General features: G+C 33.7%; 3 protein-coding genes and 1 non-coding gene across 4 annotated transcripts; 3 read left to right on the top strand and 1 right to left on the bottom strand.

The window, feature by feature from the left end:
• Window positions 1-17670: 17670 nt before the first annotated feature.
• On the bottom strand, window positions 17671-17743 carry TRNAA-AGC. Its single transcript has one exon. It is a non-coding gene; the product is annotated as a tRNA-Ala (tRNA).
• A 129-nt stretch (window positions 17744-17872) lies between these two features.
• LOC114419077 lies at window positions 17873-29068 on the top strand. The gene is made up of 24 exons (XM_028384676.1): window positions 17873-18053; window positions 18168-18298; window positions 19009-19093; window positions 19232-19285; window positions 21667-21758; window positions 21897-22000; window positions 22966-23041; window positions 23653-24103; window positions 24642-24980; window positions 25072-25275; window positions 25385-25483; window positions 25573-25645; window positions 25801-25928; window positions 26045-26333; window positions 26428-26666; window positions 26752-26876; window positions 27023-27140; window positions 27298-27353; window positions 27457-27550; window positions 27638-27827; window positions 27946-28026; window positions 28100-28209; window positions 28294-28356; window positions 28789-29068. Exons 1-24 carry the CDS (start codon window positions 18006-18008, stop codon window positions 28894-28896), a joined length of 3357 nt encoding a protein of 1118 aa, XP_028240477.1. The 5' UTR covers window positions 17873-18005; the 3' UTR covers window positions 28897-29068.
• A 3475-nt stretch (window positions 29069-32543) lies between these two features.
• Window positions 32544-35626, top strand: LOC114419078 (omega-3 fatty acid desaturase, chloroplastic-like). The gene is made up of 8 exons (XM_028384677.1): window positions 32544-33516; window positions 33646-33735; window positions 34046-34112; window positions 34225-34317; window positions 34412-34597; window positions 34690-34770; window positions 34876-35013; window positions 35110-35626. Exons 1-8 carry the CDS (start codon window positions 32996-32998, stop codon window positions 35293-35295), a joined length of 1362 nt encoding a protein of 453 aa, XP_028240478.1. The 5' UTR covers window positions 32544-32995; the 3' UTR covers window positions 35296-35626.
• Window positions 35627-52001: 16375 nt separating this feature from the next.
• On the top strand, window positions 52002-54276 carry LOC114417776. Its single transcript, XM_028382841.1, has 2 exons — window positions 52002-53080; window positions 53938-54276. The coding sequence occupies exons 1-2, from the start codon at window positions 52171-52173 to the stop codon at window positions 54252-54254; spliced, it is 1227 nt and encodes a 408-aa protein (XP_028238642.1). The 5' UTR covers window positions 52002-52170; the 3' UTR covers window positions 54255-54276.
• The last annotated feature ends 13280 nt before the right edge of the window (window positions 54277-67556 follow it).

The raw sequence follows: 67556 nt of genomic DNA, 5'->3' as shown, positions 1-67556 counted from the left end.
CTGATTAATAAACCATATATATATATATATAACCAAATATATCCAAAAGTCAATGTATGCATACATAAAATCTAACATAGAACATAAAATGCATAAAAGTGACTAACTCCCACTAAACCAAAGATTCCTCGAACTGTAAAACACCCATGTGAGCAACATGCTCATGAAAGACCTTGGGTGGAAGTCCCTTAGTAAGAGGATCTACTATCATGTAGTTTTCCCCTAAGTGTTCTATGAAAATTTGTCCACTCTGTACCCTTTCCTTAACAACTAGGAACTTGATGTCAATATGCTTCGACTTGGTCGAGCTCCTATTGTTTTTAGAATACAATACAGCTAATTTACTGTCACAATATAACTTAAGTGGTCTTTCAATTCCTTCCATAATTTGCAGCCCTATGACAAAAATTTTCAGCCATATTCCATGATTTGATGCCTCATAGCATGCCACAAATTCTGCCACCATAGTGGATGAAGTAGTAAGGGTTTGCTTGGCACTGTGCCAAGAAACCGCACCACCGACTAACATGAAAATGTAACCTGAAGTGGATCTCAAACTATTTAGGCATCCTGCAAAATCCGAGTTAGAATACCCAATGATCTCCAACTGATCTAACCTCTTGTATGTGAGCATATAATACTTTGTTCTCTTCAAATACCTCATAACTCTTTTGGTTGCTTTCCAATGATCCATTCCTGGATTGCTTAAATATCTACATAATACCCCAACTATGTATGCTATATCCGGACGGGTACATACTTGGGCATACATCAAACTAGCTACAGCTGATGCATAGGGAATCTTTTGCATTTCCTGAATTTCCAAATTTCCTTTTGGGCACTGTTTGAGACTGAACTTGTCTCCCTTAGCAACTAAAGTATCCCTGGATTTACATTCCTGCATGTCAAACCTTCTAAGTACCTTTTCGATATAGCTCCTTTGTGATAATCCTAGAATACCCCGAGATCGATCTCGATGTATCTGAATTCCTAATACAAATGAGGCATCACCAATATCTTTCATTTCGAAGTTTCTTGATGAAAATCTCTTGGTTTCGTGCAACATGCCTATATCATTAGTGGCAAGCAGTATGTCATCAACATATAAGACTAGGAAAATGTACTTGATCCCGCTGAATTTGTGATACACACAATCATCAACAAGATTCATCTCGAAACCAAATGAGAGAATTTACTTGATGAAATTTGTGGTACCATTGACGAGATGTCTGTTTTAGCCCATAAATGAATTTTGTCAGTTTGCAAACCATATTCTTTGGGTCTCCTGACACAAAGTTTTCTGGTTGCACCATATAAATTGTCTCATCAATGTTGCCATTGAGAAATGTCATCTTGACATCCATTTGATGAAGATCCAAATAATAATGTACAACAAGAGTCATGATTGTCCTAAAAGAGTCTTTCGATGAAACTGGAGAGAAAGTCTCTTTAAAGTCAATCCCTTCCTTTTGGGTATAGTCCTTTCGCCACAAGACGAGCCTTATACCTCTCCATATTACCTTTGGAATCCCACTTGGTCTTAAATATCCATTTGCAACCAATGGGTTTCACACCTTCTGGTAATGGGACAAGCTCCCAGACCTTGTTATCTTGCATGGACTTATACTCCTCATTCAGTGCTTCAATCCACTTTTCTGAGTTGGAATCTTGCATGGCTTGATGGAAGTTGACTGGGTCATCTTCCATCATACCATTATTTTCCTCATGTTCTTGGAGAAATACCACATAACCATCTAGAATAGCATTTTTCCTTTCTCTTGTAGATCTCCGCAAAGGTACTGGCTCATGAAGCATAGGTTCTTGAGGATCTTGAGTTTGTTCTTCATGAACAACCAAATTATCTTGAGTGAGGGATTCAATAACAATATATTGTAGAGGTTCCAAATTTGCTTTATCAAAAGCAACTATATCAATCGGTTCTGGAATTGTTACTGATTCTTCCTCTAAGACAAAGTCTCTAACTTTATTCTTCCCTCCAAACTCAATATCCTCAAAGAATGTGGCAATTCCCATCTCAAAAATTGTCTTTAATTTGGGATCATAAAATTTATAGCCCCTGGATCTTTCAGAATAACCAATAAAGTAGTTGCTCACTATTCAGGAGTCCAATTTCCTTTCATTTTGCTTATAAGGCCTTGCCTCAGTTGGACATCCCCATACATGAAAATGTTTCAGACTAGGCTTTCGCCCAACCCAAAGCTCATAAGGTGTTTTGGCAGCTGCCTTGGTTGGCACTCTATTTAGAATGTAAGTTGAAGTCTTTAGTGCCTCTCCCCAGAGTGACTCCGATAAGTTAGAATGACAAATCATGCTTCTTACCATATTCTTAAGAGTTTTATTTCGTCTTTCAGTCACACCATTCATGCTAGGTGACCCCGGCATGGTGTACTGTGGGACGATTCCACATTTCTCTAGGTACCTGACAAAAGGCCCCGGATGTTGTTCACCTAAACCATCATATATGTCATAGTATTCACCACCACAGTCAGATCTGACACATTTTATTCTTTTGTTGAGTTGATTTTCAACTTCAACTTTAAATGTTTTGAACACATCCAGAGATTGTGACTTTTCATGTATAAGAAAAAGTATATGTATATGGAGTAATCGTCTATGAATGATATAAAATATTGTTGACCATTCCATGAAGGTGTATGAAATGGCCCACAAATGTCCATATATATATCAATTCCAAGACGTCTATAGCCCTATATGCACCTAATTTCTTGCTTTTGGTCTGTTTACCTTTAATGCATTCAACACAAACATCAAAGCTTGTGAAATCAATGGAATCCAAGATTTCGTTTGACACAAGTTGTCCAATTCTGTTCTTAGAAATGTGACTTAAGCGCTTATGCCATAATGCTCCTGAGTTTGTATTATCAATTATATGATTAGTACCACACAATTCTGCATTAAAGGATTCACCATAGGAAGCTACAATATCAAGTAAATATAGATTATCATTAACCAAGAGTGAACTAGTTCCAACAATATCTGAATTAAAAGACAACCTAAACACATTGTTTCCAAATGAACACAAATAACCCAATTTTTCCAAATAAGAAACTGAAACCAAATTCTGTCTAAATGACAGTAAAACAAAAGTGTCTTTCAAATCCAAATAAAAACCAATACATAATAATAATCTAAAATGCCCTATAGCTTCCACCTCCACTGATTTACCATCTCCAACATAGATTCGAATCAATTGGCTTCCGGTAGCTTAGGCAACCCTACATTGAAACACTAATGTTAGTAGTGTCATTAGAATCTAACCACCAAGTGTTTCTAGGTACTGAAGCTAAATTGACCTCAGAACAGACCAAAGTAAGAAAACATACCCTTCTTTGCACGCCAAGCATGATATTTGGTACATTTCTTCTTCTTTACATGTCCAGACTTACTACAAAAGAAACAATTGTCACCTTGATTTTGTTTCTTTTGTGCTAAGCTTCATTCTTGGGCTCCTCAGTTCTTTTTTTTTGCCCTTGTCTTTAGAGGTACTCACAACATGAACACTTTCAGTCCTTTCTTGCTTCGGCCTTTCCTCTTCTCGCACACAATATAAAATGAGCTCATTAAGAGACCATTTCTCCTCCTGACAGTTATAAGAGATCTTAAACTGACTAAACTACGAAGGTAGAGAAATTAGCACTAAATGAATAAGCAAGTCTTCTGATAGCTCAAGCTTTAGTGCCCTTAATTTTGAAGCAATATTTGACATTCCCATAATGTATTCCCTAACATTTCCTTTACCTTGATACTTCATGGAAATCAAGTTCTGAAGGAGAGTACTTGTTTTCGCCTTATCACTTCTTGCAAAGCGCTTTTCAATTTCAGCAAGGAATTCTTTGGCACTAGTTATATCATCTAAGATAGTGCCCCTAAAGACCTTAGGAATGTCACGCTTAATGATCATAAGACTCATGCGATTTGAGTGATCCCACTTCTCATGAAGTTTCCTCTATTCAGAGGTACTGAAATCCGTAGGAGAAGGGGGTTTCTAAATCCTTAATGCAAGGTCTAGATCCATGCAGCCAAGAACAATTTGCATGTTCTCTTTCCAATCCTTAAAATTTGTACCATTAAGTACCGGAACCGAATTCAGATTAGCAGATAAAGAAGCAACAACTAAAATATCAAAATAAATAATACAATAATCTCATGTAACAGTCATCAATGCATTTAAATAATGGTATATCTCATCTCAAGATATCTAATGCACCATTAATATCAAGTCTTTGGACAGTGGTATTAATTGCTAGTGATATCCTTGTTATAATGTTCAAACATTGATAATAAAAGCATATCAAATAACAAACTCATCTTTTGATGTGACTTATTATTCACATGCAAAACCTCATAATTATCACATGTTTAACATCACAAGTGTGTATGTAAATTAGTTAAATGATAACTTTCCTTTGGGCCAATCACCATTCATATAAATAATCACACACATTAATGTTTCTCATGAACAATCTACACAAGAGAGGTCACTTTGGTGATATTTTGATTCAATTAGCTCATTTAAATGTTAAACAATTAAAATGATATACCATAGCTAAATTTTGAACATTGATGCACCAAATCCAAAATTAAAACATTTCTAGAGTAAATTGTTTTAACTTTATTTATTTATTTTAAATTTTAGAAGATCATGATTATTATTTTAATATACTGCAGCGGCCTCTAAAAGTAAGAGCAAACACATAAATGATGCATTTAAATTTATACCTATTATTCCACATGAAATATGTACATGATACTCATAAAATGCATAACATATAAACACATCAAATTGCTATGCCTGTACCATTTTGCAGTGTTGCTCTACATGTGTTATATTGATTTATTGTTACCAAGTATCATTTACTAATTGTGAATTTGTCATGCTTATAGCATGTAAATAACTTTACAAAATCATTTTCATGTAACATATCCATATTGTCAATCATGCAATATACTCTACTATACAATTGTCATATTAATTTGATGTTGTCAATCACCCTTTATATCATTGTTAATTCTATGGTAATGTGATAATCTTATTTGTTTCCTCAAAAACACTGTATCTAATGTGTGTATGTTGTCCAAACATCATACATGAATCAAGTATGGGTGACTCTGATACCAAATTTAGGGATTCAATCAATCAACCTAATTTGATTCTAACAGACAATCATCAATCCTAATTGTTGCTCGTCAGTCTGCACTACTGCGGAATATACCAGCAAGTGTACTGAGTCACAAGTAATATAAAATGGTAAGAACCGAGTATCTAATGACAGGGAGTTTGTTTCATTCGAAAAAATGTTCATTCAATAAGTAGACATTTGTATAAAATCATGAAATGGAAATAAAAACAGGATATAATTGCATTTCTAAAGATAACTACAAAATTAACTATGTAAATGCGAGAGATAAACAGATGATTAAAACGTTGGGTCCTTCTACTGAGTAACTTGATGCAATTAAAGGTTTTTCTCTATTTAAGGTTGTTTCTATGTTCTATGTTGAGGGAAAATATACCAAACACTGATTCCTCACGTGAATGGACTAATTCTATTTAAACCTCGTTCTGGGATGTCTCGTCGAACTTAGCCTAAACGAATTGCATTATGATTACAGCATATTAAAAACTAAATCCCTGCACTCCGTGTCCAGACATACAGTTATCTAGCCTTGTTCTATCCAGTTCTAAGGATTCAAAACATTTTCCAATGCTAAAAATCCTAACTTTACACACACATGGGTGATCAGTCCACAAGCATGCAATAATTAAATGAAGATAGAATCAATGAACACATCAAAACAACATTAAATAGATAGTAAAGAGTTTTTACATCAAGGCTCAGCAGAAATTCCCAACAGAAGCTTCAGCCTTCCATGGCAATTTATCACCTTTCAACTACAATAGGGGTTTTTGGAAGCAAAATTCAGGTTACATAGTGGTGGGGATGTCTCTCACGTCTATCTCTATTCTTCCCAAAAGCTAAAAGAACTCCCCAATTTTTTTATGCCAACTTAAGCTTTTAAGGGTTTTCTGTCCTCGAAGGCTCGCTTAGCGCCATTCTCGCACTAAGCGTGAGTTAGTGATTTTTGGCTGAGCGAGTCAGGTGCGCTGGGCGCCAAAAGAGACAAATGACTTGCTAGGCGAGCTGATGGCGCACTGAGCGCGTGCATGCATGACAGATTCTCTTCCAGATTCTCCTAACTCGCTAAGCGAGCTGATGTCTCGCTTAGCGGATATTGCTCGCTAAGCGCATATGCCTCACTTAGCGAGACACCAGCTGCTGTAACCTTCTTATTCTTCATCTTTTCACCTGAAACTAAAGTTGAAAACACATTAATTCACAATGAAGGGAATATCTACTGCATCCAAAATTAAACTAAACGAAAAATATGTACAAACCTACAAAAGAACTACAAATTAAGGAAAAGGCATAAATTTCATAATGATTTTCAATACAAAAGTTAGTCATAAATGACGACTAACAACTCTCCCAAATTTACAGTTTTGCTTGTCCTTAAGCAAAGAAAGAACATTTCACTTGTCCTCAAGTGATAAGCTCACAGTGGTTATTCAAAATTGTGTCTGTTCCAAAGAATTCAATCACAAGAACACAAGTGGCAAGCAATGCTTTCAACCAACAACTTCTCATAGAAAAATGCAGAATTTCAAAGATAGGAACATGATTATTAAGCTACACAAGTGAAATAAGCTAGCAAGTAGGACAACTATCAAGAAAGGTTCATCCAGCCAATTCCTCATGGTCACTGTTTCACTCAAGCACAAGCGTTTAGGCAATTTATCAATCAACAACCAACACAAGTCCCAACTTTTGAATTTCATCTCATGACATACAATTACAAACACGCAATTTGAATCTGAAGGATTTTCTAGGCTTGTAATGAGGCTGGGTTGCAAACAATTCATGGTTTTTCTAGGATGCAAAAGCTTAAGTTCTAAGAGAGCATTCATCCTTAGATCAACTCTTTTCCTTTTTATTCCAGCTTCAATTACTTGTCTTTTACATTTAAGGCACTTAGCTTCAAATAACAGCCCACACAACATTTATTGTTGAAATTTATTCTTTTTTTTATTTTAGCAGCTTTTATTTACTGCTTCTTGACAAATTTATGTGTGGCTGTTATTTGTCTTACCACTCTTATCATCACCCAACAATCTCCCCCAAATTTGGGACAAATTTGCTTTGAACCATAATGCTCTCCTATAACCTAAGAAAAGGTAGATGGAGATTATGACTTTACAGACTCAAGGTTCAGCTCAATCAATCAAAAACAAACTCAACATGGGTGCAGGGAATTTATCATTCATGAACAGGGTAAGCTTTTTGGCTAAGTGGCTATTTCAATCAATCATGGCCTTCATCATTTCCAAAATTCATGCATTCATTCAGTATTCAAAGATTCATGCAAAAATCGGTACCCAATGCTAGCCGTTCTCTCACAATTAAAGTTCACACAACTCACCGAGTTGTGGCTAATGATTACCTTCACAATTTATCTGTCAAACCAACTAACATTTTCATTCATGTCCCTAATTCATGTTCTTTCTCTTCTAATTACTGCATACTTATTCAAAGCAAGTGATCTACGCATCACAATTCACTCAATCCATGCAATCAATCAATTCAATTCATTCACAAACACAAAATTTTCAAATCAAGGCTAACCACTGCATAAATCAAATTGCAAACTGTTCAGCAAGCTAGAAAATTTGCTAACTAAATAAACTGAAATTAAAATCATAAAATAATCATAAAAATGTATCAAAAACAAGAAAAATGCATAAAAATCCTGTCAAAGCTCCTCCTATGCTATTGTAGGCTCGTCCAGAGGTGAGGAGGGAGCATCCTGGGCTGGCTGAGGGTGTCCTGAGCTGCTGTGGGCCATGGATCCTAGGTGCTTTGCGCTGCTGCCATATCTGTTGCATAATCTGTATCTGCAACACCATCCTCCTCCTCTGAGACCTCTAAAACTGGTGTAGTGGCCGGTGAAGTCCACAGAGTGGTCTCTGGAGTGGCCTCCGGCTGTGGCTGAGGCTCCTGGGCTATGAAAGCCTCACCTCCCCCTAAAGGAGAATACTGGACTCCTGGCCAGGCCACCTGGGCCATGAATGCCTCCATGCTCATGATGGGCCAATGCTGAGCCAAATTATGGATACTTTACATTGCTAGGCATAAGCCATGGTGGAGGCTCTGCAGCATCGACACTAGAATGTCTGAGCTCTGCATGAAGGTGTCAAAAGGAACTGGGACTGATGCTGATGGTGGTGGAGCTGAGGGAGCTGGTGCTGGAGAAGGAGCAGGAGTAGAAGAAGAAGAAGGTGTTGAAGACTCAGGTCCCCTAGCCCTAGCTTTGCAAGTCCCTAGAAAAGTGATTGTGGGATCATCCAGGTTCCAGCAATTTTTCTTTATATATGCCAAATTAATGGCAGGGCTAAGAGACTCAAAAGTCAGTGAGTCTGAGACCACTCCTTTAGATATGCAGAGTGCAGTAATGAGGGCTGGAAAATCAAGTCGAGAGGAGTTGGACTGGGTCATCTGGGAGATCTGGCCAGAGATGAGCGAGCCCACGTCCATGTTCATCTTCATCACTAAGTCGAATACCAACCTCGCCCTATCCATATTAAGATCAGATGTGTGAGATGTAGGGGCGAGGTTGGAGTAGGAAAGGACACTCCATGTCTGTGCAAGAGTGGTGAGGTCCTTCCTAAGCAGCTTCTATGGTGCACCCTCTACATTTAAAACAAATCTCCTCCCTGGAATGCAGCGCCTGGTGGCCAACTCCTGATGGTCTATGCGAGTCCGATAGAAGAGTGAATATGAGGTATATTGTTCCTCTAGCTCCAGAATGGGGGGGGCGTCTCCAGGAATGTGTTCAGTGAGTCCCCATCAAACTTTATAAGTTTCCCTCTAACTCGAACATATTTGGGAGATTTATCTTCTGGGTCATAGAGGTTCAAGTAGAACTCCTTGATTAGGGTCACATCAATGTGCCCGTCCATGTGCTGGGTCAAGGCCCTGTGCCAGTTCCGCCTGATGAGCTCTCGGCGGAATTCATCATACTCTATCTCAAACAAATTTTTGGATCAAGTGGCCTCAGAATAATTAAGAAGGGGGGGGGGGTGAATTAATTATGAATGTGTCTTAACTAATTAAAAATCTATCCTTCTTAATGTTACTAGATTCAATTAGGCTTTTACTACTAAGTCAAGAAAGTAAACAATAGAAATAGAAACTTAACCAAAATTAAAAGCAATAATTAAAATGCACAGCGAAAATTAAAAAGTGTAGGGAAGAATAAGACAAACACAAGATTTATATTAGTCCAGCCACAAACTGTGCCTACATCCAGTCCCCAAGCAACCTGCGGTTCTTGAGATTTCTTTCAACCTTGTAAAATCCTTTACAAGCCAAAGATCAACAAGAAATGTACCCTCCCTTGTTCTCTTTGATAAACCAAGTGGATGTATCCTCCACTTGAACTGATCCACAAGAGATGTATCCTCTCTTGTTCTCAGTATAACAATCCCCAAGTAGATGTACCCTCTACTTGTACCACAAAGGATGTACCCTCCAATGTGTTGGGACAAAGAATTCTTAGGCGGTTAGTCCTTTGAATCTTTGTAAGGGGAAACAAAAGATATCTCAAGCGGTTAGTCCTTTGAAATCTTTTGCTTAAGGGGAAGGGAAGAATCAAAAGAACTCTCAGGCGATTAGTCCTTTGAATCTTTTGTAAGGGAGAAGAAAGACATAAAAGAATTCAGGCGGTTAGTCCTTCGTTCTTTTAGCAAAGGGAGAAGAGAGACACAAAAGAATTCAGGCGGTTAGTCCTTCGTTCTTTTGGAAAAGGGAGAAGAGAATGAAAAAGATGAATAGCACAAGTTTTTGAACAAAGAACTTTTCTTGGAATAGAAAGTGTTGAACAAAAAATTTTAGAAAGATGAAGAGAAATGAATTAGAAAGTTCTGTTGAAAGTGTTGAAAGAGATGAAAGAAGATATTGAGAGATGTTGAAACATTGATTCAAGGATGTTGAAAGAAGATGATGTAAAAGATAGATGATTCAAAGATGATTGAAAATTGATGATTGATCGTTTTTTTGAAACTCATACCATGGTTACATATTTATAATTTCTTGATGCCTCAAGTCAAAGCTTGTGACTCTTGGCAATTTCTTTGAAACTAGTCACTTAAAAAGTTGTGACTTTTGAAAAAAAATCTTCAGAAACAAGTCACTTGAAGAATTGTGACTTTTGGAAATGTATTTTTCGAAATCAGTCACTAGTAATCGATTACACCTTAATGGTAATCGATTAAACATCAACAGATGTGACTCTTCATTTTGAATTTTGAAAATTAAAATGTTTAGAAGCTCTGGTAATCGATTACAAGTGTTGTGTAATCGATTACACTAGTTTAAAATGATTTGAAACTGTTAAACACAAGTTGTAACTCTTGAAATTTGAAATATTAACGTTTTAAAACACTGGTAATCGATTACTACCTTCTGGTAATCGATTACCAGAGAGAAACTCTTTGGTAATGATTTTGTGAAAACTTCTTGAGCTACTCAATGTTTTGGAAAACTTTTTTAGTACTTATCTTGATTGAGTCTTCTTTTGATTCTTGAATCTGGAGTCTTGAATCTTGATCTTGATTATCCTTGAATCTTGATTATTGAAACTTGATTTTTGAATAACCTTAGAAGGCATTGCTTCCACACAAATTAACATTCCTCTCCGGAAGCATGTTCCGGGAGTGAATGTTTTGAGAATATCTCTCTCATGCGATCTCGGAAACAAATCGGGTCATGTCATATGGTTCCCGAGGCCGGGAGGCAGTAGCTTTCCTTTTTCTGGAGGCCATCTGCATCAAAAAGAGTCACAGGAATCAAATTAGACAGGTTTTATTTCAAACTGAAATTAGAAAAATAAAACAAAAAAACAGACTGGGCGTTTAGCGAGACTGATTCGCTTAGCGCGCCTTATGAAAATAATAGCACTTGCTTAGCGCGCAGGGCACGCTTAGCGTGACAACACAAAAACAAAGACTCTGGCTAAGCGAGACACACTCGCTTAGCTTGACACAACACAATGGCTAAGCGAGCATGGCTTGCTAAGCCTTATTCTCTAACAGAGAGCTAATTGCGCTTAGCGAGACTGACTCACTTAGCGCGACACACTATACAGGCTTAGCGCCAGCAGGCGCTTAGCCCAATTGACCACTGGAACTTAATTGGCTTAGCAAGCAGGCTCGCTAAGCCCAATTCCAAAACAGAGAAGAAATTGCGCTTAGCGAGACTGACTCGCTTAGCCCAGGCTTATTCAACTAACAGAGGTTGGGTGGCTTAGCGAGACTGACTCGCTTAGCCATTAACAGAAGACCAAAAGTCTCTTAGACTCTGACCCAAGCAACACAACTCGCAAAATGTGGCATGCCGGCTTAGCGAGTTCATACGAACACACAAACAAATCTGGAAATTTAAACACTCGCTAAGCCGAAGTGCAATGGCTTAGCGAGTTCATACAGAAACTCATATATTCAAACAAAAATGATGAACACACTTAGCGGAACAGGGCCAGCTTAGCGAGTTCATCAAGAAACCCAACAATTCTTCAAAAATTGATGACTCACTTAGTGAGTGGGCTCGCTTAGCGAGAACATTGAAAATTCCAAAAAAATTGGGGCTTTTCAGCCACCTACCACAAGCCCCTATTAGGCCTCATAACCTAATCAATTCACAGCAACACAACATACATTATGTGCGAAAATAAACCCCTAATAGCATACTGTCTAGAAACTAACCAAACAACAATTAAATCAACACAAAATTAAAACTTTAAAAACACTAAGGCATAGCTTCTAACCTAAGGTTCAGAACACAAATTAAAATGCAAAGTAAGAGAAACTTACTTAGATTGTTGAGCAGAGAATGCAAGTTGAAAGCAAGGGAGCAGAGGAGATGAGTGTGTAGTGCAGATGAGTGTGAAATGCTACAGATGAAGGTAGGAATTTTTTTAAGTGGACAATGTAACTGCCTAAGGCAGTAATGTTTATTTTTGGCAGTTTCAACTACCTCGCTTAGCGCGGGTCACTCGCTAAGTGAGCACTCAATGGCGTTTGTGTTTTCAAATTTCAAATTCACGCACTTAGCGGGTAAACTCACTCAGCCCAATTCAAAAATTAGAAAACCCGAGAAGGATTTGGGCTTTGCGTGAAAGGTACGCGTTTAGCGAGATTTGCAACTCTGATTGGTCTGCAACTTCCACTTAGCAGGCCATGGGCCGGCTTAGCAAATTAATTGCTTTTTGATGCAGTAGTGGGGCTCACTTAGCAAGATGGTCTCGCTTAGCGCAATTCCAAACCCGAGAGAGATTTGGGCTTAGCGGGCTGACTCGTTGGGCCCAATTCACATGAAGGTCCAAATAGAGAGGAAATTACGCTTAACGCACCGGGGCGCTTAGCGAGATGAAGTTCTGTGCTTAGCGAGATGACTCGCTTAGCCCAATTCCAAAAGATGAAATTCCAGAGAGGTTTTTGGGCTTAGCGCATAGGGCTCGCTCAGCTAGGCCCTTTCAGCCAATGAGTAGGGGTTGATACGCTTAGCGCGAGAGGTGACTCGCTCAGCGCATGCATAATGATTCGCTTAGCGCACAGGGCGCGCTTAGCGAGTGGATGATTGAAAAATTTTCTAAGTTATTTTTCCATCCATAGCTTCAAAGAAGCTTAATCAACCCCATATCAAAATGCAAAACATGTTGATCATTTACTCAAACAATCACAAATAAGTAATCCTAACTATATGCAGTGAACATGAAATTAAAAAGGGTTGGGTTGCCTCCCAGTAAACGCTTGTTTAACGTCATTAGTTTGACGCATCTTACTTCATGGATCTGGATCAAATTTGGTTCCAACCTTTAGAATCATCTCCTTCCATCCTTCATTTACCTTTGACCAGACATTCTGGTCGAGCAAATGTTTTTCTTCATCATACAAATCAAAGCTGATCTTTTGATGAGCTATGCCCATTTCTAGCTTTTTCTTTCCCATATCCACCACGCAACTGGCAGTTAACATGAAGGGATGACCCAAAATCAAGGGGATTTCAGTGTCCTCTTCAATGTCCATCACTACAAAATCAGCAGGGAAAGTAAAATGCTTCACTCTAACCAGAACATCTTCAATTACGTCATAGGGTCTGGTAATAGAACGATCTGCTAGTTGTAGTGTCATTCTTGTTCGCATAATCTCCAACTCTCCAAGTCTCCTGCACATGGAGAGTGGCATCAAGTTTATACTGGCCCCTAAATTAATGAGAGCTTTTCCAACAGACACAGAATCAATAGAGCAGGGAATTGTGACACTCCCAAAATCCTTGTGCTTCGGTGGAAGGATTCTTTGAATCACTGTGAATGTACTTGCTCTTCTTGGTTAACAGATCTTTCAAAATTTTTGAATAGAGTGACATCTACTGTAAGGCTTCTCCCAATGGAATTGTTATCTCCAATTTCTTGAAGATGTCAAGGAATCGAGCTAATTGTCGCTCCTTGTCTTTCTTTGATGGTACCAAAGGATATGACACCTCTTTCCCTGTACATGGAATAGCCTCCTTCTTCTTTTCACGTGCAAGCTCACTCTTTGTCTTCCTTACTCCTCCTTTTTCCTTCTCTTTTCATTTTTTTCTTTTTCTTCTTCATTTTCTTTTTCTCTTATTTCTTTCTCATTTTCATTTATTTTGTCCTCCATCAACTGATTCTTTTCTTCTTCTTTTTCTCCTTCTTCAATCACTAGCTCTTGATCATCACTAATTCTTTCCTCATCCTCAACCATGGTTTCCTTTCTGCCCTGGTCATACCAGCTTTGCATTCTTCTTTTGGATTCTTCTCAGTGTTGGCTCCAAAAGTGCTAGAAGAATTTTCTGCAATCTGTTTTACCAGCTACCCCACTTGGATTTCAAGGTTTTTGATGGCAGACTCTGTGCTCTTGTGGTTTGACATTGTGACCTGCATAAATTGAGCCAGTGTCTCCTCCAGCTTAGTTGTTCTGTCATAGAGGCTAGGCCCTTGTTGATGAGGCCTATTAGATGGTCCACCCTGGTCCTTGTTGAATTGATTTCCCAGATGGGACCTCCACTGCCCTTGTTGTTGGTTATAATTCGAACCTTGCTGAAAACCTGAATATCCACCTATATTGAATCCTAACCTGTTTTGGTTCCCCCCATGTAATTCACCTCTTGTGTTGTGTCATCTAGGGGAATACAACATCCAGACTCGTGAGCTCCTCCGCATATGCTGCAACCTCCAACCTACAAAACAACTGAATGTGAAGGTTGATTAACATGAAATTGATTAGGAAACTTACTCAATGTTTATGTTAATGTCTCAAGCTGCTTGGACAACAACTTGTTTTGTTCCCAAAGTGCATCTTAAGAGGAAAGCCCCAGCATACTTCATTTTGTGGGAATGTGAGTCCGATCATGCAGTATGGCATGATCACTTGCAGCCATATTTTCAATTAGTTCCATGGCCTCTTTCGGGGTCTTCAATTTGATTTTGCCCCCAGCAGAAGCGTCCAGCAGCTGCTTGGACTGTGGCCTTAACCCGTCAATAAAGATATTTAGCTAAATTGGTTCTGAAAATCCGTGAGTCGGTGTTTTCTGTAGTAAGCTATGAAATCTTTCTAATGCCTCACTTAAAGACTCATCCGGAAACTGGTGGAAGGAAGAGATGGTTGCCTTTCCTTCTACTGTCTTGGACTCGGGGAAATATTTCTTCAAAAAAATTTCAACCACTTCATCCCAGGTCTTAAGAATGTTACCTTTAAATGAATGTAGCCATCTTTTCACTTCTCCAGATAGTGAGAATGAGAACAAACTCAACCGCACAGCATCCTCTAGCACACCAACAATCTTTATTGTATTACAAATCTCAATGTATGTGGCTAAGTGTGCATACGGGTCTTCATTTGGCAAACCATGGAATAGATTTCCCTGAATTAGCTGTATTAAAGAATGAGGATAAGTAATATTATGTGCTTGAACCTCTGGTCACGCTATACTAGTGAAGAATTGCGACACAGTAGAACTAGAGTAGTCATCAAGGGTAACTCTTCTAGGTCGATCTTCAGCCATTATGTTAGCCTCAGGTGCCCCTGTTTCAGATTCCCTTGTCTCTGGAAAGATAGAAGATGACTCAGATGATTGAGGTTCCTCAGGAATTGGTGGTGTTGTCCTGTCCTGTAGTATTTTCCTTCTTCTTTCTGCGTTATTCCTCCTACAAGTGGCTTCAATTTTAAAATTCAATGGAACTAAATCACCTGTAGAAGATTTTCCTTGCATACAAAGCACTAGCAAGAGCAGCAGTTAACCAATCCAAGAGAAAAATAAATTCTGAACTAACTATTTACACAAAAATTAATAAAAGAATAAAGAGTCAATGCCTACAAACTGAGTGTACTGAGTCACAAGTAATATAAAACGGTATGAACCGAGTATCGAATCACAGGGAGTTTGCTTCATTCAGAAAAGCGTTCATTCAATAAGTAGACATTTGTATAAAATCATGAAATGGAAATAAACACAGGATATAATTGCAATTCTAAAGATAACTACAGAATTAACTATGTAAATGCGAGAGATAAACATATGATTAAAATGTTGGGTCCTTCTACTGAGTAACTTGATGCAATTAAAGGTTTTTCTCTATTTAAGGTTGTTTCTGTGTTCTATGTTGAGGGCAAATATACCAAACACCGATTCCTTGCGTGAATGGACTAATTCTATTTAAACCTCATTCTCGGATGTCTCGCCGAACTTAGCCTAAATGAATTGCATTACGATTACAACATATTAAAAACTAAATCTCTACACTCCTTGTCCAGACATACAGTTATCTAGCCCTGTTCTATCTACTTCTAATGATTCAAAACATTTTCCAATGCTAAAAATCCTAACTTTACACACACATGGGTGATCAGTCCACAAGCATGCAATAATTAAATGCAGATAGAAACAATGAATACATCAAAACAACATTAAATAAATAATAAAGAGTTTTTACATCAAAGCTCAGCAGAAATTTCCAACAAAAGCTTTAGCCTTCCATGGCAAGTTACCATCTTTCAGCTACAATAAGGGTTTTTGGAAGCAAAATTCAGATTACACAGTGGTGGGGATGTCTCCTCCACCTCTAGGAACCTAGAAATCACTTTAAAACCTAGAATCCTCTTGAAAGCTGAGGTTTTTGGTGCTCCTTTGCCCTGCTGCGTCTCTCACGTCTATCTCTATTCTTCCCAAAAGCTAAAAGAACTCCCCAATTTTTTTACGCCAACTTCAGCTTCTAAGGGCTTTCTGTCCTCGAAGGCTCGCTTAGCGCCATTCTTGTGCTAAGCGTGAGTTAGTGATTTTTGGCTGAAGGGCGCCAAAAGAGACAAATGACTCGCTGGACGAGTTGATGACACACTGAGCGCGTGCTTATGTGACAGATTCTCTTCCAGATTTTCCTAACTCGCTAAGCGAGCTAATATCTCGCTTAACGGATATTGCTCGCTAAGCGCATATGCCTCGCTCAGCGAGACACTAGCTGCTGCAACCTTTTTATTCTTCATCTTTTCACCTAAAATTGAAGTTGAAAACACATTAATTCACAATGAAGGGAATATCTACTTCATCAAAAATTAAACTAAACAAAAAATATGTACAAACCTACAAAAAGAACTATAAATTGGGGAAAAGACATAAATTTCATAATGCTTTTCAATACAAAAGTTAGTCGTAAATGACGACTAACATTAACCACATGCTTTCTATCAATGTAGAGAGAAATTACTGCATAAAGGATGAATAGAACTCCATTCTGTTCCCATACTCAAAATCATGATAAAAACTAAATATGGAAGCGTACCTGGATTAGCCATAATGGAATAATGATGAAAGGTTGATGAGAAGATTGGTTGTATGATCTTCCAAATGTAGACAACTCTTTTTCTTCTCTAAATTTTTCTCTTCTGACGGATAAAGAGAACAACGAAACTGTAGCGTTGCTCTCTACAAATGGGACCATAATCTCTGATAAATGACATCAGTTATCCCAAATTATAATTATAATTTGACCCTTCATCAAATTATAATATTACACAATTATCCTTTCATGACATATATGTCCTTAACCTTTCATATTTTTTCATCCCTAAAGGAAGTATTGGATTGCTAGTCACGGAGATAAATTGTTTAGAGTTACCAATGCTTACCTTTGTCTTGTGCCTCAACAAAGGTGAGTACCTAGTTGTAAAAAGATAAAAAGAACATTCAGTAAAAATTTTTCATTAAAATAACATTTCATTAGTCAAACTAATTTTGAAAATTTAGATTGAGAATTTTAATAATTTAGTTTATACTTTTTATTTTTAAATTTGTATTTTATATTTATTTAGAAATATATAACAAAACATATGTAATTGATCATGTACGGTAATTGTTTTGTACTAATGTACATTTTTGTAAAATAACATATATGCACCTACCAACTACCAAGTACCAACAAAAATTATGAAGGAAGAAGACAAAAAAAAAGTTAAAAAACAATTTCTAATTGTCATTTTAAAAATATGTTATTAAATGGAGATGCGGGGTATCGATCCCCGTACCTCTCGCATGCTAAGCGAGCGCTCTACCATCTGAGCTACATCCCCACATTGTTGTTGTTAATGTAATTTTTAAATAAATAAAATAATATCTCAAAAGCTATGATTAATCATATCAAATTTAAATTTAAGTAAAAAAGGTTACAATGACCAGCGCCAGACGAGCTAAAGAATAATAATAATTAAAAAAAAAACTTTGATTTTTTATGCAAAAAGAAAATTCGAAGCATTGGAATGATCATCAGCCCAACAAAGCAAATCAAACTGTGGAAGACAACCTACGCCAACAACAACATCATCATCGGCAACCATGTTTGCCAAGAGGTTGTTGCACAAGGCTGTGCAGCACCATTCCAACGTAAATTCCAAAAAAAAAATCCTCTCTTTCTCATCCAACTTCATTTTTTTTCTTCTGGGTTTCCTTTACTTTTTTTTAAAAAAATAATCTGAGTTTTGGTTGGTTTTTGTTCAGCACAAGTTGCAGCATGGTGGTTTGCAAGGGAGTGAGTTGGATCCCAGAATTGTGATTCACTATGGCATTCCATCCACTGCTTCAGTTCTCGCTTTTGACCCCATTCAGCGACTTTTGGCTATTGGGACTTTGTCAGTTCTCTCTCTCTATCTGATTTTATTGTTAATTGTTATTATTTTTTATTAATTGGGACGCTACAGTACTTGTAAGTTACAATATTGTTAAATAATTTTTCATTTGATATTTATAGTATTATTGTTGTTTAGTAACTGCAGTCTGCTTTGCTCGTATTGCATAACCAGGTTAAAACACGAAAATGGGATTCAAGATTTCAGAAAAATTTAATCTGGGGTTATTCTAATTAGCCGTGGTAACTGATGAGTAATTTAAAGTTGCTCTTTTTTTTTTTGTCTTTTTTCATTTATTCTATAGTTGTGTAAGACAAGTGTTATTTGGTTAAGGTGAATTCAATATTTAGGGGGGAAACATCTTGGCGGTTTTATTCTTTCTAACTATCCTTGTTGGCGTGTAAGGAAGGGAGGGTGTTTCCTAAATTCGTTTTTTCGTATCGATGTTTATTTTGGTTCTTTTGGTTAAAAGCATGCATGTGATAGTCATAAGAAACAGTTAAGAGAAAGTCCAACTGACATAATTCTTATATATGTTTAGCCAGCAAATGTAGTGATGGCATAACCCTTTTATCGTTGTAATTGACAATGCGTGATTCTTCAAATTTAGTGATGACTGGACACGAGGCATATAGCATGATTTATATGGCTGGCAAATGGATGTTTATAAGATGTGAGTGTTTGTTTGCTTATATTGTGTAGCTTAATGGCAGGGATGGAAGACTTAAGGTGATTGGGGGTGATAATATAGAAGGACTATTGGTTTCTCCTAAGCAATTGCCTTACAAATACTTGGAGGTAAGTGGCATTGGACTTCTGAAATTGATATGCAGTTAGATCTTGTTGGATTTTCTATGATACAAAATTATCAAATATTTAGCTATCTAAGCTTATGTGAGTGGCATATTGATGCTTGGATTCTTTTGGCACTTGCAGTTCCTTCAAAACCAGGGGCATTTAGTTGGTGTCTTAAATGACAATGATATCCAGGTAAATTTCTGTTTATGTTGATACATTTTTCTGACAAAGGCATTTGCCTGCCTCTCCTGCTGTCTTTCCCCCTAGATAGCCTACATATTGTGGTTTTCATCGCTCCTTAAGACCTATCATTGATATCTAAGTTGTGTGGTTGTTTTTCTGGCTTCTTTTCTTACCATTCATTATTAATTGTAGAATGAAAAATAATATCTGCGATATGTGGAACAAGATGTCCCAAGAGATTATTAAAGTGGCTAAAGAGATGTTGGGTGAATCTAGAGGTTTTGGACCTAGGGGTAAAGAATCGTGGTGGTGGAATGAAAATGTTCAGAGCAAAGTTAGAGTAAAAAAGGAGTGTTTCAAGGAGTGGTCTAGGTGTAGAAATTCTGAAACTTGGGATAAGTATAAGATAGCTAGAAATGAAACCAAAAAGGCGGTGAATGAGGCAAGAGCCCAAGCTTTTGACGGACTATACCAAGCTCTAGGAACCAGGGACGGAGAAAGATCTATATATAGGCTTGCTAAGGGTAGAGAGAGGAAGACTAGAGATTTGGATCAAGTAAAGTGTGTTAAGAATGAAGAAGGCAAAGTCTTAGTGCATGAAAAAGATATCAAGGAAAGGTGGAAGGCGTATTTCCACAACTTATTTAATGATGGATATGGATATGACTCTAGCAGTCTAAACACAAGAGAAGAGGACCGGAACTATAAGTACTATCGTCGGATTCAGAAACAGGAAGTAAAGGAAGCGTTGAAAAGAATGAGTAATGGTAAGGCGGTGGGGCCAGACAACATACCTATTGAAGTGTGGAAAACTCTTGGAGATAGAGGTCTTGAGTGGCTCACCGAACTCTTTAACGAAATTATGAGGTCAAAACGCATGCCGGAGGAATGGAGGAGAAGCACGTTAGTGCCAATCTATAAGAACAAGGGGGATATACAAAATTGTGCAAATTATAGGAGAATCAAGCTCATGAGTCATACCATGAAATTATGGGAAAGAGTGATCGAACGGAGATTAAGAAAGGAGACTCAAGTTACTGAGAATCAATTTGGTTTCATGCCGGGAAGGTCGACCATGGAAGCGATTTATTTATTACGGCGGGTGATGGAGCAATATCGCATGGCCCAACAAGACTTGCACTTGATTTTTATTGACTTGGAGAAAGCGTATGATATAGTGCCTAGAGAGATTTTGTGGAAAGCTCTAGAGAAGAAAGGGGTTAGGGTTGCATATATTCGAGCTATCCAAGATATGTATGATAGGGTATCGACTAGTGTTAGGACACAGGGTGGAGAGTCAGACGATTTTCCCATCACAATTGGTTTACATCAAGGGTCAACCCTTAGCCCCTACCTTTTTACCTTAATTCTGGATGTCCTCACGGAACAAATCCAAGAGATAGCGCCGAGATGCATGCTTTTTGCAGATGACATAGTCCTCCTTGGAAAGTCGAGGGAGGAGTTGAATGAGAGGTTGGAAACTTGGAGACGAGTTCTAGAAACACATGGCTTTCGCCTAAGCAGAAGCAAATCGGAGTATATGGAATGTAAGTTCAACAAAAGAAGGAGGGTTTCTAACTCAGAGGTGAAAATAGGAGACCATATTATCCCTCAAGTCACACGGTTTAAATATCTTGGGTCTGTAATACAGGATGATGGGGAAATTGAAGGGGATGTGAATCATCGCATTCAAGCAGGATGGATGAAATGGAGAAAAGCATCGGGGGTGTTATGTGATGCAAAGGTACCGATCAAGCTAAAGGGAAAGTTTTATCGGACTGCGGTAAGACCGGCGATTTTGTACGGAACAGAATGTTGGGCGGTCAAGAGCCAACATGAGAATAAAGTAGGTGTAGCGGAGATGAGGATGTTGCGGTGGATGTGTGGTAAGACTCGACAGGATAAAATTAGAAACGAAGCTATTAGAGAGAGGGTTGGAGTAGCGCCTATTGTAGAGAAGATGGTGGAAAATAGACTTAGGTGGTTTGGGCATGTAGAGAGAAGACCGGTAGACTCTGTAGTGAGGAGAGTAGACCAGATGGAGAGAAGACAAACAATTCGAGGCAGAGGAAGACCCAAAAAGACTATAAGAGAGGTTATCAAAAAGGATCTCGAACTTAATGATTTGGATATATGTATGGTACTTGATAGAACATTATGGCGGAAGTTGATCCATGTAGCCGACCCCACCTAGTGGGATAAGGCGTTGTTGTTGTTGTTGTTGTTGTTTATGAAAGGGCACTCTAGCATGTTAAGTTATGGTTTGTAATTTATATCAGTAAGGCAATTGACTTTTAGTTCGTTGATTATTATAGCTGTTATGGTTTAGAATGTTTACTAAGTTGAGCCCATTTAGTTAGTCTTTTTGTTTTTTTAAACAATTTTGGCAGGTTTGGAATCTTGAGAGCCGGAGCCTTGTTTGTTCTTTACAATGGGAGTTCGATATTACTGCTTTTTCTGTAATCAGCGGTTCACATTTCATGTAAGTTAGTGAAATACTTATATTCAGTAAATATGTATATTTTTCCACTTGTTCGTAGTACTTGTAGTAGTTAGCTGCAAATGGTTGTGATTACAAAGCACTTGATTAATACCATTACTACTCTGTTATAATGTGCAGTTATGTTGGAGATCAGCATGGCTTATTTTCTGTGATAAAGTTCGAAGCTGAGGAAGGACAACTTTTGAAGTCATCATACTATTTGTCTGCAAAATTTTTAAGGGGTATTTATTTTTTGGTCTTTTGTTTTGATGATTGATATATAATACATATATTGCATTATCTTAAGCCATACATGCAATTCGTCAATCTTCTCAGTTAATCATAAATTCTCAAATATTCTTTTGAGATGATAGGAACTGAAAATCACTGGGCATTATTTATAGTTTTATTCAACAAAAAGGGAGCTTAGCTCCTTAAACCTGAGTAAAGTCCTCAGGAAAGCACAGAAACAATAACAAAATAGATGAAAAAAGTATAATTACTCATTTGGTCCCTATACCTGCACAATGTCTACGTTTTAGTCTCTACACATATACTTTTCAATTTGCTTTAGTCCTTGCCATCCAAAACTGTAGGGACTAAAACAAATAAAAAGGTGTATGTATAGGGACTAAACAAGTTAAAAAGTGTATGCGTAGGAGCTAGAACGAGTAATTTCTTGGTGTAGGGACTAAAACGTAAAGATTGTATAGGTATAGGGACCAAATGAGTAACAATAGACAGAAATTGCAATAAACATAAACAATATACTACCAATGAATATTCATGATTCATCTCTCTCCCTCTAACCATAGTCTTCTCCATTCACATGCTGACAGCTGTCTGTTCTTTATGCTCACAGCCCATCTATGATTTAGTATCAAATAATTATTCTATCATTACTTTCTTTCACTGCTTCCCTCACGGATTCCGTACCCTCCCTTATTTCTCCTAGTGTAGACTTGTTTCAATACGTAACACTCTTATTTTCTGCACGGTAATTATGTTGGACTCCCTGGACAAGGGAAATATGGTCAGCACTAAGATCACTAATGCTGAGTCACAATACACTATACATCATAAATAACCACTATATTCAACTGCTTTCTTATTCTGATGTTCATACCTCTATGCTTCACATTTAAACTTATTTGATTTTCTTTGATTTAAAAACTGCTCATTGTCGTTGTTTTATTCTCTTTGATAGAAGCTGCAGGCTTTCCAGAACCCAGTGAGCAACCAATTGTTGGAGTTCTTTTGCAACCTTCTTCTTTCGGGAACAGGCAAGATATAAGTAGTTCATACAGCATTTCAGCCTTACTTCTCTGTCTGGCACATTTATAAATTGGAATTTTTACTTAACAGCTACTTATTGATTTGGCAAAACAAAGCCTATTGAAAAATAGGATTTTGTAAAATTAGAGTTTAACTTCCTAATTGACCATTCATATTTTTTATTTTTCCACTGTCTGTCATTTCAAATAATTTCTCGGATTTTCAAAATTACAACCGACATTTGATGAACTTGCAGAGCCAACTTCCAAAGAAGTTTGTGTAATTTGCCATGGCTGTATATATTCTTAGAGACAGCACTGCATGATTTCATGAGTGGCCTGTATTTTCTATCATATTTGTATCTAAATCTTGACTCTGTCTGAAGTGATGGGTGAACATATTCCAAGACAGCAAATGTTTCCATCATTATTCAACACAGACATGACTCTTTCTAGATGAGTAGGGGTTGTTAGCTTGAAGGCTTGTGAAGAAATCTTGACAATTATACTTTATCGTTTTTTTTATCTGCCATCTTATTAGCATATTCCATATACTTGTCTGCGATCTGATATTACATAGTTGAGTAAAAAAAGTATACTCATTATGTTCAATTTTGCAGACTCTTAATTGCGTTTGAGGATGGACTGCTTATTCTTTGGGATGTTTCTGAATCTAGAATTGTGTTTCTTGGTGGTGGAAAAGATCTCCAATTGAAGGATGAAGATGGTAACTCTTCTTCCGAAACGGGCACCAATCCTCCAGCTGATATTGTAGAACAAAATCTAGGTGACAAAGAGATAACTGCTCTTTGCTGGGCATCTTCTACTGGGTCCATTCTTGCCGTGGGATACTTAGATGGAGATATCCTTCTCTGGAACTTGTCATCAGCAACAGCTTCTAAAGGCCAACAAACTTCTAAAAATGTTGTTAAGCTACAACTTTCAACTGCAGAAAGAAGACTCCCAGTCATTGTCTTACAATGGTCCAACAGCCATAAATCCCAAAGTGATAGTTTTGGGCAGTTGTTTGTCTATGGTGGCGATGAAATTGGATCTGAAGAAGTTTTGACTGTGAGTTATTTGTTTATGTCTGTTTCTATTGGCAGTTGCTTCTGAATTTTGATAAACTATACAGTTTACTAAAATATGTGATACATTCAAAATTGGTCCAAAGTTGTGACTCAGACATTTTTTTATGTTTCATCATACTTAAAATCCCAAATGTATTGAAGAAATATTTTAGTGAGACTATGTAGGATATATAAAGTAATGGAAAATTCCTTATGATGTTGTTAATATGGTTGAGCACCACCCAGTCTTTATAAACGTTAAATAAATATTTATATTTAATGCAGGCTTACTCTCTGATTAATAAAATGAGCATCCCCCCCCATATGTTTTCACTATTTCTTCCCATATCTTCAGTTAGTTTATGGTAAAGTTTAAGCCATGGTTATTTTGAAGAAATGTGATGTTGTTGACTTTGTTGTAGGGATTTCTGGTCATTTTTTACTGTTGCTTTGATGGAAAGTGTTTCTACTTGTTAAAATGTTTTCTTAGCATGTCTATATTGTTTCCCTAAACTTTAGAGTGTCTCTCTTTCTTACAGGTTTTAACTCTCGAATGGTCATCCGGGATGGAGTCCGTAAAATGCACCAATCGTGCAGACCTTACACTTAGTGGCTCTTTTGCAGACTTGATTTTACTGCCAAGTCCTGGAACGATGGGGTTGAGCAGCAAAGATGAACTTTTTGTACTGGCAAACCCTGGACAACTACATTTGTATGATAATGATAGCCTTTCCGCATTAACATCTCAGCTGACGAGAACGCCATCCGTTTCTGCTTTGGAGTTTCCAGTGCTAGTACCTATTTCTGATCCATGTTTGACTGTTGCAATACTTATCAGGTTGCCCAGTAACTCAAATTCATCAAAAAATTTCACTGAGGTAATTTGTTTGTCTGCCTGTAGTTTCTGTCAAACCTGGCTGTGAATTTGTGTATTATGAGTTTTTAATCAACTTATTTCATTTATCTTAGGTAGCCTCAGCTCTGAGAACTGGCTCAAGGCATGGATCAGCTCCTTCAAATTGGCCCTTGACTGGGGGTGTTCCCAGTCTGTCATCCACAGCTAAAGGTGCTGTGGTTGAGAGAGTTTATTTTGTGGGTTATTCCAATGGATCTGTCCTTGTGTGTGATGCCACACATGCAGTCTTATCTTATATTTGCTACATAGAGGGAGAAGTAAGCATTCCACATCTATATTGTCCACACACAAAAAAAAGGACAATTTCATTACTTTTCTACATATAAAATGCCACACTAATCTCCTGTTCTCCTGTGTGTTTGGTAGGTGAATGGTATAAAAGTGGCTGGTTCAGATGCTCAAGTGACAAAATTGGACTTCTGCTCTGTTTCTTTACTGTTGGCTGTGGGCAATGAATGTGGTCTTGTCAGATATCTTTCGTAATATGTCATTCTATCTGACACAATGCAATATTTGTTCTGTACTTACTTCCTTTGTTTTGACGACTTTAATAGGTTCGCATTTATGACCTCAAAAGCCACTCTGGTGGACGAAATTTCCATTTTTTCACAGAAACAAAAAGTGAAGGTGATCCCTAGATGTCTGTCGCCATCATGGAAGGCTACCTTCTAAGTTTAAGTTTTTTTCTCCATATGTACTGCTTGTCCAAACATAGATATGTATGCAGAAAAAAGTAAGTGTTACCCCTTGACTTATGCTCTGCTACTAAACATGTATTGCAGTTCTTGACACTCCAGAAGGAAAAGGATCTTACTGTAGCGCTGTCTTTTCTGTTCTGGATTCCCCTGTGCAAGCATTATCATTTGCAAATTCTGGAACTAAACTTGCTATTGGATTTTCAAGTGGTAGTGTGGGTATCATCTGACTACTTGATAATTCACATTGCCTTTCTTGTTACTTATTTGATCATAAGTAAAAGTGTCCGATCTCTCAATTGATACATCTTGGATAATTGCTTCTTTCCAGATTGCAGTCTGTAATGTGACTTCATTGTCAGTTTTGTTCTTGATTGATGGTGTACCTAGCTCTAGTTCACCAATTACTTCATTGGTTTGGAAACAAGAAGCATATTTTCAAAGTGAAGTGAATAGTTTAAAGCCATCAGAAACAGATTCAGGCAACTCTCTTGAAGAAATACTATTTGTGTTATCCCGGGATGGAAAAATTAATATAGTTGATGGTGATAGTGGAAAAATTATCTGCAGTCGGCCATTACAAGTGAAGGAATCCACTGCAATTTCAATGTATGTTATAGGCAAGTACAAGTTTCACCAAGAACACAAAGCATATTCTCCGTTTGATTGCAGTTAGCATGTCCTTGGAAATTCTAACTGATTTTTGTACCCCAGAGGGTAGCATCTCAGCATCTGAAGCATCAAATGACAAGCTGCAGGAAGAAACTGTGAAGAATACTGCTGATGCTAGCCCTGATGAGGAGGAAGAACCCTTATCAACTAGGGTAAATTCATCAGAAGCTGGTCTTTCCTCTTCAGAAAGCTCACACTCTGGAGATTTGCTGTTGGATCCACTTGTTCTGCTATGCTGCGAGAATTCATTGCGTTTGTTCTCTGCAAAATCTTTGATACAGGTTCTTGAGTTCATTATCACTTCACAATTTGCATTCACATCGTAAGTCTGTATGCAAATGAATTTGACATATATGATATTTACAGGGACATAAGAGACCAATTAAAAAAGTGAAACATTCTAAATCTTGTTATTGGACTACAATTTTTAAGAAAGATGGCAAAGTTTATGGGCTTTTATCATTGCTTCAGACTGGAACATTTGAAATCAGGTGAAAGTGCTAGATTTTTTTTTTTTCGTTTCTGAAGGGTTGGGGGTTTATTTTCAATAAGACATTATGGATTCTAGCAAAATAAAGTCTCTTTTTAATACTAAATTCTTGGTGTTCTCCCTTATTTTGCATTTGGCTTTGAACAGGTCTTTACCAGATTTGGAATTGGTTGCAGAAAGCTCTTTATTGTCAATTTTAAGATGGAATTATAAAGTGAATATGGATAAAACCATGTGTTCTGATGATTATGGAGAGATAGTGCTGGTACAATACTCTCTAGAACTTTCAAATTGTCAGGGATTCCATTTCTCTGGATAATGTAAAACATATTTTAGTATTCTGGCCAAAAACATTCAGTAAAGTTCAAAGTATAAAATTTTTGGTCTTCACAAAGCACCCATCTTATATTCATAACTTACAGGCTAACAGTTCTGAATTGGCCTTCATGTCATTACTGGCTGGCAAAGATGAATTCAGGTATCTTTGTTATCTTGTAATGAAGAGATAATATTGTGGAAGACTGGTTAAACTGTAGAAATTAAGGAAGAAAAAGTTGAATAACAATTCTATTCTGTATTAGTAATCTGGAGCATCTGCCTTGTCTTCACGATAAAGTTCTTGCAGCCGCTGCTGATGCTGCCTTTAAATTCTCTTCAAATCAGAAGAAAAAACAGGTATGAGGTTCTCTGATTTGCCTTATTTGTCATCCTAATGTTCCCACCATTGAAAATCTGTTTGATTAGCTTAACTGTTTGGCACAGACTGTGGTGCCGGGGATTCTAGGTGGTATTGTCAAAGGGTTTAAAGGAGGAAAAACCACTCCAACAGATGTGACTAAAATTCCAACCTCCAATTTTGGTCATTTGGAAGACATTTTCTTTAAGCCCCCCTTGCCTGATTCCCCTACAACAGTGGCAATCCCAGATAAGAAAGAAGCGGAGCTTGATATAGGTTTACATTTTTCTTTAAACATTTAGTGTTTTTAAGTTTTTATAATTTGAATACTTTCACACTTTGAAGTTTGAACTTTAAAAAACAAAGCCTCAAAACATGCTATATTTTGGCACAGATGACATTGAAATAGACGAGCCCCATCAGCCCATACCTAAGGCTTCTACTTCCTCTCCTGATGTTAAAAATAAACAGAAAGGTAAGTCACTTTCAAAACATATATTACATTTTAACTACAAAGATTAGTGACAGTTTCTTCCTTCTACCTGCAGATAAGTTACAAGATAGGGAGAAACTATTTGAAGGTGGGACCAACAATGATGATTTAAAGCCAAGACTTAGAAAACCTGAAGAAATTATGGCTACTTATAGAAAAACTGAGGTAATGCTAAGCTGACTAACCTTTCCGTCTTTTAAAACTATTGATTTCAATGTGTTAAATATATTAATCAATGCCTGGTTTCAGGATGCTGCTTCAGTTGCTGCCCAAGCAAGAAACAAGCTTATGGAGAGGCATGAAAAATTGGAGGTAGAAATTTGTCTGATCTCATCATGCCAGCTTGCGTTGCATAACTTCTATATTGAAATTTTGTTGCTGTTAATCCCTTACTAGGATTAAAAACATGATTTTTATAATTTTTAGGGACTAAAGAAATAAAATTTTAGTAGGGACCAAAACAAAAAAAATGTCATATTTCCAAGAACTAAAAACATGTTTAAGTCAACCTTTGTTCCCCTCTTTAACATAACAGCCCCTCGACAGTCAGTGCTTTGACATGGAAGTTGCCATTTGTCTATTTTTCAACTACTATTGTTAATTATAAAAATCTTTGTTCACTCTTTACTCTCTAGTCTTTAGTACATATGGTCAAAGTCATAGATTTCTTATGTTGAAAGTTTCATTATCATTATTTATTATAAACGGTGTCAAAATTAACTTTTACTGTTCAATTTGATTCAGAGAATCAGCCAACGTACTGCTGAACTGCAAAGTGGAGCTGAAAATTTTGCGTCATTAGCAAATGAGCTTGTTAAGACCATGGAAAGGAGGAAATGGTGGCAAATATAGCAAAAAAATGTCTGTATGAATTATGTATTTATCGTCTTGTATATTATACATATATTTTTGTGGCTGTTGGCGTTGTTTTTGTTTCATTTTAGCAAAAGGAAAATACATAACATCTGCAGAATTTGTAAAATAAAATCCAATCCAAATAGTGGTTAGCAATTCTTTATTACTACTAGAATTGTCATTTTTTTTTTAATTTGAGATATTTGAATATCAATTTATTATGTAATAGTGATAGATGTAAAGAATACAATAAGAAAAAAAATGTATTTTTAAAATGTTTTTATGAAATAAATACCAAGATATGTTATATATATATATATATATATATATATATATATATATATATATTAAAGTGGGTTATATATCTTTGTTAGAAAATGTAAATGACTTAAATATCTATATTTGTAAATACTTGAACAAAGATTGGCTTCATCTGGTTAGACGTTGCAAATCTTCATTAGGAAAAGTTGTGTTTAAAATTATTCAAAATTGATATTTTAAGATTAGTTAGTATAAAAAGAGTAATATGTCTTTAGAAAGTTGAGTCTGATAACTTTCTGATAATTGATAACAGCTTTTAATTCATGACTAGTAGCTTTCAATGCTTGTGCGGGCAACCTCATTCGAGTTTTTTTTTTTAAAAGAAGGTTTTTATGAATGGTATTTTCTTTCACATGTTCCTTTTTATTCCAAAACGAACTTGTTATGCTTATCTCTTCTGAGTAGCAAGTCTATTCAGAATGCACTTTGACATTGCATAATGAACCTTTATAATCTCATGATTCTCAGCACTTGAGTAGACAGTACTTGACTTTCTTTGTGATTATAGGATTTTGGAATCATTTGTCATACTCCATTATCATTTAGCTTCTCAGGACTTGAACATCATTTAATACTTTTCAATACTCTTTCATAAGAAAGACTTAATTTAAACTTTCTGATGAAGTGTATTATCATTCTGATAAACTCTAATAGCTTTCTGATATGTAGAGTTCTTTCTTGCAATCTTCTTGAATTATGTTCTCATCACTTAGTTTAGAGTCATTAGTAACAACCATGCAGAAGACTTGTAACTTGGTTACATTAAATTGATTAGAGTCATCAAAATGAAAATGATTTTGCACCTAACATTAAATTGCATCATTGTCTTATTCATGTTAATTTTTGACAAATAAAAAATGATTAGATGGTCAGTCTGCTTAGAAAAAAAAATAGTTAAAAGTTAATTAAAAACTGAAAAAAATTTCTAAATTTTAAGTTGAAGGTTGTTGTGTTTGCTTGTTGAATTAGAAAATTTAGTAAAATTAGTTATTAATTTAATTGATAGCTAAAAAACAACAAAGACATGTAAGTTTTTTTTATAAATTTTTATTTAATAATAATATATCATAAGTGAGATTAGTCTTTAATTTTGTAGATTGGGAGACAATGATCTCTAACCATGGAGAAAAAAGAAAAAGTAGAATTTGTTAATTTTTAATAATGTCTATCATGCCACGTTGGTTTTAGGAACTTTAGCATATTTTTACTCAAATAATTAAAAACTGGGTTCATTATGCTGAGTGATAAGCTTGCAAGTGTAGGGCGATGGGAGGCGCGGGGTGCTAGGCATAAAAGCATGGATCTCACATTTTTGTTGCATTTTTTCATATGTTTTATTCGCAAGCAATCGTTATTTGTATAAGCGATGCTTACTACATGTGGCAGCCACATAAACATGTCACTGGAGCACTCCAATGATAAATTGTATATATAATGGCACTATTCTTTTGTTTAAGAAAAATACCCGGTATAAGATTATTTTCATATTAAAATAGATAGACGGATAAGATAAAGGTAGTGAAGTTTGAGATGATTTAGAAAAATATTTTTTTCTAATTGCAAAGAACATGAATGAAATGCATCTTTTGAAAAGAGATAATATTAAAAAAAAAACTGCGAGAAGTGAGAGTTTTACTGTCTAAAAAGCAATCAGTTTGTTGTATAAATAAATACAAATAAAACTCAATTTTATATAGAATCTCATGAATCAACGAATAAACATCTTCAAGAAACGTTAAATGCCCATTAAGAAATATTTAATACATGTCATTAAAAGTTCCGAATAACTCAAATAAATTATTTTATTTATTGGTAAAATAAATATTTTAATTTATTAACCATTATTCTAAAACTACTAATTAGTATTTATCAAATTTCGTAAATATAATATTTTGAAACAAGAAATTTAGTATGGCTTCCTGATAAAGTGGAGCACAAATACCTTTTCAGTCAAATGTATTACTTCCGACCAAATTTGTGAAATGCAAATACTAATAACAGCGTAAGTAAATCGCACATGTTTTATTCCGACCAATATTTGTGAAATGCATATAATAAGGGTGTACACAAATCACACTAATCACACGTGTGGCACGTGGATGTTTGCCTCATGAAATTCCCTTTCACACTCATACACGAATATGATAATACCCCACCGACCCATGAACGAAGGAAAACCGGTTCTTATACCAAATCCGGTGACCTTTTTTCACTTTGTGCCATCAAGTCGAGAAAAAGAAAACATTATTCTAAAAATAATTTATAAATTATTAACGCGATGCATAATTTATTAATCCAGACTTTTTAAAACCTTTTTTTTTATATATAAATACGTTATTTTAATAAATTTCAATTGATAATTTATTTTCAATAAACTTCAATTAATATATAATAGTTATTACACTAACATATAAAAGAGTTTATTACATTAACATTTATCATATAAAATGATTATCGATCGAGAATCCGTTTGATGGATTAAGATATGATAGGATATAATAGTTATATTATATCCTATTGTAATTTTTTATTTGTTATTAATAAGATAGGATAATCTCTTTTAATATAATAATAATATATTTTTGATACATAAATTTCAATTATATTATTTGTTAAAAATTAAATAGCTATTTAAAATATTTGAACTATAATTATAACTTTTAAAAAACTTATATAATTTATTTATAATTTTAAGAAAATTAATTACATAAAAAAATTATAATTTTGTATAATTTAGTTAAAATTGTAATTTTTATACTTTTCATATTAGTTAAAATAAATTAAAATTATTTTTTAAGAAACTATACATAATTTAAATAAAACAGTTTTTTTTAATTTGATGTAGTTTATACTATATCGTATTGTTATTTAGTTAGTTATATGATGCGCATTAAACATGAGATGAAATTAAAGTTTATATCATATTATGGTATTCTTATTCTGACCATCCAAATAATTATATATTTTCATTTTTTATTTAACTTTCCCAGTCTCTTTTTATTTTTCAAAACAAAAATATAGATTGAAAAAAAGTACTATCTCTTTCCTCTTAGTAAGAAAAAAAAAAAGGATGGACTTAAAATATGATCCTCCATCCATTGTACAATAGGTCAAATACACGGCAAGAATGACCTTAATTTAATTCCATTACAAAGTCTACACATGATAATCATAATCAATTTAGTAAAAGTAAACACGGATTGGGTTGGTCTCTTCCATACTATACAAAAAACATAATAAAATATTGTGAATTACTAAATTACCCCTTCACAATCCACAAATCCCTTCTTCTGCTTCACCCTCTTATATATAACTTCCACCTCCGATTCTCATAATCATCATTAACGAGCAACGAAGATACCTTCTTTCAGCCTCCCTTCAACACCCTTTTGGCCCTTTATTCTTCAAAGTCTCAAAGCAAAGCTCGAAGACCTGAGAAGAACAAAGGGTTGATTAAATTCTGTGTGGTTGTTGTTGGAGGTTGAAACACAAGTTGCCACCCCAAGTGTGTGTTAATCTTAAATTTCACAAGCAAGTTGCTTTTTTGGAGTATTATATTGTATGACCAAATATTTTTGTGTTTTAGGACTAGATATTTTGCTTCTGGTGGCAATTTTTCTCTTCTCCTTCTGGTTCTCATCCTTTGTGTTCTTCTTTGTCTCTCATCTGTCTGAGGATTTTTCCATCTTAGTTCCTGGAGGCACCAGGAACCTGACCCAATAAACAAACCCTTTTTTTTCTTTCTAATTTTTCTAAAGTTTCATTTTTTAATCCAATGGCAACTTGGGTATTATCAGAATGTAGCTTGAAGCCTCTTGCTCCAGTAATCCCTAGACCTAGAACTGGGGCAGTTTTGTCCAGCACCTCAAAGGTTGGATTTTTGGAGACAAACAAGGTATTGGAAGGTTCTAAGTTTCAACCTTTGAGGTGTAACCTTAGGGAGAGGAATTGGGGGTTAAAAGTGAGTGTCCCTTTGAGGATTGCTTCCATTGAAGAGGAGGAGCAAAAGAGTGTCGATGTAATCAATGGGAGTAATGGGGTTGAGCATGAGAAGCTTCCAGAATTTGACCCTGGTGCTCCACCACCATTCAACTTAGCTGATATTAGAGCAGCAATTCCAAAGCATTGCTGGGTGAAGGACCCTTTGAAGTCCATGAGCTATGTGGTGAGGGATGTCATTGCTGTCTTTGGTTTGGCTTCTGCTGCTGCTTATCTCAATAATTGGTTGGTTTGGCCTCTCTATTGGGCTGCTCAAGGCACTATGTTCTGGGCTCTGTTTGTTCTTGGTCATGATTGGTACTAACTAATAACTATTTTTCTTTTCTTCATTATGTTAAAATTTGGATGTAGCTGTATTTTGGAGTGCAGAATTGGGTTTCAAAAACTGTGACTTGATGGGTTTGTTTGTTGTTTTGTGTGTTTCAGTGGTCATGGGAGCTTTTCAAACAACCCCAAATTGAACAGTGTTGTTGGGCATCTGCTGCATTCTTCAATTCTAGTGCCATATCATGGATGGTATGCTAATGCTTCCTGTGGGATAGCCTTTTTTTATCCTTCAAGATATCTTGACATTTGGTTTTAGTGCATATAAAAATATAATTCGATTTTAGTCTCTACTCTCTACATTTTAAAAATAAGATGGTTTTAGTCTTGATGAATGACTAATATCACATGAATTTTGATAAATGTAGAGACTAAAAATATATTTATATTTTTGTTAAGACTAAAATCAAATTTCTAGATATTTGTAGGGATAAAAACACATTTTACCTTTTTTATTCGTTTTTAGTTTGGAATTCATGTTTGAAACTGATATTTTATTCAGGAGAATCAGTCATAGGACTCATCACCAACATCATGGTCATGTTGAAAATGATGAATCATGGCATCCGGTGAGATGATTATCATTGTTTTTGTTTCTAAGACATATTCTTTTTATCTAAGTTTTTTTTTCTTTTAAGTGATAAAGTTTCTGACATAAGAGGTGCATTGATAATCTTGCAGTTGCCTGAAAAATTGTTCAGAAGCTTGGACACTGTAACACGTATGTTAAGATTCACAGCACCTTTTCCACTTCTTGCATATCCCGTGTACCTTGTAAGTTGTTGTGCTTTGACCTTAATTTGAACATTAATTACTCTTTAGTCTTGGTAGAAGAATTGACATGGTGGCTGTTGACATTTGAATCCAGTGGGGTAGGAGTCCTGGCAAGACTGGTTCTCACTTTGACCCTAGCAGTGACTTGTTCGTTCCCAATGAAAGAAAAGATGTTATTACTTCCACAGCTTGTTGGGCTGCTATGTTGGGATTGCTTGTTGGATTGGGGTTTGTAATGGGTCCAATTCAACTTCTTAAGCTTTATGGTGTTCCCTATGTTGTAAGTTTCTTCCCCTTTTCCATCATTTCAATGGTTCTTCTTTTTGAATAAAAAATGAATGAAGTTCTCATTTGACTTTCTTGAAATTGAAGATATTCGTCATGTGGTTGGATTTGGTGACTTATTTGCACCATCATGGCCATGAAGGCAAATTGCCTTGGTATCGTGGAAAGGTATCTTTCATTATTTCAAGTCCTTTCTTTTCTTATGAAAATGACTGGTATAATGTCAATGCATAGAATTTAGTTTACATCTTTATCCTTCTTCGTGTTGAACAGGAATGGAGCTACCTTAGGGGTGGTCTAACTACTCTTGATCGTGATTATGGATTGATCAATAACATTCACCATGACATTGGAACTCATGTCATTCATCACCTATTTCCTCAAATTCCACACTATCACTTAGTTGAGGCTGTGAGTGTCTCTCTAATCTACTATTTGTTTTGAAACAATGGATAGTGATTTTACATAAGATGTTGAGTTTGAATGTTTCTTTTGCTTCTCTTGCAGACTGAGGCAGCTAAGCCAGTGTTTGGAAAATATTATAGAGAACCAAAGAAATCATCTCCTCTTCCTTTTCACCTTATTGGGGAATTAATAAGGAGCTTCAAGACTGACCATTTTGTTAGTGACAAGGGGGATGTTGTGTACTATCAAACTGACTCTGAGATTATTGGCTCGTCCAAATCAGAGTGAAGATTAAAATTCTTTTTTATATAGACAAGAGAGACTTACACACAATTCTTATTGCTCTAAAGATTGTCCTGAGTTTCTCCTAAAGTTACTGCACTTAGAGTTGAATCCTTCATTAATAAAGGGATGGATGGACGGATCATATAATTTCAATTGTAACTACATGATAGAATGTTTAGGTTATATGTAGTTTATCATTCTTGAACAGTGAATCCTCTGTATAAATTGATTATATTGAAGTGGTACCTTGAGTCATGATCAAATTGTTAATGTATTTGATCAGAACTGAAAGACCTCGATTAAATAGTAATTTAAAATAAATTGTTTTATAGAATGTTGCGGTGTTTTCTTACCAGTTACCATCCCCTATTTAATTTATATACTCCCTATTTTATTCTTCATTATTGGTTTTGTATTTCTTGAAAATAAGTAGAGGTGTTTGTGACTCCCTTGAATCAAAAAGTAAAAAATAATTTGGATCTTAAACATTTTAAATTAACAATATATATGAATGACAAGCTAGTAAGTAGTAACTAGTTTGCAACTATGCATCTTATTATATTATTATAGGCTAAATGATATATTTGATTTTTTATTTTTATTTTAATCATCTATTTTTTAAATAGTTTATTTTGATTTTTTATATTTTAAAATAATTTAAAATGACATTTTGGTTTATTAACACTATTAATAATACTTAGATATTGAGAACTTTTCGGCATAAAATATATTTTTCTTAGATCTCCTTCCTCTTTTCCCTTATTCTCCCTCTGATTGTTTTGGTGTAAATTCTCTTCTCTTTTCTTTTCTTCTCTTTCTATGGAGACGCCAACACTCCTTTTTCCTTCTTTTTTTTTTTTTGGCAAAATTTGTTGAGCACAACAACAATGAAAAAATCAATTCAAAATGGTGTCCCTTTTCTCCATTTGTGCTTGTAATAGATGTCGAAATCAAATCCCCTAGAAATAATCGAGTGCCTTATAGATCTGCTACCTTAAACAATTCAGAAAAAATATTTTTTTGTTTAATAGATGATATTTTATATATCATGATATTATATTAATATCCTTTAAAAAATTATATTATATTTATATTATTTATTTTGAAATATATAATGTAAAATATATCTTAATATTAGAATTGATAATTTGATATGTCAAGTCAACACTTTAAATTAATCTAATCTTATTTTATATATCATCGTATTAGGATCTGATTTAAATAAATTATCTTATAAAAAAATCAAATCAAATAAAAATTAAAAATAAATCCATTCCACGAACTTCTAAAAGTAAGTTAGATTTCCATTATCAATTCTTCTAAAAGTACGTCACATACGGAATCAGCTTGTCACGTTTTTCATTATCAATATATTTATCATGGTTTTTCTGCTTAGGTTACTTCCAGGAAAAGGCCAAATTAATAATAGTATGTTAGATTTTCAGTTCTCTGTTATTGTCACTAATTTTCATATTGTCGTCTTCTTAATGTTTCTATCAAATTCACAATGTTTTGTCAACATCCTTGATCTGGTTTTTTTGTTTGTAATGACCGATGCAAACAAAATGAAAGCATGGTTCAGATTTTCCATCGTTCATTATTTCCTATGTAACTCATGGTGGTCGAGTGAATGATATAGACCAGTAAACCACTTACCAACCAACAAAAACGAAAGTAATTTTCTGCAGTCAAAAAATAATTTACTCAAATCTCCACCCTTAAATTTTATCTTTCATTCATTAGAACGTTAATAGAATATAAGAAAAAAATAATTAAGTGCATGTCTCTAAAAGGATACACGAGGAGTATCTTTTGGGTTGGTTCGTTTTTTTTTATTATTATTATTCATAAATATTAATTTATTAGTTTTATTAAGAATGTCAGTTAACAGGATTCAAATTACTTTCTCCTTTCTCTTTTCTTTCCCTAACTACTTAGCCAACTTTATCCTCAACCATCCTCTCATTAGATCTCAATATATATTTTGAAAAATCAGTCTTTAATTTTCGACTAAGATATTTGAGTTAAAAATTGGATTACTCAAACATAAAGCATGTAAAATATTATAATTATAAATTCTAGTGTGTATTAAATTCAAGCATGTAGTGACAAAAAAAAAAAAATCAAGCATGTAGTCAGACCTCTAGAAAAACTAATTTTTTTAGGGAAAAAAAAAAAACTTCTTATGTACCCTTAATAGCGTGGACCTCTAATATATTATTACTTATTAATCCTTTGATTAAATTAAAGTGATAAACTTTTATAATTATAAAACTTTCCAACTAATTATATGGTGCCATGATTTCTTTCAAGAGTATTTGGGGAGTTATTAGAGAGAAATTATTAAGTGATTCAACCGCATTACTTATCTATTTGTTTTGATTAATATTTATACAATATGTATTCAAAAAAGATTTATAAAAATTGTTGGATAATCAATGTTTCTATAAATAAAATTATTCATAGTCACAAAAGAGTGTGAGAACACGATAAAGATTACACCGTTGGAAAAACAATAATGAACACACGTGGTTCGACACTTCTTGCTTACATCCATAAAATTGTCTCAAAAGTATTTCATTATCACAAAATAATTATAAGATTATAATTCATCTTAAATTATGTATCGTTGTGCAAACTCGAGTGTCTCATTCATCAGTCACTCTCACACAAAGATATTTTTTCTCGACAAAATAACTTTGATTCACATCCTCTTTTCTCACACTTTCTCTTCATATGTATCTTTTTTGTTAATTCTTTTATCTATTTATGGTAAAAATTGTCACCAACTATAATAAATAAGTTTTTTTGAAAATTGAAACAAAAATAATTTTCAATGCATCTATTCAAATAGATTTTATCTAATAAAATACAATATTTTATTTTACATTTAAACCATCTAAATCTTAGTGAAAAAAATTTAATTCTTACTGTATATTAAATGCACCTTATTTTTTTGACCTGAAACTCGAAAAAATAAATTAATATTATTTAATTATATATTGTATAAAAGTTAGTAGGAACCAATAATAATCCAGAAGCTACATTATAGAAGCTGCCCCAAATTCCATATTTTATTTTTTGATGGCAGCATGCAGTTCACGACCTTTGAAAATGCAATTCAATTTTAGAATCCACGAAAAGGTTAGGTGTGAATGGACAGATAGATGGATGATGACATCCAAAAGAAAAATAGTAAAATAGCCATGTTGAAGTGTTCAACGAAAACTTGGACACTATGCTAAACAATTAAATCTAATTTAATATGCATGCATCCTTTGAGTTTTATAATTCTTACTTCTCTTAAATTAATGCTTAATCAATGAAACGAGTTTAACGACTAAAAAATTTAGCTAAAAGTTAAGACTGCATCTCTCTTTGACCTGCAAAAAGCTGCCGTCCTGTTCTCCCTTTGAGTTTACAAACTCGACTTTATGATTGATAATTGGACTTAAATCGAAAGAGTATATATATTTTTTATATAATTAAGAGTCTAATTTTATTGATTCAACTGAATACTCAATTATTATAAAATTCTTAATACATATTATTAAATTTTACGGATAAAAAAATAATTGATACAATAAGTTATACAAACCAAGTATAAGCGTAGGAATAAGAACGTGATTATTTATCTCCTCCTCCCTCACGCCAAAAAAAGTTATACATATAAAGTAGAAGTATTTTTTTATTAGAAAGTGTTTAATAAGTAACTCATATAATAATTTGGTCCTAACATTAACGCTCGTCAGTTTTGAAAGTCAAATTGAATGGTTGTTAATGGATGGAGGTATGATTTGATCTGTATTTTGGCTTTTGTGCTAGCTAGGTGTCAAACCCTTGACTCTATCAAATGTTGTAGTATGTGTAGACCACTAAACTAGTAAAGCTTTCCTGATAAGTAATCGTTTTTCATGTTATATATACTTATTCTGCTTTACAATTTTTGAAATTTTGATTTATTTTATGCATGAATATATTCTGGAAAATTTTATTCTATGCATATATATATGAAATCAAATGCATAATATTATGTTTCAATTATAAAATTATATGAGAATCTTATTCATAATTATATTGTATCTTGATTTTGAAATGCAAAATACAATTTATTCTCATATAATAAAGTTTTATGTCTAAGTGATCTTTATAATTTTGATTAATTATGGATTAGCCACAACATCTATATTTGATTAAAATTATATATTAAGTTGGTTAAAGATCATATAAGGAATTAGACATAATATTGTAATTAATTATACTTATATAATGAATTTTATCTCACAAATTTTTTTATTATATCTGTATAATTAATTGAGATAAAATGACGTATTATTTTTCATGATTTATCCACAGACATCATGATGTATGTATAATTTGTCGATTTTATCATAAAGTAAATATTTACGATAGAAATTGAATTATTTTCATGTTGTACCCGTAAAGCATGAATATTGAGCAAGTAATTTGATTATTCTATCATAAGGTTTAATTGTTTCTTATTGAATTAAAAATTTAGCCCACAGACAATTTTTATGTCACAAGATTCAATTTTATGGTATGTTTACATTGGTAAAAGATACAATTAAGATTAGTATGCCTCAAATTTTGACATAAGCCTTTGAATTTTGCAGCTTCTCAAACTATTAGTTTTTCTGATATTCAATGTGATGTTCCCAAACTCAAAGGAGATAACTATAAGATATGGAAGGAGATAATTCTTCTACAATTGGGGTGGATGGACATATACTATGCTATAAGGAAAGACGAACCACCTGAAATCACTGATAAAAGTAGCCTAGCTGACGTTGCGCTATATGAGCGATGAGAGCGATCCAACCGGCTCAGCGTGATGTTCATTAAGACCAAAATCTTGGCTGGGATACGTGGTTCTGTTGACCAGCATGAAAAGGTCCAAGACTTGCTTAAGGCCATTGATGACCAGTTCATCACTTCAGATAAGACTTTAGCAAGCACCTTGATCATGAAGTTCTCTTCTCTTCGGCTCACCAGTGTGAAAGGTGTGCGTGAGTACATCATGAAAATGTGAGATATTTCAGCTCAACTTAAGAAACTAGAGGTTGATATGTCTGAGTCCTTCCCAATGCATTTCATTTTGAACACCCTTCCACATGAATATGGGCCGTTTAAGATTTCCTACAACACACATAAAGATAAATGGTCTATCAATGAATTAATGACCATGTATGTTCAGGAAGAAGAAAGGCTTGTAATGGAGATGGGTGAGAGTGCATTACTGACTACTGCTTATGGGAAGAACAAAGCAATTAAGTCTCAAGCTAATCAGAAGGGGAATGGTAAAATACCAACTCAAGCTGATATTAAGAAGGTGGCAAAGTGTTTCTTTTGCAAGAAGAAGGGACACATGAAGAAGAATTGCCCCAGGTTCCAGAAATGGCTTGAGAAGAAAGGTAAATTAATCTCATTAGTATGTTATGAATCTAATATGGTTAGTGTTAATATTAACACCTGGTGGATTGATTCTGGATCTACTATTCATATTGCAAATTCTTTACAGAGTATGCAAAACCTAAGGAAACCAGTGGGAAGTGAGCAAAGCATTTTATCAGGCAATAAGCTAGGCTCACATGTGGAGGCCACTGAACTTGCATTTTGACTTTAAGTAGTGGCTTTATTTTAAAATTAGAAAGGACCTTTTATGTACCAAGTTTTTCCCGAAACTTGATTTCTATTTCAAGACTTGTACCGTTTGGATATTCTTTTAATTTCAAAGACACATCATTTGAGTTATTTTATAATTCTGAATATGTTGGGAATGGTATCTTGTCTGATGGTCTTTATCTTCTAAGTTTACAAAATAGTGCCACTTATAGTTCTATGCATGTTCAAACTGGTATTAAAAGGTGTAATATTAATGAGAATTCCTCTATGTTATGGCACCAGAGATTAGGACATATCTCCATTGAGAGGATTAAAAGGTTAGTGAAAGATGAGGTACTCAATACTCTAGATTTTGCTGACTTTAAGACTTGTGTGGACTGCATTAAGGGTAAGCAAACCAACATGTCTAAGAAAGGTGCTAACAGGAGTTCAAGCATATTAGAAATAATTCATACTGATATTTGTTGTCCAGATAAGGATGCACGTGGTCAGAAATATTTTATCACCTTTATAGATGATTATTCACGATATATGAATGTTTATTTGCTTCATAACAAATACGAAGCATTGGATGCCTTCAAAGTCTTTAAGGCTGAAGTTAAGAACCAATGTGGCAAGCAAATAAAAATAGTGAGATCAGATAGAGGTGGAGAATACTATGGCAGATATACTGAGAATGGACAAGCACCTGGTCCCTTTGCAAAGTTTCTTCAAGAACATGGGATTGTTGCACAATACACTATGCCTGGTTCTCCAAAACAGAATGGTGTGGCAGAAAGAAGCAACCAGACATTATTGGACATGGTGCAGAGTATGCTTAGCAACTCCAATCTTCCTAAACCCTTGGGGCTGAAGCACTAAAGACGACAATGTATATATTAAATCGTGTTCCAACCAAGGCTGTCCCAAAGACACCTTTTGAGTTGTTTAAAGGTTGGAAACCGAGTTTGAAACATATGCGCATTTGGGGTTGTTCGTCTGAGGTGAGAATATATAACCCACAAGAGAAGAAACTTGACCTGAGGACCATTAGTGGGTATTTCATTGGATATGCCGAAAGGTCTAAAGGTTATAGGTTTTATTGTCCACATCATATTACTAGGATTGTGGAATCAAGAAATGCCAAATTTATTGAAAATGATTTGATCAGTGGGAGTGATCAATTGAGGGACTTAGGTTCTGAAATTGATTATATAGAATCTCAACCTTCCACATCAAATGAAAGATTGGTTGTAATTCATACCCCTCAAGTTCAAAGGGATGATGAACAACACATGATTGGCATTCCACAAATTGTTGTTGATAATCCAGTAGATCAAGTTGATAATCAAATTCATGAAAATGATGAACAACTAGTTGAACAACATGATCCCCAAGAAAATGTTGATGCAACATTAAGGAGGTCTACTAGAGTAAGAAAATCAACTATTCCTAGTGATTATATTGTATATTTGCAAGAATCTGACTATAATATTGGAGTTGAAAATGATCCTGAAACTTTTGATCAAACCATGAGTTGCAAAGAGTCAAATTTATGGTATGATGCCATGAAGGATGAGATGAATTCCATGCAGAGTAACAAAGTTTGGAACCTTGTAGAGTTGCCTAATGGGGCAAAGGCCATTGGATGTAAATGGGTCTTTAAGACCAAAAGGGGTTCATTAGGCAACATTGAGAGATACAAGGCAAGACTTGTTGCTAAGGGATTTACTCAAAAGGAAGGAATAGATTACAAAGAAACTTTTTCTCCAGTATCTAAGAAAGATTCTCTTCATATAATTTTGGCATTAGTTGCTCATTTTGACCTTGAGTTGCAACAAATAGATGTGAAAACAACTTTTCTTAATGGTGATTTAGAGGAGGAGGTTTATATGAAATAACCTGAAGGTTTCTCCTCTAATAGTGGTGAGCATTTGGTTTGCAAGCTTAATAAATCTATATATGGTTTAAAATAAGCTTCCCGTCAGTGGTACCTTAAGTTTCATAAGATAATTTCTTCATTTGGTTTTGATGAAAATCCCATGGATCAATGCATATATCACAAGGTTAGTGGGAGTAAAATATGTTTTCTTGTTTTATATGTAGATGATATTTTACTTGCAGCCAATGATCAGGGTTTGCTACATGAGGTGAAACAATTTCTCTCTAAGAATTTTGACATGAAGGATATGGGTGATGCATCTTATATCATCGGCATTAAGATTCATAGAGATAGATCTCGAGGTATTTCGGGTCTATCACAAGAAACCTATATTAACAAAATTCTAGAGAGATTTCAGATGAAAGATTGTTCACCAAGTGTTGCTTCCATTGTGAAGGGTGATAGGTTTAATTTGAACCAATGTCCAAAGAATGACTTTGAGAGGGAAAAAATGAAAAACATTCCTTATGCTTCAGTTGTTGGAAGCCTCATGTATGCTCAAGTATGCACAAGGCCTGACATTGCTTTTGCAGTTCGAATGTTAGGAAGATATCAGAGTAATCCAGGTATTGACCACTGGAGAGCTGCTAATAAAGTGTTGAGGTACCTTCAAGGGACCAAAGATTACATGCTTATGTATAGACAGACAGACAATCTAGATGTGATTGGTTATTCAGACTCAGACTTTGCTGGTTGTGTTGAATCTCGTAGATCAACATCTGGGTACATTCTCATGATGGCTGGTGGAGCTATTTCATGGAGGAGTGTTAAGCAGTCTTTGACTGCTACTTCTACCATGGAAACTGAGTTTGTCTCTTGTTTTGAGGATTCATCACATGGTGTATGGCTTAAAAGTTTCATTTCTGGGCTAAAGATAGTTGATACTATTTCAAGGCCTTTAAGAATTTTTTGCGATAACTCAGCTGCTGTCTTTATGGCTAAAAATAACAAAAGTGAAAGTCGAAGTAAGCACATCGACATTAAGTACTTAGCCATTAGAGAAAGAGTAAAAGACAAGAAAGTGATCATTGAGCATATAGGCACTGAGTTGATGATCGCTGATCCTTTAACTAAGGGCATGCCACCGTTTAAATTTAAGGATCATGTAGAAAGAATGAGACTTGGTTCCACTCTATGATTGTATACTTATATGTTAAAATTGAAACTTTTATATTATGATATTTTCTCATATTTGGGTGCACATTGATTTATTTGAGAAAAATTATGTTTTGGACCAAGAATAAACATTGGGTTTATTCATTAAGTTTTATTACCACTTTGAGTATATTGCTTGGGAAATTGAGTATATTGTAATACATGGATGATATTACTCGTTATAAGAGGAACTATCACTATGATTCGTATATTCATTTCTTAAGAAGATTGAGCATTAAGTCAAAATGTTTGGACCAAGTGGGAGAATGCAATAATTTAGTCCTAACATTTTGAAAATTTGTAACGCTCGTCAGTTTTGGAAGCCAAATTGAATGGTTGTTAATGGGTGGTAATGGCCACTAATGATTTGTAACCGCCAATAATGAGTGGTAATGACTACTAAATGCATTCTTGATGGTAGAATGCCTATATATAGCACATGGATTTGGTCCTTGAGCTCATCCCTTTCGAATTCAGTCTGATACACCATCTAGAGAAAGAAAGAGAGAGAGAGCTTGGAAGAACAAAAAATAAGAAACTCTTCATGGCAATGGCTGGAGGTATGATTTGATATGTATTTTCTGCATTTTGTTAATAACCTGTGTTTCCTTTGTAGTTTGTAATATCACAGGTTAAAAGGTTTAGTCTAAGATTAACCCTAATGCTTAAATGACGAATAACTAAAAGTTAACTATTTCTATTTTACCAATTCAATTATTATTTGATTTCAAAGTCTATTAATTCATATATGCTTCATCTACCATTCTTCAAGGATTAAATGAGCTCATTTCTTCGTTTATTAGTATTCCTTTTCTTTTTGCATTTGGTTATATATTATGGAATATTATTACAATTGTTAATTTTTTTCATCTTCAACATCACATACTCAAATGAAGTCATATAATAATGATACTATTACAACTACGATTATGATGTGAGAATGGGTGAATTCTTATTGAATACATGTGGAAAAAAATTTATATACTATCAATATATTTAAATTAAATTCTTAATTTATATACTATGTAGATATTTAATAAGAATTTATCTCGTTATCATATTATATTAATGAATAACATAAAATGATAATATTATCAAATATCCCTGTAAAAAAATTTAAATATGTAAAGTTTACTGTATAGGGTTCATTGGTCTCGTGTTTTCACCTCCATTCATCTTTACCTTCTTCCGAACTTGATATCCCCCCACCCCCCCCAAAAAAAAAAAAAATAGAATCCTCTCTAATACATTCAAAGGTTTTTCTTCCCATTGGAAAGGTTCTCTACACCAACACTGCAACTCCAACACCAATTACCATCCATTAGAAAATTCATTTTTGCAATTTTTTTAAAGTTGCCAACGAAAAAAGTCTACGACATTGTTCTCTTAAACCTCCTCCCTCCACCAAAACAGTTGATTGAGTATGTTGTATGAATTGTTGTGAATCTTCTAATACCTATCTTCAATTCTTAGGGATTAAAAAAATTGTGTCAAACCCATCAATGACAACCTTCTTCACAACCTCTTTAAACCAGAACCTACATACCCTTTACCACCCTAATCCAAATGCCAAATATCTTGCTACTAGATAGACCCTCTTCCAACTTGTTTACTAAAATCTCCATCCTTACCCTCATTTAAACCCCTTAATACTATATGCCACAAACTATGTTTCACCACAAGCATCTGCCACATCCATTTCCCCAATGGGACTAAATTGAAAGCCCTTAAGTGTGCATTTGGATACCACAAAAAATCGATTTTGGGGGCTAAAATTGTGGTCCCATTGCGAATTTTGAAAAGTAACAATATGTTGCTTTTGGGATGACCACAATTTTATTCATCATGTTTGTCACTTCAAACACACACTATATCTTTAATCCCAAACCCTCCTACCACTTTTTCACTACAACCCTCCTCCTAAATCCCAATTGCAACCCAATAGACCTTTCTTTTCCCTACTTTGACCACCCCACTGTGACACCTTCTATCCCAATATACATATTTATATGATAAAATATATGGAAATGTGGAATTACATAAAATGATTTTATTCAATAAATATAAAGGAGTTCACGTGAGTAAAAGGTTCACATTTGCGTTAATCAACAAAATAAAACCTTATCAATTAAGAGTATGAAAACATTTCTGCCTCAAAACAAGGTTGTCCAAAACTCTAGAAAATGAACTAAAGACTCAGCATGTGAAATAAAAATGATAAAAACTACATGTCCAGGACTTCATGCAATTAATATAGAAACAGATGCCCAATGTCACATCCTATTAAAGCATTGTATCTCAACGTCCTTTAGCACATGATTCTTTAAAGTCATCCACCTAACAATTTGCTCCTACGAACACAAGGTTTGAGATCATTACAGGATACCAACACAAATAGCACACATAGAGTGAATAATCACATTCCTAAATAGGTAGAGATAAATAAAAGCACATCTATATATAATATAAGTATAACAAGCTCAACTTAGCACAAGTCGCATCATTTTACCACTCATTGTGTAACATCACTTGTCCAAAGAATTTAATCACAAAATCACATTCCACACCTTCACATTAATCATGTGTTCAAAACAACACATCTCAAGTACAACATAACATCTCAGACTTGCACAATTAATTGCTCACCATCACATATAGATACACTAAAATTCAATCATATATGTAATGTGATATCATGTCAATGAAAAACCTTGTCGGACGCTTATGAGTACATGACAAGATAAATCACACACTGATAAGTCAAGTCACTCTTACTAGGTAAAATCATAGGGTCACGCTGTTTTGCAAAAATGCTCTAACCATGTGGGATCGGCACATGCTTAAATGAACACTCAAACCGGGTGTATTTATCCCCAAGGCCTAGACTCCAAAGAGTCTGTTAGGGCCCCTCTCTCACTGGTAAGTCAAGTTACTCTTACTAGGTAAAATCATAGGGTCACGCTATTTTGCGAAAATGCTCTAACCATGTGGGATCGACACATGCTTAAATGAGCACTCAAACCGGGTGTATTTACCCCCAAGGCCTAGACTCCGAAGAGTCTGTCAGGGCCTCTCTCTCCTGATTCATGTCCAACCCAAAAACATTTTAACACACAGACTTTATCTATGATCTATACAAAACACACAATTCTTCAATTGTTCTCAAAATAATTTTAACTAGTCGCGTCTCAAAGTGATTAAGCTCGTCGAGTTCCTACAATAGATCTCATCATAATACTTATCATGCATTAATTCGTCACCCTTAAAGGGTCCTACAATTGTATGATTGTACAGTTCATAACTCACAACTCAATGCGTATAATATTTGATTACACATGTATCTTACAATTCAACACATACTCAATTTATCACATACACCCAATCTCAATCACAATGTTATAATTCCAAAGCAGCATGTTATCACACCTCATGAATCATATACACATCACACAGTATTAATATATACATAACTCAAACATAGACTTTACCTATGAACTATGCAATACATATAACTACTAAATTGTTTTCAAAATCATTTTAACTTGTCATGCCTCAAAGTGATTAGACTCATCGGATTCTCACAGTCGACTCCATCAGAAAACTCGTTGTGCATTAACTCGTCACCCTTTAAAGGGTCTTACAGTTGTGTGATTGTACAATTCATAGCTCACAACTCAATGCATACAATATCTCAATACACGTGTATCTTACAATTCAACAAATATTCAAATTATCACTTACACACAGTCTTAATCATAATTTCATAATCACAATATAATAATTTATCATGTCTCATGAAGCATATACACATCACACAATAGTAATATTTACATGACACAAAACATATATATATATACATATATATATATATATATATATATATATATATATTAAATCGAACTATATTATTTTCAATTAAAAAGAGTTTCTACAACAATTATATTAAAATTGTATCAAAAGAAATTACTACTAAGCATTAACTTTACAACTTTCTTCAATTTATTATTTTATTACTTTTATTTTTATAATTTATATATAACATGTTGATCATTATTATGGGAGGATACAAGACAAATGTAATAATTTGTATAAAATAAGCAACTAAAGAGAAGATTATTTAGAGTACAATTCACATTCTTTAAGAAAGTGTATTGATGTGCATGGTGTCAAATATCAAAAGTGCAGTGGTATAAGACATAAAAATCCGCGTACGATTTTCGGTTTGATTTGAAAGTTTATTTTAATATAACATTATAATACATTTTTCAATCTGCCATAATATGCAAAACAAACACAAAGATATATTTTTTTCTTTTGACTATTTATTCTTTGTCACGGTATGCTAGATTTAAATATAAACTCATAACACAAATAAACTATTAAAGACATCATACTAGTCATTCAGTTTCATCAATTTACACTAATTAGAAAAAAAAAACTCAATTTTTAGAGTTCACACTCAACACAAGAACACATCAATTTCACAATAATTTTGCATCGGGATATCAATTGATCCATCAAACATATATAATTCAAAGTTATAATTGTAAAGATAGAATCAAAATTACAGAAACACCCAAAAACTCATCACACTTGATTCTTTAAGGATCCCTCCACATTTTCTCACTACTCTCCAATTGTGAATAACTCATCCCTTATCTCTAAGCAGGTTCGCGTGTGTAGTCTGACCGTGATAGTGACGTCTCTAGCAATTCCCTAAGATTCCTCAATTTTTTCCTCTGGTTGCTCTACTAGAGTTTCCAAACGTTAGAGAGAAAGAGAAGGGATTAGATCGAGCCTTAATTTCACCGTCACGGTGAAATGGAGATTTCTCTCTCTACAAACATTATTTACTAAATTCGAATGGTGGAAATGTGAGAAAATAAGTTTCGAATGTAGTGTTCAAATTTCAGGACGATCCAACGGTTAACAAATATAAGATTATAGGTTTGGATGTGTGAGGAAAAATAGAGGGTTTTGAGAAAAGAAGGGAGAACGAATTTGGAAGAAAAAAAAAACTTATCATAGTAGATATGTCTCTCTCTCTCTGAGCCTATTATTTTATTATTTTATAAAAAGGAATTATATTTTACTCTTTGATTAAATAAATAACCAATTAAAACATTCATTTATTTTTTTAGACATCATTTTACTATATTTATTTTCTAATACTACGAAACTCTTATTTTAATTAACAAAAATACTTTTCTCTCATTTATTTAATTTCTAAAAACTATATTAATTTTTAAATAAAACTCTTTTTATTTATTTATTTTTTAAAATAGAATGTTACACCCACAAAAATGTCTTAATTTCCATTTAACAAAAATATACCTCAAGGTGCCATAGAGGCATCTGAAATTGATTAAACCAAAATTTTTTTATAGGTAAATATTAATTATCAATTGTTAATTTTTTTTAACAGAGTAAATCAAATAAGTGATCTTTCTCTCCCTCTATTATTCCTTTATCTTCCAACCAACCTTATAATTCCAATTAAACCACAAAGTTAAGAACATGAACATTGAAACGTTTTCTACCATCCCACGAAGTTGTTGAGAAACTTTCCCGTGCAAATATAATCACAACCAAGCTACTTTACCATTTGATTTTTCTTTTTCTTTCTCGGTACTTACCATTTCGATAGCACCTGAAAACAAAGATAACGAACCATTCTCAATTTCTCAAACATTGAAACATTTGGAAAAAAAATTACATTCCAAAATTTGTAAATAATGGGATTTGAGAACTTAATTACGTACATAGGCTTTGAAAGTTAAAATAAAATGTTCATATAGTGCGTGCATGGACGGAAAATTGTTCTCAAGCCAGTGAAAAAGGACCCACCGATTCAGTTTGAACACTATGTTGTAATTTTCTGAGTAGCATGTAGTCTACAACGATATGCACACGATAAAAACATTAAATGCATGGAATTGTCAAAACAACACTCCCAGATTTAGACATTGGAATTGCTTGCTACGTGGATCCTTTAGAGAGTGATTGTATCTAACATGAGAAAGTAAAGAGTGTATTTATCATTAATTTAATTTAAACTGTACAATAATTTTAATTAATCTATTAAAATTTAGAAAAAAATATTACACCCTTCCATTTAGATATAAGTGTGTTTGAATTTGATGAGGAAAAGTTTAATAATTGATTATATTTATAATTAATTATATAAATAAGTTTGGATAAATTGGATGAAAATTAAGTTATTTCAAGATGAGTTACCTAATACAATTATTAAAAATTATGAAGTTGTGTGGTAGTTAATTTTATATTTAGAAAAACTATTTTTTAAGGAAAATAACTGAGATAACTTTTAATCATTATTAATCTCCAAAATTTTACTTTTGATAAAAAAATGCCTTTTACCATTGATTTTTTTATTATCACTTTAATATTATTGTCAAATATACTATTTTTATAGCTTTCTTCCTTAAAAAAATATAATATAGTTTGAATACTATATTGTACTTTTCTAAGTAGCATGTTTATATATAGTCTATAACCTATACACATAATGAAGAGAAAAAAAAAAACTCTAACAATTAATACCCCCCAAAGAAGACTTTCTTTTAGACCAAATTCCCTTGGACGAAAACTGTCTCTAACTTGAGCATATAAGATTGTATTTACTATTAATTTAATTTAAAGTGTATTATGATTTTAATATACTAAAATTTTAGATAAGTACATATCTATTTACTTTAAGCATGCGCATAGTTCTTAATAAACTTTAGACATTGCTGTAAAAAAAGACTTTAGGCATGAAAAGTGAAAACAATATACCTGATTTCACTCTTAGTAATGTACTGGGGTCAACACATGTTTACCTCAATCAACTTCAGTTTCCATTTCCAATAGCCTTAGTGAAATTCAATTGGGAGGAGTACTTTCACTGGTTTGATTTATGCATGTGAATCAGGGGACTCATATTGAGTAGAATCTAATGGCCACAATTCTTTTGGAGGACCAAGAGCATATATGGTTTTTTTTTATTTTTTTCTACCATTGGGGCAACAATGCAATCTCCTCAAAATCCATTATGAGTCAACAAAGTCGGTGCAAATCTTTGTATGAATATGACCCTGTTGCCAATGCCAAGAACCACGATGTTCTCATCTTTGAATGAAGTCAGCAACTTCGGCAGCTCTGTCTTTAAATGGCAGAAACAACATTTACACTTAGTAGCTAGTAGGACATGTAAGAACCATTAATAAATTAAAATTTTCCTTGGCAAGAGGCATATATGTGAGGAAGATGAATTAAAGCTTACCCTTTTAAACTAATGTACTACATTATTTTTTAAAAGAGAAAATGATATATATATATATATATATATATATATATATATATATATATATTAATTATCAATTGTGTAAAAAATTTACATTGTGTATTTTTTTTACTTTTATAATAATTATTTTAAAAGTAACATCATTCATGATTTTTAATTATATTGACAATATAAAAATATATATTAAAGATGATGAATATAATTTTATGATAAAATTTAATCATTAATAAAGTTGGTAAATATTTTGTATTAATATCATATCATAGTAACCCAAAATAATATTAATCATGCATAGAAAATTAATCTCAAAATTATAATCATTTTAAGTTATGATGTTATTTAATAGTATTCATTTTAATATCAAAACTTATAGAGTTAAGGGCATCTTTTTTAGTCAACAATTAGTCAAACTAGATGACATAAATTGTGGGTTTGGAAGTTCAATTTCCTTGTTCAGCCCATTTTTCAATCCTTCTGTTCCTTATAAGGCTGGCTTATTATAAGTCTCTTCTTGAACCAAAAAATAAAGTGTAAAATTAAAGACTAAAATGGGTTATGTTTGATCATTATTAGAACTAAAATGACATCTTTACGAATTTAGTGAATGGGTATTCATAATTTTGGGAATCAATTTGGTGTGTTACTCTCCTTTTAGACACCCTACTCAGGTCTTGTAGCATTCCAATGTAATGTGAACTCAACCACCATTTCACACCCTCCATCATTTTCTATTCATAAATCACCTTTCTCTCCCTCTATGGTTTCAACCAGTTCAATCACCATCTTCTCTACAAGTTCTACCTCCTCAAACAACAGTTTCTGACTTCTGTTAGAGTTTCGAAGGTTAATTATTATGGCTAAACCAAATAGTGCAAAACCTGGTTGTTTCTCTGACTTCTTTCAACTACTCTTTTGTGCTGCTGAGAATGGAAATAGTTCTCCAATGCACCCTTCTGATCACCACATTGCAAAACCATATGCAACAGAAGTAGTGCACAGTCACAAAGATGCAATGGCCAAAAATGCAACCAAACCAGGAGTGGTGGCAAGGTTAATGGGGCTTGATTCACTTCCAAATACCAACTTGGCGTCAAACACAAACACCACCCTTCATTCAGTTCCAAGAAGTAGGTCAGTGAACTTTGTTGATTACTTGCTCAAATTTGACACAAGCCAACCCAACCAAGTGAAAACCTCGGCATCATTCAGAGAGGTTCCTTCATTGCTTCAGCACAAAAACAAAAACCATGACCTTGTTGTGTTCTACTGGGATGATGAGAGTGAAGATCAAGAAGTTGTGTCCTTTTTAAGGAAACAAGAAATGGGGTTGGGAGAATCTAGGCAGAGAAAGAAGCAGGGGAGCAAGAACAAGGAGATTGCTAATGTAATGAAGGAGAGGAACCACACTAAGAGAAAGAAGATTTCCAAGTTTGAGAATGAGCCTAGAGTGGTTCTTCCTCTTAAGCATAGTTCAAAGGTTCGAAATCACAATGAAGCCAAAGTTTTGGCACAAGTTTCTGCATGCTCTAAGAGTTGTAGTAATAGCAGGAGAAAATGTGGTAGTGGTCCTAGTGGGTTAAGAACAAGCTCCAATTTGCCAACTAAGCAGAAGAAAGTGTTCTCTGAACCAAAATGCACGAAAAAAACAAAAAAGCAACAGTCAACAAAGAAGATAGACACTGAATTTAGCACAGAGAATTTCAGTCCAATTTCAGTCCTAGATGACTATGACTATTCATTTCTTTATGATCCTGATTTTCCAGGTTTGTTTTCTGAATGCTCTTGTTCTTTAACTTGTTTATTAATGACTAAAATTAGACCTTAGTTGCAATTTTTGTTTGCATAATCCATTTTTGGAGTAGTTATGGTATGGTAACTGATATTCATGGTGATTAGTGTGAGTTGTTAAGCATTTGATAATGCTGATTTCATAATAAATAATCAAAATTATAGTAAATGTAGGTAAACTATCACACTTAGAATTAGTAGCAAGAAAAAAAGTGTCTAGTATTAGAATTACAAAGTGACAAATTGCAGTTTAAATTCTTGTTAGAAGTGTCTATATTTAAATCTCTGCCATTCCTCAAACAAGAATTATAGAAGAAAAAAAAAACAATATTTTTGTCCTTTAAATCCCTATCTTTAATTGTTTGAAATAGATTGTTATATAAAAAAATGTTTGAAATAGATTATATTGACATTTCTTCTCTAAGAAAAATATTACACTATGTATTCCTATAAGAAGATTAGTGTAAACGTTAGATAGAAGTATTGTGTGCAATTTTAAAAAATCACAAGGAATGTCAGGGCAATTTGTTCTAAACTTTATATATAGGAAAATATCAAATTGCTTATTTATTTAAAATAACACCGAAGATAATTCAGAATTATTAATTTGGGAATATTATAAGATTCAAGTTATGACTATGTTGTCATTTATAAGTTCATCATGAACTGGAATCCGTTCTAAGAACAAACTCAGTAATTAAACTCTTCTGCTAATTTATGAATGACAAAAAAAAGTTGTGCTTATAAAATGGCAGCATGAGTTCTTCAAAGCTTCTTGCAGTTTCAATTTACTTTTCTTCATCTTAATGTAATATACATTTTTTTTTTATAGATTACACAAGCCCCTTAATGCCAAAGACAAAGTGCGAATCTTCAGAGCAACTATTCTTGAGTGATAATGTTGGAGACAGAGCAAGCAAAAACAAAGGCTATTCCTACCCTGACATCAACAGGAAAGAAGAATATTTTTCAGAATTAACGGTGAAACTTCACAACTTAACACAAAATGAAATGAGAGAATCAGATTTCACGCCAAAGCGCATGTGTGAGAGTGAAAGTTATGGGAAAATTTGTTTGGAGTATGAGCACACAATTTTTGACATTTTACTACACGAGGTTGTCAATGAACTTGTGGAGCTTTCATGTTGAGAATTTTGTTATGTTGATGGTAGAGAGTGTTAACAAATAATTTTATTTTTTATGTTGAACCTCTATACTATACGATATCCTCCATTATGTGACCAACTGATGAACTAAACTTTAGATGTGAAACAAAGAGTACCATTTTACTGAATCTAATTTATTTAATTTTTCTAAAATGGAATGGGTATAAATTGAAAAATGTAAGAATCTCCTTACTTAAATAAAAAGACCTTCTAAACTTGAGTCTGTAAACGAACCTTTTTTATTTTTAATTTATGGAGGAGTAAATCATGTTTTTTCTTTTTCTATTTTAATTACATTTCCCCGCTCCTAAACTGCAGATTAATTCTGCAGCTGGAAAAATTATTCTATGATTCGGGACTATTAATTATATTTTATCCTTTGCTTGAAAACCTAAAAACAAAATGTCACAGTTGAAATTCCAAAAATTCTCTCAAATCGCAATCAAAATCAAGCAAATAAGCTCAGTCAATAAACTCATTTCATCTTTATCAAAATTGAAGTATTTAAGACACAACTAGTGCTAAAATGATGGATACAAGTGGTCAATTAAAAGACATAAGAAAAATATATAATTCGTAAGAAAATCACCTATAGCAATGTTTCAAATACAAAAAGTATCCTCATTTATATAAAAAAAAAACTACAATCTTATAATTATTTTCATGTCTTTGGTGATAATTTCATGCGTGAAATTAATTTTACTTTACGTTATCCAAATAAGATCAACTCTTTAAAAGTCATTCCCAAAAATAAATAACTCATTTCATCAAAGTCGTTCCTTACAATAAGTTTTTACATCAATTCCCTTAAAAAGTTATTCCAAAATAAACTTGTATATTTTTCAGTGTTGAGCAAACAGAGGCCCAGCAAATGAATGGACAAAAAGAAACAATAAATCATTTCCTTTTTACTTATCCCAATAATTAATTTTTGTCCTTTCATGTAGCTCATTTTGGTTGGTGTATATATTTTTGTCTACTCAAGATCATAGATGCCACAATATTTTTCTTTGGTGAAACATGTAATGAATGTCAAGCACTTCATGTCCTGCGCATATTTTTGTCCCCAGTTGAGGCTATTGATCTTGGGCTATAACTTCCTGCACTTACACTATTGTTTTCTACTCTTTCGATTACATTTCGGAAAACTTATTCTCAAATGCAAATTGAATAATGACTTTTCAAAATATAATAGGAAGTGCAGGAAACAATAATGACAATGCAGAAAGCAAGAATCTTGATCTTACTTTCAGCCCATATTGTTTGAGAGGATAAGCCCAGCACTTGCCCCCAATTGCATCTTGTAATTATCTTAACTCTGAATTCATAAGGAAAATCTACAAAAGTCCCATAAACTTTAGACTTCTAACCTTTTTCTTAGAGGTTTGGTAATATGGGACTTAATAATATCCTCTATCCTCTCTATGAATAAATTAGATTAACTCTGTTGATTAAAAGTGATCTTAGAAATTATTATTAATTACAGTATTTTAGAAGTTTTTCTTCGATAAGAATGTTTTTAGAAATTTTTATTAATCTCGTATCACTTTTAGTCTATCATTTTTATTTTATTTTTAAATTAAATTTCATTATTTTAAAAATATATATTTAAAATCTAAAATATAATCTGTATGTTCAAAATATTTGTTTTGTATAATTTTATTGTAATATATATATATATATATATATATATATATATATATATATTCAAAAGTATTTATTTATTATGATTTTTTTAGTTATATAAAATAAAAAATTGTCCTGCAAATTGTACAAGCTAAAATACTAGTTATAAAAATTTTACACTAAAAACCAATTAAAATAAACCTTAAATTTGATAGGTTGTCAATGAAATTTTTACATTATAATTTGTGACTTGGTAATATAAAATTGGATTTTAGTGTAAAAAGCTATACGTGCAAAGTAATTCCAAATCGTATTCTAACTCTCAACCAATTAAGGGGTTAGGTCTAACGTGAAAGCGAAAGTGAAAGTGAATGAAATTCTCCTAATACCTGTGTAAAAGAATTGTTGGTGACAAACTCATAATTATATTACAGTGTTCAGATCAAGAATCTCGAGAATAATTAATGAGAAAAAAGAAAAAGAAGAAGAAGAATCTCAAGAGAAAAAATTAAGAACTAATAACAAATCTCTTATATATGAAACATGTTTTTTGATAATTAAAAATTTTAGGGATGAAGGGTATCTATACTATAGAAAGAAACAAAGAACTCCACAAAATTTTAAATAGTCAAATTAACTAAAACCATTGAACACATTTAGAAAAAAAAAAAAAAAGATTATGATGATACTGTTGGTTTTTAACAATATCATCCAATTTTTCATCATCAATCTTGTCTTGATGCCCAATTTTATTTTTTATTTGAACATTTATTTAGCAAATTCATCAAATGTTAACTCACAAAATCAATTTATCTCTTGTTTCAAATTGATTTTTTAAAAATATTTTTAAGAAAAGGTTATCTGAAGAATTTCTCATTATAAAGTTATTTAAAATATGAATAAATCAATCCAAATATACACTTTTTTAATTATTTTTAGTCTCTCAATTTTTTTTAAAAAAAGTCTTTTTAATCTTTTTTTATAAAAAATAAATAAATATTCCAATCACCCCAAAATCAATCTGGAAAATGTTTTTTTCATGGAGAGAGATTAAAAAAATTGAAATTGAGTAACTAAAATAATAAATTTAAATTTAAAGGATAAAAAATAAAAGTGACACAAGTTTAAACAACAACAAATATATTTAACTCTTAAAATTATAAATACGTGAATATCTCGAAACTTTTTTGAATAACTTTCAAATATGGGAGTAACAATATAACCCCTCATTCTTATATTCACACTAATAGAATGGTAAAAAAAATATATGTACACACTAGTAGCTATGACAAATAATTTTATTCTTAAAACGCAATAGCCAGGGCAAATATAATTTAACATAATTCAGATTTTTTTATCGATAAATATTAATTGTTAAAATATTAATTTTAGTAAGAGAGAAAATAAAACTTGTAATTTTTTCTTATTTTTCTTTTTCTTTAACTCTTCAACTTACCTTATATCTTCTTAATATAATTCAGCTTAATTAAGTCAAAGTTTTTGTTGTTTACTTTTTTTGGCGGTTCTCTTACTATAATTCATTTTTAAAGACTCTGATTTATAATTATAATCATGGTTGTTAAACTCGTGATTCTACGTAGAATTGTGAATGTTCTGTAAGCTTGACTCGTAGAATTGAATCGTAAACTCGTAAGACAAATAAAAAAAAATATTAATATTCTTTTATATAAAATCATAAGTAAATATTTCAACCCCAAAATAAATAAAAATAATAAACTTTAACAATAATTCAATAAACCAATTAAAAGCAATAAACTTTAACAATATTCCTGCATCTTACATTTTTGTTTTGCCGATTGATAAAGTTATGGGAAATGATATTGATAGAGCTTATTTTATTGCTCAAAAACCAATTAAAAGCAGTAAAAATCAAACACTAAACAATAAACATTAAACTAAGATCCCACAAAGCTTAGCAAACTATTAACACTCATATTATGTATCAACATCAGGTATCTGCTTTTGCTTTAAGAGGAGCTTAACAATATATAAAGGGTGCATGCAGTACCTACACACAGGCAAGTAGTCAAACACATTCAATAATTGATCTATAGAGGGATAGAGAGTAATTCCTAATTTTCTTCTCCCATCCTCTTGGAAATTAGCAGGGTAGCATGCTTTTATTCTCCTAATGCATTCCCTTTCTAAAGACTACTTTCCAAGTTTGTAAGAACAATTAAATTGTAGGATTTTTGGGAAATTTTAGAATTTGAGTTAGCAACTATTAACTAAGATCTTGTCATTTAAATAAAAGATACTACATCATGCTCAATGATCCAAAGTATATTAACAAATTGGTAAAGTCTCATTCAGAATCTTACACAGCAGCTTAATCATATACCCCAAACTGCTTTCTTCTCATAGCTCCCATTTAGTTTGCTTTCCAATGCAAAACTATTAGAACTAATCACAGGCTTTCTTTAGGCAAGACTATGCAAACTAACAATACTAAGAAAACCATAGTTAAAGAAATTCATGTAAACAATAACTAATTAGTCACAGCTTACACACACAGCAGCTATCAATCTCACACACCCTTGATGAGTTCTATTGCAAGAATGGAAAGAGCTTACGATCCATGAACATGGATGAATTCCTTTCTAGCATTTGGAACTTTGATGATAAAAACCAAGTTAACCCACCACTACCCACCCTTGATGAAGCTGCAAAGGGTAAAAGTGTACTAGCAATAGAACCCACTACTCAAAAGGCAACAATAGAACCCACTACCCACCCTTGGTGAAGCCAGAATTTCAATTAACAGATAATTTGTCCATGTTCGAGGGACCACCTTAGCGTTGCCAGAATTCAACACTAAGCATCGTTTCAAACTTTCAATTAACAGAAATTTTAATTAACAGATACTCCCTTAATTTAGCAACAAAACCCAAAACTCAACACTACAATGAAGCTAACAATAGCCTTGCCAGAATTTTAGTTAACAGATACTCCATTAATAAGCATCATTTCAAACTTTCAATTAACAGAGATGAATTAACAGAGAAGCTTTGAGAAAGAAAACACCTTAGCGTCGTGGAGCAAAGCTTGGAGCTAGGCCATGAAATGAGGGATTTCGACGAGTGAGGGCTTTCAAGTTTAAAACGATGACGAGGACCACCATGACGCGAGTAGCTCAGCGAGAGTCATTTTCGGGGGTGAGTAGCTCGAACAAGGCAGAGTGAGTGAGTAGACAGAGTCGCGAGAGTCATTTTCGAGGGTTGTTGTACGACGCCATTTTGGGTTTTCATAAACTTGTGGACTCGGAGCAGACTCGCGAGTCTACCAAAACTCGTTCGAGTCTACTCTGGTTTCGATTCTGCTTCCGATTTAAGTCACCAACCCTTAGTAGAATCGTAAAATTGTACGATTTTATGATTTAAATCGTGAGTTTAACAACCATGATTATAATGATGAACAAATATAAAATATATTTTCTTCAAGCTAAATGGAAAACTGTATATACTTGATCAAAAGTAAATGAGAAACCAGAATAAAAAAATGGGGTACTGCCATGCATCACTTGGAACTGTGGTCGTTATCCTGGATTAATTCTGTGGGTTAATAACTCGAAACCTGTATCTATAGTGTTTACACTGTGAAACTAATTGCATGGAAAGTCATGAACACAGTCATCATCAATTAATATTTCATAGTATATAAAAAAATATCTATATTTCGTCAACATTGACTATAAATTGAACATCATGATCATGGAAATACTTGTAGGTGAAGAAGTAAAAAACGTTTTTCATCAGTTATAAATAAGTTAAAGGGCCATATATAAGTAAAATGATTATGAATTTAAAGTGTTATGATATTTCTTTTAATCAGCCAATAGTGTGTGTGTGTGTGTGTGTGTGTGTGTATATATATTATCCAATAAAAGAGAAGTACATGGAAAATTCTAAAATGCCCCTACCTAAGGCTGTGATACCTATCCATTTCCTTGGTTTTTCGGTCTTTTAGCCTTTCCATTTCCCACTCCCCTGCCTCTTACACGTGTCTGATTTCCCATACTGTGCATGTGCTCCCGTTTGCTTCTTTACGTGGTTAATTAAAATCTCTTCCATTTTATCTGTCATGCTCCAGTTTGGGTTTTTTGTTTTTCATCTTTCCAGATACAGACGAGGTTTGGGTTCACTTTCGGTGTTGTTTTCATGTATGTTTTCTTACATGCATGTTAGTTTTTCATTTTTCTGTGTTGGACGAGGTTTGGCTTCTCTTTTGGTGTTTTTTTCATGCATCTTTTCTTACATTCATGTTGCCTTATGTTTTTCAGAAATTGTATGTTAGCTTATCGTGTTTGTCTCTTCCTGCTACTTTTGTTGTTATGTTCTGGTACTGTTTTCATGTGTGTTTTCTTACATGCATGTTAGCTTTTCGTTTTTCTGTGTTGGACAAGGTTTGGCTTCCCTGTTAGCTTATCGTGTTTCTCTATTCCTGGTACTTTTGTTGTTTCACTTTTTTCCTGTTCTGTGATCTTTTGTTGTTCTATGATATTGTCTACACCGGATAGGTTCCTTTTCCTAGGCTTGGTTTTTTTATTTGGGCTTTGTTTTTTAAAAAACTTAACTTCTTCCTTGCAAGATTATCTACGAAAAACCATCTACCAGGCAAGTTTATGTCTTTGGCATTAGTTTTGTGCATTTTTGCGCATGGTTTGTTGTTGACTCTGGCACTTGCATGGGCATTCTTTTTGTGACTCATGGTCTGTTTGTTTTTTTTTGTCATAACGACTTTTCGTTCAGAAGGTCATGCAGCAAGAAGGTTATCTACGAAAAAACATCCACTAGGCAAGTCTATGTCTTTGTCATTTGTTCTGTGAATTTTTTGTGTGGTTTGTTGCTGGCTCTGCCACTTGATGGACATTTTTGTTTCTTCCTTATGGCTTGTCTTTGTTTGCTTGTGGTCGTCACAATTTTCCATTTACATTACAAGGTTTTGTGGTTGTCACCATTTTCCATTTACATTACAAGGTTGTGCAGGAAGCAGTTTAGACAAAGTAAGCTATCATGGTCATTTAATCAAATAAGAACAACAGTATTTCTTTTGGCCTGGTGGTGCCACTCATTGTTGGTTTTTTGGATGATTGTTATGGGTGTTGAAAAACGGCATTGTGTTACATTGTTGTTGTATTTTTTTGCAGCATTATGGCATATTCTCCAAACAAGATAAAAAACATCGACGACTCAGAAGAAACTCTTAAACTTGCTGTGAGGATCAGTGATCTATGGTTTATTGGGACGCCTAACAAATCTGAGCAAGCTGAGATGGTTTTTGTCGACTCCGATGTATGCTTTAATTTTGTGGTTTTTTCTAGGTTTATTACTTATTTTCAGCCCATTGTGTTGTAACTTTAATGGAATCCAGGGAGATGAGATCCATGTTGTTTGTAAACAAGACCAACTGAAGTCTTGGAAGATGGACTTGAAGGAAAATTGTACTTATGTCATGCACAATTTTAAAGTGCAAAAAAACAACGATCAGTACAGAGTTTGTGATCACCAATTTAAATTGGTGTTTATTGGAGTTACTGTTGTAAAGTAGTGTGTTCTAGACGACCTCCCTTTTAGAAAATACAGGTTTGCTATATTTGCCGATGTTGTGGCTGGGCAGTTTGAACCTGACCTATTGGTTGGTATGTTAACTTATATTTTTGCCACTGAGTTTATTTTCAAAGTTATGCTCTTTTTGGAATAAATAACATTCCTTCATTTTCCTACTTGTTTTAGACGTTATCGGTGTTGTGGTTGTCTTTCGCCATGTTTCAGGAAAAGGTAGAAGGGTAGTCTTTAAACTAATGGACTTGAGGTAAAGTTTGATAGTCGCTAACAATTTGTTTCATATACTTTGTCAAGTTGTGGCTATGATTACATTATTATTAACTGATTGTCTCATAACTATTTGTTTTCGATAGCCAGCAATTGCTATCTTGCACTTTGTGGGACGATTATTGCTTGTAGTTTTTAAAGTTCTTAGATGATCATGAAGGTCATGACCCAATTACAGTTCTATTGACCCATGGTAGAATAAAGGAAGCTCAGGGTATATCCTTATGTTCAATTTATTTGTTCTTTTGTTTATGCTATTCCATCTTATCATTCTGTTTTAAAATAATTTAGGATCTTATCCGCCATCAGTCAGCAATTCTTTCAAGGCTTCGAAGTTAATTATTAACCAACCGGTGATGGAGATTCAAGAATTCAATGAACGGTATTTTTTCCATGTGGTGTCTAATATGTGTTGATCATTTTTTGTCTTACTTTTGTTGTTGATTCTATATTTGTAGGCTTGTAGAGTTGGGCATTGAGGCCCGGTCAGTTTTTAAATCCCATAGTCAAGGCAGTTCACAGCTTTCAGGTTCTATCCAATTATCATCAAAGGAATCATTCTTTGAAAAGGCTGAGGCAAAGACTATTGCTGATATTAACACCATCTCTGAAGTAATTATCTTATAGATTTTAATTCTTGACCCCCTACCATCCCAAGTTTATGCAGCATTTGATGTGTATGCTGTTTCACACAGGAAATTGTTTGTGTAACTGTTGGCACAATTACTAGGATTGTTATGGACAATCATTCATGGTGTTATACAGCTTGCATTCAATGCCATAAAAAATTGATGCAGAGATGGCGCCCTTCACATGTGCATGTGGCAAATACAATCAGGAAGTTGTGCTTAGGTCATTGCGATCTTTTAAAATCCTGTGTATTCTTCATACATTCATATTTTTTACACTGTTGGTATATATGGTAACAGGTATAGGCTTGAGGTGATGATCAACCACAGAGATAGAGATGAAAGCACAAAATTCCTACTTTGGGACCGTGAATGCACTGAATTAATTGGTTAATCAGCTGATGCAGTTAATAGGCTTAAAATTGAAGTACGTATTTGGATTAAAAAGTAACTTTTTTCCTTTGATATGTTATTTTTTTTTGTGTAATATCCAATACCATTATCCTTTTTTTGAGCATCCAATTATTCTCTTTGCACAGGATGGTGATGTTGATTTAAATGCTTCACCCGAAGCACTTGATAAGCTGTTGGGTTATGTGCTTGTTTTTAAGATAAAGGTGCAACCCAAGTTCAGGAATTCTGTCGTTTTGAAATGTTCAACTGACTCAAGCTTAATTGATGCTGTGATGGACATGCTACCTGATGCTGAGGTAATGTTCTATACAAGTTATTTTACATTAACTATTGTCAAAACTATGTATTCTACCCATACTTATTTGTTTTGCATGGGTTGTGTTGCCATCAATGTATGTCTAATTCAAACATCTTCAAAAATCAATGTCCCAGCCTTTGATTCCAATCATTCTACCGAACATGAATCTGTGACTTTTAATCATGACCCTCATCCTTTAATATGATCTTTCTTGCAACTCTTCCATTTTGACACTTCATGACTTTCAACTTAGTATTCAACTTATTCATTGATATTTGTTTTATCCAACAATTCATGTCTGTGAGAGCAGACCATGATCCACCGTTTGGGCTCCCATTAACACCTACAAAGCGACAGACATTTCATGATTGTGATGATGAAGCAAGGAGCTCTCAAATTTCATTTGCATAACTTTCATCTAACAAATTAAAAAAGACATGACGCAATTTAGTGTATTTGGTTGCTTGGAAGTTGTGCAAAACAATTTTTTTTTTGGCCTGCTATTTGCATATTGTAAATTGGCTCCCACCTTTACTTCTGTTGTTGTGGTGTTCCTTTAAAACTTTAATCACAACTTTTGTTAAAATTTTAACCTTATTTTGTATCCAAGTATTGTGGGATTTAAGTTTTGTTGTTTATGCGGTCTCACCTTAACTATTGGACTATATTTCAAAATCCTTATTTGTTCGATTGTTAAAATAAATACCGGCAAAGCATGGTTATATTTATGGTTATAAAGGCATGTTTCAAGGAACTCCACAAATTGTCAAAGTTCATACAATACCTACACAAATGTTATGAATTCAAGTATATGGCGAAAGACGGAACAAGTAAGATTTGGAAATACAAATCACAGATTGCTAGACAGAAAATTCAGAAAACATGTTCTTCACAATGATGATAACTTAAATTTCAATCAAAGTTTTAGGGGGGCCATTAAAGCATCTGATTTTAAGGTTTACATGCTTAATTGTCTCAGCACAAAGTATGCACACGAAACAAAGTAACATCTTAGAAATAATTACCACGAAACATCGATCACCATGACAGCTAAACCAGCATTCATATATGATTAATTTTCTAACAACAAAATATACACACCAAGACAAAAGTATCAGCTTTCAAGTCTCCAGAAACATGATCTTGAATCATCAATGATATGTAATTAAGTATTTATTTATTATTAATCATCGTTTAGCCTTATTTGTTATTTTAGATGGCATGTTTGCCTTGATCTAACTTTGACAAATGCAAAATCGGATATTTTATAAATTTACTTCATCTTTCATCATATCTCCCAATATGATGTACGATTAATAACACAGGCAAAAAAACAATTTCTCCCTAGGTTGACATCCTACTTCTGTCATCCATAACATCTTTCATATTAGATTTCTTATCAATGCTGCCAAAGCATGGCTATAACAATGCCTATACATGCATGTCTAATCATTTTTATGAAAGTATGGTCCATTTAATCAACTGTCAACATTCATAATTTTAGTAATTTTCCATATGCTTACTGTTTATTACTTACTTTTGAAGTTTTAATCCAGCCGCCAAACCATGGCTATAATCATGCCTATACATGCATGTCTAATCATTTTTATGAAAGTATGGTCCATTTAACCAGTTGTCAACATTGATAATTTTAGTCAACAAGTAAAGTTATGTCTTGGTCCGAGTGGGAATAGAATTTCTCTTTTGCATGTCCATGGAGTTTTGAAGTTTTAATTCACCATGTATTGTAACATTCCAACAAGAAATCACTAAGAATTTTATAACTCAGTCAACATTAACAACAAGTATCAAGAACATGGATAACCATCAGCATGGAAATCATATTGATCCAACACAAGCCAGGATGAACAAAAAACGTATCATGCAGCACAAAGTTGATGATCAGGCTTAAAATATTCATTGTAAGCAATTTAAAATATTATCTTCCAAATTACAATTAACAATTATAATTAGTTTATTAATTTAATACAATGTCCACATTTTTTTGTTACACAAAGGCAACCAAGCTATAAGTTGCATTCAACATTATGGGAATGCATTCCACATTACAATTCTCTTTTAATTACCAAAATAGATTCCACTTAACTTAGATTTAGTTCACTTTTTTAGCTAATGTTTCTGATTCATTAGAGCATGAGGGTTCTGAATCAACACAAGGTACCACTCAAAATCTACTTTATCAAATTAAATCTCAAGATTATTATGCTATAATCTGATCTAAGTGCAATTTTCATAGGCTCTGCTTCAGTTTCTTTACCTGAAAATCATAACTGTATGTCCTCAACTAATGAGCCTACAATTAATAGAGAAGGTAACAATTAATATTCATAAACACTATCTTATTAGCTTAGCCTTGGTAGGTTGCACTATACAGAACTTCTTTTGTTTATCGTGTTCCAATTTACATGTTTTCCTAAAACATTTTCAATAGCCAAGATCATTTTTTCATATGTCATTAAACAATTTCAGGGTATTCTGATCCTGGTGACCAACTCATGCAATGTGCCCACTGTAATGCAAATATGTGGTATGATGAAAGAATCTCAAAACGTGTAAGAACTACAAACCCAAGATTCAGCTTATGCTGTGGAGGTGGCAAAGTTGAACTTCCATTGTTACAATATCCACCTAAATATCTCCACAAACTTTTGTATGATCATGATACATCTGATAGTAAAAATTACCAACAGAACATAAGGACATATAACATGATGTTTGCTTTCACTTCTACTGGTATTAAGTTCGACAAATCAATTAATCATTCAAGAGGACCTCCTACAATAAGAATTCAAGGTCAACCATGTCACAGAATAGGCAACATGTTACCAATGCCTGGGAAAGAACCTAAATTTGCATAATTGTATATCTTTGACACAGAAAATGAAGTGCAGAATATGATTAATGCAATAAGGTAGTTACTCTTTCATTGTTATTATTATAAATGCACAACATCCATTTAGAATGTTAGATTTAAACAGATTCCAAAGAAAATGAAGTGCAGAATAGGATTAATGCAATAAGGTAGTTACTCTTTCATTGTTATTATTATAAATGCACAACATCCATGAACAATGTTAGATTTAAACAAATTCCAATTCTTTATTCTGCATTGCTAATCTTGCAATCATCATATATATAATTGGCTACTTTTGTCAGCAGTCCACATAATCAAATTCAAGGGCACATTGTTTCACAACTTAGTGAGATGTTGGATGAATACAACGTGCATGCAAAAACTTTCAGGATGACAAGAGATAGATTGCAAGATGGTCAAGTGGATAATATCAAGTTGAAATTGATTGCTAACCGTGAAAAAGATGGTCGTACATATAATGTACCTACTGTTCTAGAAGTTGCAGCGCTAATTGTAGGCGATTTTGATGCAAATTCAAAAAGAGATATTATTATTGAAACTCGACATGGACAATTACAAAGGATCCATGAATTACATTCTAGCTATCTAGCTCTACAATACCCTCTCCTATTTCCTTACGGGGAAGATGGATATTGACCTGATATCCTACATAGTAGTGCACTAGATAGTAAGAAAAGGAAAAGAAATCGTCTTACAATGAGGGAGTGGTTTGCTTACAGGCTACAATGCAGATCAAATGAATCAAAAACTTTGTTGAATTCTAGGAGACTATTCCAACAATTTGTTGTTGAGGGGTATACTATGGTTGAATCAGAAAGGCTTTCTTACATCAGAAACAACCAAAAAAACTTTGAGTTGACAAGTTTTGCAGCTTACAACACTCATTGGATGATGGAAGCACGAAAGGCCTAAATAAAGGTAAAATAGTAATTTTACCTTCAAACTTTGTTGGTAGTCCATGTTATATGGATCAACTTTATTTTGATGGTATGGCCATATGCAGCCATGTGAGCTTCCCAAATTTGTTTATTACTTTAACATGCAATCCAAACTGGCCTGAAATCCATAGATTGCTGAATCCCTTGAATCTGAAAGCAACATATAGACTAGACATAATCTCCAGAGTCTTCAAACTAAAGTATGAACAAATGCTGATGGACCTGACAAAGAATCAGATGTTAGGGAAAGTTATTGCATGTAAGTTGATTCTAACTTTGGTGAATTTATATTATGTGCCAGATTCTTATTTTGCACTGTTAATATCGAGCACACAACCATATCTGATAACTTTAATTGTTGCCTATTAATAGTCTTACTAATGAATTACAGATATGTATATAATAGAATTTCAAAAACGAGGGCTGCCTCATGTCCATTTGTTGCTTTTTTACATCCCGATAACAAATATCCATCCTCGAATGAAATTGATCAAATTATATCAACAGAGATACCTTCACAGCAAGATGATCCAGAACTGCATTCATTAGTAAAAAACCATATGGTTCATGGCCCATGTGGAATTTCGAGACTTGGATCTCCATGCATGAAAGAAGGCAAGTGCAGTCGTTTC

The sequence above is a fragment of the Glycine soja genome, chromosome 7, assembly GCF_004193775.1.
Source record: "Glycine soja cultivar W05 chromosome 7, ASM419377v2, whole genome shotgun sequence".
NCBI lineage: Eukaryota > Viridiplantae > Streptophyta > Magnoliopsida > Fabales > Fabaceae > Glycine > Glycine soja.
The sequence above is the reverse complement of the archived record's forward strand: the minus strand, read 5'-3'. Positions and strand labels throughout refer to the sequence as shown.

Excerpts from the sequence above, each read along its gene's own strand:
- LOC114417776 (XM_028382841.1), top strand. The coding sequence starts at position 52,171 with ATGGCTAAACCAAATAGTGCAAAACCTGGTTGTTTCTCTGACTTCTTT. Across the intron at positions 53,081-53,937 it reads TTATGATCCTGATTTTCCAG|ATTACACAAGCCCCTTAATG; the intron begins GTTTGTTTTCTG and ends TTTTTTTTATAG.
- LOC114419077 (XM_028384676.1), top strand. The coding sequence starts at position 18,006 with ATGTTTGCCAAGAGGTTGTTGCACAAGGCTGTGCAGCACCATTCCAAC. Across the intron at positions 19,094-19,231 it reads TGCCTTACAAATACTTGGAG|TTCCTTCAAAACCAGGGGCA; the intron begins GTAAGTGGCATT and ends TGGCACTTGCAG. Across the intron at positions 28,357-28,788 it reads AGAGGCATGAAAAATTGGAG|AGAATCAGCCAACGTACTGC; the intron begins GTAGAAATTTGT and ends AATTTGATTCAG.
- LOC114419078 (XM_028384677.1), top strand. The coding sequence starts at position 32,996 with ATGGCAACTTGGGTATTATCAGAATGTAGCTTGAAGCCTCTTGCTCCA. Across the intron at positions 33,517-33,645 it reads TTTGTTCTTGGTCATGATTG|TGGTCATGGGAGCTTTTCAA; the intron begins GTACTAACTAAT and ends TGTGTGTTTCAG. Across the intron at positions 33,736-34,045 it reads CTAGTGCCATATCATGGATG|GAGAATCAGTCATAGGACTC; the intron begins GTATGCTAATGC and ends TATTTTATTCAG.